Source organism: Pristiophorus japonicus, chromosome 19, assembly GCF_044704955.1.
Source record: "Pristiophorus japonicus isolate sPriJap1 chromosome 19, sPriJap1.hap1, whole genome shotgun sequence".
NCBI lineage: Eukaryota > Metazoa > Chordata > Chondrichthyes > Pristiophoridae > Pristiophorus > Pristiophorus japonicus.
In genome coordinates this window covers 20008917-20063793 of record NC_091995.1, presented here as the reverse complement: position 1 = coordinate 20063793, position 54877 = coordinate 20008917, and the positions used below count along the sequence as shown (strand labels likewise).

At 46.2% G+C, this 54877-nt stretch overlaps 1 protein-coding gene and 1 pseudogene across 1 annotated transcript; both read left to right on the top strand.

Annotated features, from left to right (window-relative positions):
* Nucleotides 1-14123: 14123 nt before the first annotated feature.
* Nucleotides 14124-14362, top strand: LOC139230687 (U2 spliceosomal RNA; annotated as a pseudogene).
* Nucleotides 14363-31676: 17314 nt separating this feature from the next.
* LOC139230385 (zinc-binding protein A33-like) lies at nucleotides 31677-46238 on the top strand. The gene is made up of 6 exons (XM_070862214.1): nucleotides 31677-32087; nucleotides 32176-32271; nucleotides 42263-42496; nucleotides 43574-43596; nucleotides 43696-43811; nucleotides 45559-46238. The coding sequence occupies exons 1-6, from the start codon at nucleotides 31677-31679 to the stop codon at nucleotides 46107-46109; spliced, it is 1431 nt and encodes a 476-aa protein (XP_070718315.1). The 3' UTR covers nucleotides 46110-46238.
* Nucleotides 46239-54877: the final 8639 nt, after the last annotated feature.

Genomic DNA, 54877 nt, shown 5'->3' with positions numbered 1-54877 from the left:
GTAACACAGATTCGGAATACAGGAAGTCAAACAAGACGGTGCATTCCTGACCAGAATGGAAGGTGGCTCAGTCTCAGGCCCATTCTGACTTTGTCCCCTTTCTGTTACAACTCATCCTTCTCATGTTCAACACATATTCCAGGGCGATAGGGTGGAAACGTTTCATATGATGAATAAGGGGATGGGGTAGATAGAAGCAGGGTGTTTTCCGTGTTCGAGGGCTCAAGGCGAGGAGCCATAGATACACGATTAAATGTAGGAGATTTGGAACAGTGATTAATGGAAACTTCTTCCCACACAGAGCTGTGAGGCTGTGGAGTTCACTTCCAGGGTCAGTGGGTGGGGCACAACATTCTGCAGTGACAAATGGTCCTCATGGTTTTATCCAGGACAGGCCTCAGACCAGTCATTTGCTCCAATGTTGATGCAATGGTTCAAGCCAAATATCAGGAGCAGCAGTCACAGTCAATAAAATCTGAGCCGAGGTAAGTACCAATATAGTTTATCTTCATCTATTTCTGTTTCAGTAACTTTTGCTGAATGTGTCCCAGATTTCGGATCAGGCCCAAAATGAATGTGCCTCCCCTGCTCTCGTCCATGATATGCTGTGAAGTATCGAATCACCTGCCCACAGCATCTTGGCTTGGAGAAATAAAACATAAACATAAAACAGGACACCGTGTGATCCCACCTGCTCCTCTTTACAATAACTGTGGGGTCTTTTACATACGCTGACGGACCCTCGGTTTAATGGCCTTGAAATTAACTCAGAGCCGAGAATGGAGTGTGGGGGGCCGGGGTTTGGGGGATGGGCTGCAGCGGACAACGTCTGTATCAGGCAACGGGCCCCCAACATCACAATATGAAGAACCATTTGAATTTTTGCTTCTGGGTTTGGTGCCTCCACTGCCCCACAGAGAGGAAATGTTGCCCTCATTTCTCAGATGCTGCCCTTGATGTTCTGCTCCGTGCTGGAAGGGCCAGGAGGGAGGTGCTGTTTCCCACTAGTGTAAATAAGAGAGCTGCTGCCACCATGAAGAAGGCCTGGGTGGAGTTAGCAGAAGAAGTGAGCAGCTGAAGTGTGACCATGAGGTCCTGGATTTAGTGCCACAAAGGTTCAATGACCTGACTCGGTCAGGAAAGGTCAACATACATCGATATTCATCCAAATCCTGCAGTGCACTCCCTCTCACTATTTCTTGTCAGTCCCACTCCATTCACATCTCTTCCATCAGGATCATTCAGACCGGCTCAATGTACCTCCTCTCATCCTCACTCCCTTCACATGTTCAATAACAACAGGGAAACAACAACTTGCACATTCAACAATCCCTGTGGTGTTTAAAGTGGCCCATTGTGTCTGTGACAGCTCTTGGAAATAGCTATCCAATTAGTCCCACTCCCCCGCTCTTTCCCAATAGACGCAATTCTTTTCTTTTCAAGTCTTTATCCAATTCCGGTTTGAAAGTTATGATTGAATCTGCTTCCACCAGCCTTTCAGGCCGTGCATCCCACATCATTCCAGGCCACGGTTTACTGACAGGATTTCACTGTAAACGGTCACGTTGGTAGTTTCAATGTTAAATGGTGACATAAAGGTGATCAAACATTTAAAGTAGGGCAGTGTGGCACATACGGGAGCACAGTGGTTAAGTTACAGGGTTAGTAATCCAGGGCCTGGACTAATGATCCAGAGACGTGAGTTTAAATCTCACCAGCTGTGGAATTTAAATTCAGTTAATGAAATAAAAATCTGGAATTTACAAAAAGCGAGTGTCAGTAATGGTGACCATCAAACTATCGGATTGTCGTAAAAACCCACCTGGTTCACTAATGTCCTTTAGGGAAGGAAATCTGCCGTCCTTACCCGGTCTGGCCTATATGTGACTCCAGACCCACAGCAATGTGGTTGACATTTAACTGTCCTCTGAAATGGCCCAGTGAGCCACCCGGTTGTAAAAAACAGCTACAAGAAACAATAAGAATAAAACGGGGCCACCCGGTACCGACCTCAGCACCAGCCACAGACACGACAACAGCTCACACAGCCCAGTCGACCCTGCAAAGTCCTCCTCACCAACACCTGGGGACTTGTGACAAAATTGGGAGAGCTGTCCCACAGACTCCTCAAGCAACAGTCTGACATAGTCATACTCACAGAATCATACCTTTCAGCCAATGTCCCAAACTCCTCCATCACCATCCCTGGGTATGTCCTGTCCCACCGGCAGGCAAACACACCAGGGGTGGCAGCACAGTGGTATACGGGAGGGAGGGAGTGGCCCTGGGAGTCCTCAACATTGACTCCGGACCCCATGAAGTCTCATGGCTTCAGGTCAAGCATGGGCAAGGAAACCTCCTGCTGATCACCACCTACCGCCCTCCCTCAGCTGATGAATCAGTACTCCTCCATGTTCAACACCACTTGGAAGAAGCTTTTTTATTTTTATTTTTCATTGCCAATCTTTCCAATTCTTTGTCAAATCACAAACGCCAGAGGTCACCTTGCACACATCAAGGATCACTCTGCGCCAATGCTCTTAGCCAAAAGGCCTAGAGCCACTGCACCGTTCCTGGAAGTACTGCAATACCAGGTTCGTGCCATGGAGGTGGATGGGTCAGGCCCCCTACACACCTTCATGGAGGTGGATGGGTCAATCCACCCCACCCACCTCCTATTTCCCACCTTGGAAGAAGCACTGAGAGTAGCAAGGGCACAGAATGTACTCTGGGTGGGGAACTTCAAGGTCCATCACCAAGAGTGGCTTGGTAGCACCACTACTGACCGAGCTGGCTGAGTCCTGAAGGACATAGCTGCCAGACTGGGCCTGCAGCAGGTGGTGAGAGAACCAACACGAGGGAAAAACCTACTTGACCTTGTCCTCACCAATCTACCTGTCGCAGATACATCTGTCCATGACAGTAGTGGTAGCAGTGACCACTGCACAGTCCTTGTGGAGACAAAATCTCACCTTCACACTGAGGACAACCTCCATCGTGTTGTGTGGCACCACCACCGTGATAAATGGGATAGCTTTAGAACAGATCTACAGCTCAAGAATGTGTTTCCAGCAGTTAGGAGGCTGCCTTCTTCCCCCCACCCGATGTACGCCCTCCCCGGGAATTCAGCAAGACTCCGCCCACCTCTCACTTTCAGATTGCCCGGGCCTGAAATATGACCAGAGGTGGCTCCAAACTTCAAATCTGGGCCAACATGTGGAGCAACATAACGGCTGTGGAAATGTATTTTTATCTAAGCTGATACCATACGGTATTTGTGTGCCTTTTGATTAAAATGGAGTCCTGGCCCTTCCAGAACTTTCTGCATTTTAGCAGCCAGCTTATTATGAACAGCTAAACCTGCTGTTAGATGGCTGATGGTTATCAGACAGCTAGGAGACAAGTCATGCTGAGACAAGTAACCCCCCATGGTGCTCTCCTATTGTCTACACTACAGGAGTTCCATGTCACCCCACCCTTATCTTCTAGCCATTATCTCTTTCTTTTACCTCATCCATTTGAAGCAAACAGGTAAACTGACCAGGAAATTGGATAATCCTGACACAATACAAGACAGGTGATAGCCCATTACCTATGACTCATGGAGTAATGGCCGTTTGGCTTTCTGATAACCCTGACAAAAGGAAATATCTTGACACCATTTCAGGACCAGGATATAGTAATTAACTCTTTATCTGTATTCACTGACTGTGAGACAGAGCAATACACAGGGAGAGGCCAGAACTTGGGTTTTACTGTATAAATATCTTGTGAAGCTGTACCATTGCGGAGGTTTCATTTAGCCCTTGACTGAGTGAAACCTACCCCTTGCGAGCAAGTAAATTAAAAGGGAAACTTCCATCGGAGCTGTAAGTGTCGGAGTCATTCTTTTCTGAGGTCGAGATTTCGACAGTTATTGGAGGTTCCACCGAGATGCATACTCTCTGTTCTGTGAGTAAAACGGATACAGGCATAGTGCCTCTCCAGTGAAAGGCTTCGGTGGCCAAACAAGGTGAGCCTTTGCTCACAAGAGGTTTCTTCACTGTTGAATCGCAGATGTAATCTGTTGTCCACAGCTGAGGTACTGCATCTACAAGACTCGGCATTTAAAAGTTAAAGGTATTTTTTTTATAACCATTTCTTTCTCAGCTCGCCAGCAGAAGAGAACAGGTTCTGGAAAAAAATCTCGAGACAGCCCGGGGAAGGTTTCAGTAGGTAAGGAAGCGCTAGTCGATCGAAAAGGGTTCCAGGTTCTTATGTGATAAGATTTTTATTGTTTTTAATTCGGAAGGGGTTCTTACGTGATAAGACTATTAAAAGAAAAGAAAAAAAAAGAAGGCGCTAATAATCGATCGAAGGTTCTTATGTGATAAGATTTTTATTGTTTTTAATTCGGAAGGGGTTCTTATGTGATAAGACTATTAAAAAAAAAAGAGCGCAATCGATCAAAGAGTTTGGGTACGGAACCTTAAGTTTTATCAGCTGTTATTAGGATAAGTTAAGGACTCGGTCTGTAGTGGCGTACAACGCAGACTGAGAATTTGTTTAGAGGTTATGATTTGTGTACTCACGGGAATATTGTTTGTTGTCCTTGTATTACTGTTGTGTGCAATACCTTTGTGAGTCATTGCCATTAGAGAAACGGGAAGAGTCACTAGGGAAAATTGTGATTCGGGAAAAAAAAAACACAAGGATTGATTAAGAAAAGAAACAGTAACTGATTGATCAACTACGATTGGTTCGTGCCAACATATCTCACACACCCAGACTGAGCCCGAATTAAGAGCCTTTTCAGGCCACGTAACGGCCAGGAGAAGTGGGCGTAGAGAACTCGGTTGGCCGAAAGGATTGTGAGATCAGAAACTGTGGTAAAATCTTAAATCATCCAGAATGGGGGCTGGAGCAAGTAAACCACCACCAAAAGGGACCCCAGCCCATTTTATGCTCCAGAATTGTGGTCAGTCTTCAATTGACCACCTAAGAGAATGGGTAAAATGGACTAAGGGTGAAAACAGGCCATTTCCACCCGATGGTTCATTCAATTTAGAGAGAATAACCTGTCTAGAAGAATGCCTTATAGACAGAGACCCAGGTAGAAGAGGAAAAAAAAAAGTGAATTGGTCAGCGTTTGGAGATTGCAAAAGGGAAGCTGAGGAACGACACGAGAAGAGCCTAAGAGTTAGCAAGCAGTGTACTAGAGGGAGAAAGCAGGGGGATGAACGGGTAGAGCAGGTGAATCGCCCTCGACATAACAAACACCCATCCGTTATGGTTGCTAAAGAGACAAAGGCACACTCATCTAGGGCTCCGGAGGGTTGGGATAAGGATGAGGATGAGGACTGGGATGAGGATTGGACTCCCTACAGCCATCGACCACCGCCGTATGTTCCATCCCCGGGGGGTGCTCCAGGCCAAGGAGGAGATGATCCTCGGGCCGGAGTACAGGGAAACGGGGTAACACCCGCTCCCAACAATACAGGTGAGGCTGCAGGAAATATAAGTCAGTCACAAGGGAATCAATACCGTGACGGCCCTGCAGGGGGCACACGAAGTCATACCCGTGGACCAGAGCCCAGTGCCCTGGAGCCATCATCATCAGTATACCCAGTAAGACTTTTTCCCAGTCCACTCTCGGGGGGGGCTCCGGTCCCTATTTATCGACCATGGTCACCAAGTGAATTAAGAATAATTGTGGAAGGATTGGTAGACCCCAAAACCAATATTGAAAAGGCCATAGACCAGTTAAAAGTAATCATCTTGTGCCACGAACCCAGTATATTAGATGGTCAAATCTTACTGAAAGCATGGTTAAAGGACACAAAATTTGCCGAACTTGAGATAAAATTCAAAGATTTTAAAACCCATCGAGAGGCTCCGGATGCAGATCCCAGCACGAAGCCAGGAGAGGGGTTCTGGGGAAGATGTTGGGAAGCCTTACATTCGGTGTTCCCGAGGAAAACGAATTGGTCCAAAATTATGGAAACTACACAAAGAAAGGAGGAGGATGTTGAGGATTATGTAGAAAGAGTGCGAGAGATCATGAACCAATGTTCAGGCATGAAAATGGAGGAGGTAGAGGCTCCTATGATCAGCGCCGTGGTAAACGGGCTACGGCCCGAACTCAGAGATCCCTTTAAACTAGTTTGTCTCGGATGGCGACAGGAATCGCTATCCAAGGTTGTATCTATGTTAAAGGACATACAAGAGCGAAATAGAGAATCTAAAAGCAAGGTCACCATGTTTGTAGGACAAGCAGCTCCAATGACACCCACCCCGGTGACACCGTCCTACGCCCCACCCCAGGGTAGAGGAAGAGGGCGAGCCAGAGGAGGATATTACAGGGGAAGAGGGAGAGGAGTTGCAGGGCAGGAACAATATGATACCTGTCACAATTGTGGTCAGATTGGACACTGGGCTAGAACTTGCCGGGCAAAACAGCAACAACCAAATCATGATTGGACTCAACAGGCAGGTAATAGAGCACACCCTCCCCCTTAGAACCCAACCAGTATGCGACCCAAGTCCAGGTACATGCTAGACCTCAGACTAATTTCTCTGTGCAAGATCCATTTGGATCACAGAATCAAAAGCAATTCGGCCAACCACCAAATTGCCCGTATAATGATCAATGACGCCCAATCCCAGACCCGAGTGCTGCGAACAAACAGCTTCCTGTCGTTTCGTTAAATGCCATAGGAGAACCTGAAGTAAAAATACGAATACAAGGAAAGGATGTCCCATTCCTAGTGGATACTGGTGCCACCTATTCGGTCCTTTCAAGGGAGGATACGAGGGAATTCCCACTTCCACTAATCAAACCTCAGTGATTGGACTATCTGGACACGCACAGCAAATGTTTTTCTCCAACCCTATCAATGTACAAATAGAGGATTACGAAGATAGTCATTCATTCCTACTGTCTAAAGAGGTTCCAGTGAATCTGTGTGGACGTGACCTGTTATGTAAAATGAATGCCACGATCCTCTGTTCCCCAGCTGGTCTGGAGGTTCGAGTCCCCATAGATAAATGTGGCGCATATCCACTACTTCAACCCACAACTCCCATATTGTATGCCTGGGAAAATTTGGACCCCACACTAAGCAAAACCCTATCCTATTTGGTTGGTTCATATTGGTGTGTAACAAGGTTAATCACAGACTACCTCAAATCTCAAACCTTGGGCAAGTGGTACGAAACCTTACACTGCACAGCATATTGTGACAAAACGGGATCAGACGCTACAGCACAAATCTTTTATCAACCATTCCTGCACCAGAAACATCAATTGATGATCGGAAAAATCTTTATCGGACCCGAAGGGATAGCGGCAGGGGTTGAATTATCCTCCCACAGTCAGAGCTTGTTTAGGGTTAAAGGGAGCGTTCCACACTGCACCCTTGCGGTTGCAGGCACGTATAAACCCCAGGATTTAGGACAGATGGTTAAAAGAATGCAAGGATCCCCAGTACAAGAGGAATGGCACACACGTAATGGAACTTTGGGGCAACATGAAAAGGGGGGAGGCTATTCTGTCAAGTTGAATGGGAAAGTATACTTCGATGCTGTCTTAGAAGAAAGGATGCTCTCAGCCACTAGCTTCCCAGTACGACAAAGCACAGCAGAGCTTCTTGCTAAAGTTCCAGAACAACTATGGTCTACACACGCTAATGAAGTAGGGAGGATGCTTACTGCACAACCCTATAAGGTAGCAATCAATTCAACCGCCCCGCTCCCCAAGAAGCCCCAATACCCCTTGTCCCCAGCCGCAGAACAAGGTATTGAGCCAGTCATTAAGTCCCTGCTGGCCCAGGGAGTAATCGTTCCAACTAGAAGTCCATGTAACACACCGATCTTTCCGGTGCAGAAGCCCAATAGTGACAAATGGAGATTTGTCCAAGACCTACGAGCCGTGAATCATTCGGTATTCCCAACTTATCCAGTGGTACCCAACCCGGCAATTATACTTGCCAGTATTCCGGCATCATCAACGTATTACACAGTAATTGATCTGTGTTCAGCATTTTTCTCAATACCTATTCACCCAGAGTCTCAATTCCTGTTTGCCTTCACGTATAAAGGACGCCAATATACGTGGACAAGACTCCCGCAGGGATTTACCGAGAGCCCTACCATATTCTCACAATGCCTAAAGAGGGATCTGGAAGATGTAATTTTACCAGCAGGTTCTACACTTGTGCAGTATGTTGACGACTTATTGCTCGCCTCACCCTCCAAATTGGCCTGCGAAACGGACTCCCTTGTGTTATTAAAAGCTCTGGCCTCGAAAGGACACAAGGTGTCAAAGGCAAAGTTACAATTTGTCTCAGAAAAGGTTCGGTATCTAGGGCACGAATTGGTCAGGGATACGAGACAATTGACACAAGACCGAGTAAAAGCAATCTGCTCTGCCCCACTACCAGTAACCAAGAGAGAAATGAAACACCTCCTCGGCATGACAGGATACTGCCGGCAATGGGTTACGAGTTATTCCGAGATTGTTAGACCACTGTTAGACATGTCCATGCCCGCACTACCAGAGAAGTTGATTTGGAATGAGGTATCCCGGAATGCTTTTCAGAACCTTAAACAGTCCCTCACTTCAGCACCCGCCTTGGGATTACCAGATTACACTAAGCTATTCAACTTATTTGTGCATCACAAGTCGGGTTTTGCACAATCTGTTTTGACTCAGTTACATGGGGACAGGCAGCGACCGGTAGCGTATTTCAGTACCCAACTAGACCCAGTGGCACGCGGACTACCAGGATGTCTTCCTTCATTGGCAGCAGCTTATTATGCTATGCAACAGGCTCAGACAATAACTCTAAATCATCAGACCATTTTATATATCCCACACTCTGTCGAGATTTTACTTACTAAATGTGCCACCCAACACCTAACCTCCGCAAGAACCACCAAATACGAGGTCGAACTGTTATCAAATCCGAACCTTGTCATCAAAAGATGTACTACCTTAAATCCAGCCACTCTACTCCCCACGGAAGACGACGGCGAACCCCATTCATGTGAAATGGTAACCGAATTAGTGACTAAACCACGTATTAATCTAACAGATGTACCAATGTGTAACCCTGATCTAGTGTACTATGTTGACGGATCAGCCTTACGAAATGATAGGGGCCAACCTAGAGCGGCTTATGCAATTGTAACTCAGTTTAATGTTGTCGAAACAGCCTCTCTTCCAGACTCCTTTTCAGCCCAACAAGCCGAATTGTTTGCGTTAACTCGAGCCTGTATTCTGGCTGAAGGACACACAGTTAATATCTACACTGACTCCAGGTATGCTTTTGGGGTATCACATGACTATGGACAAATTTGGAAGATTCGCGGGTACCTGACTTCTTCAGGAACCCCTATCAAAAATGCAGAACAAGTGGAAAATCTCCTGCGAGCCATTCAATGCCCCTTAAAACTTGCCATTATCAAATGCCAAGCACATACAGGCCAGTCGAATGAGGTGGCACTTGGGAATGCCAGAGCTGATAATGCAGCTAAGTCAGCAGCTCTGTCGAAAGGGGGGATGCAGGTGTCATTGTTCCCACTAAGGAAAAATAATTGCTCAGACCCGCCACCCACTATTAATGACGTGCTGGCCTTTCAGACACAGGCCAGTACGGAGGAGGTGGTGACCTGGACGAAGGATCAATGTTATAAAAATCCAGAAGGAATATGGGTTCACCATGACGGCCGCGTGGTGGCCCCTAGATCCTTACTTCCATGGATTGCCCGATGTGTTCATACATTCACACATGCAGGCAAAGGGGGATTGGCAGATTATATTTTGGCAACTTGGTATGCACCAGGTATTTCGGCAATTGCAAAACAAATCTGTGAAAATTGTGTTACCTGTCAGACAATGAATCCGGGTAAGACGGAAAAAGTAGAATCTGCCTCCCACCCAAATCCAGTCGGGCCTTTTGTACATTTACAAATGGATTTTATTGAATTACCTATGTGTATGGGATTCAAGTATGTATTAGTTATTGTAGATGTGTTCTCTAGATGGATTGAAGCCTTTCCATGTAAAAAGGCCGATGCCACTACTGTTGCTAAATGTTTGTTAAAAGAAATTGTACCGCGCTTCGGAATCCCTGCTAAGCTTTCCAGTGATAACGGGTCACATTTCACGGGAACTGTCATAAGAGAAATGTGTAAAGCTTTACAGATTAATCAACGTTTTCATTGCAGTTATCATCCACAATCAGCTGGACTTGTTGAAAGATATAATGGAATGCTTAAAAATAAGCTGGCAAAACTATGCAATGACACTGGACTGAAATGGACAGAACTGCTGCCCTTAGCTTTGATGGTAATGCGATCTGCAACCAACAGAACAACAGGCCTGTCACCGCATGAGATAGTTATGGGACGTCCCCAACGACTACCTTTTACAGCACCATTTACTGCAAAACAGATGGACATCCACAAAATGGAGGAAAATATGTTGAATTATTGTATTGCACTAACCAAATGTATTTCCAGCTTTCATTCACAGGTAAAGGAAGCCCAAGTCAAGCCAGCGGAAGGGAAGTGTCATAACCTGGAGCCAGGGGAATTCGTTTACATCAAGATTTTTAAAAGGAAAAGCAGTCTACAGCCAAGATTCGAAGGACCATACCAGGTCCTGCTGGCGACCAATACTGCAATCAAGGTAAAGGAAAGACCAACATGGATCCACGCATCCCATTGCAAACGGGCACCCGACCAGGAGGAAGGGACGAAGGAATCAGAGGAACAGAAAAAGGAAGACTGAATAAGGAACTGTATGGACTATGGGGACTGATGGTGCTGGGCTTGACAGGGTTTTACTTCGCATTATTGACTACACCAGGGGTACAGACCCGCCACCGAAGGGAATTGCACGTAAACGTATTTATGGCACTGAGTCATAAGTATGCTCAAGAAAGAAACTTGTCGAGTTGTTGGATATGTTCCCATGTACCTGTCCACTCCAGGGGGGGTATTCCCCTGAGATCTGTCCCCTTTAACGAATCAGAAATGGTAGAATGGTTGACAGTGCAAAACAGGACAAAACTAACTAAGGGGCCAGAAACGAAGGAGCAAACAGAATGGAGGTCGGCAGGGTATAAACTTACAGCCTTCCAGGGATGGTACCAGCCCAATTATGATAATAACCATCAGCCTCCCTTCCCAAGCATTACTCCCAGAATAAGAAATCCTGAGGGTATAATATGCCTAGTGAGTAATGAGACAAAAGGACCAGAAATGGGACGCAGCAAGTGTTCCCAAATGATTAAATGGCAAGCCACAACTAATCCGACTGAGAGAAAGATAGCAACCGTTGGCTGGACAACGGTCCATAACAAAGCCCCAGGTGAAGGGTGGGAAGGTGAGACCACTCGAGTAGGGACAGTGCGAAAGGACCAGGAGCTGACGTCCTATAATTGCACCTACTTTATTTGTGGCCATAAAGCCTACCCATGGTTACCAGCCAACTGGACAGGGTCCTGTTACTTAGGATATGTGGTACCCCTTATCAGATCAGTAAGGACTCTAAGGGAGGCCTATGGAAGCCACAGATTTAAACGGGATTTGACGTGGCTAAACGGAATATTCAAGGTAATGGTGCCACCCTATGGAATAGCATCGACCGAATGGCAGTTACGGGAACTGGCTAACTTAGTAGAATCAGTAGCCAACGCAACTTCCCAAGCCTTTGAAGGGATAAATGACGAAATGGTAGCTATTCGAACAGTGGCTCTCCAAAATCGTATGGCCTTAGATTATCTCCTAGCCAAGGAGGGAGGGACATGCGCATTAATAGGTGAAGAATGCTGTACATATATCCCAGATAAATCAGAAGATATCGGCAGTCTAGCTGAAAACATCAGGAAAAAGGTAATAGAGTATAAACAGACAGTTGGCCAGGACGGTATCACCTTGTGGGGTTGGGCATCAGGATGGTTGGGAGCCCTGGGGAAATCTGTGGTACAGGGTTTGATCATATTCCTGCTGATAGTCTTCGCCCTGTATCTATTATTTGTCGTCATTAAGTGTTGCTGTGCCAGGGTTGGAGAAACTATGTTACCTACCGAGACCACGGCTAGAGTTATGGTAGCAACAACTGCTGAAGGCTCTTGTGTAGAAATGGAAATGGAGAGACTGTACAGGATCAGAATGGATTGAGTTGTCCTTGTGAAGGACAAAATGGGGGAATGTGGAAATGTATTTTTATCTAAGCTGATACCAAACGGTATTTGTGTGCCTTTTGATTAAAATGGAGTCCTGGCCCTTCCAGAACTTTCTGCATTTTAGCAGCCAGCTTATTTTAAACAGCTAAACCTGCTGTTAGATGGCTGATGGTTATCAGACAGCTAGGAGACAAGTCATGCTGAGACAAGTAACCCCCCATGGTGCTCTCCTATTGTCTACACTACAGGAGTTCCATGTCACCCCACCCTTATCTTCTAGCCATTATCTCTTTCCTTTACCTCATCCATTTGAAGCAAACAGGTAAACTGACCAGGAAATTGGATAATCCTGATACAATACAAGACAGGTGATAGCCCATTACCTATGACTCATGGAGTAATGGCCGTTTGGCTTTCTGATAACCCTGACAAAAGGAAATATCTTGACACCATTTCAGTACCAGGATATAGTAATTAACTCTTTATCTGTATTCACTGACTGTGAGACAGAGCAATACACAGGGAGAGGCCAGAACTTGGGTTTTACTGTATAAATATCTTGTGAAGCTGTACCATTGCGGAGGTTTTTCATTTAGCCCTTGACTGAGTGAAACCTACCCCTTGCGAGCAAGTAAATTAAAAGGGAAACTTCCATCGGAGCTGTAAGTGTCGGAGTCATTCTTTTCTGAGGTCGAGATTTCGACACCCCCCAGTACGCAAACACCAAGTGTCACTACGTGCTGAGGTTCTACCTGTCCCCGGTGTTGAGAAGAATGGGTCTGGCCACGCTGCCGCGAAACGCCCCCACCAGTTGGACCATGCCTGTCCACCTGTCCTTCGTGGAAAAGTTCTTCAAAAGAAACCCCTTTGACCACAAGGCCCATCAAACAGTGGTCAGCACGTAAGGTCCTGGACGCCCTCCGAAAGAAGGAGACGGTGGACCCTGTCGGGTGGTTCCCCGAGCAGACTGTCGAACTTGTTTGGCAGAACGTCTCATCGCCAAAGCTTACACACAAGCACCAAGACGTAGCTTGGTTGGCGGTGAGGAGGGCCCTACCCGTCAGAGTGTTCATGCACAGCCGACGTCTCAGCAGCACGGCACGGTGCCCCCGGGCCGGCTGCGGGGCGGACGAGACTGTCACCCATCTCCTTCAGGATTGCCCCTTCGCAAGGCAGGTTTGGAAAGAGATGCAGTGGTTGCTGTCGAGGTTCATCCCAAGCAGCTCCGTAACACAGGACTCTGTGCTCTACGGGCTGTTCCCAGGGACACACACCGAGACAGACATCACCTGCTGCTGGAGGGCCATCAACTCGGTCAAAGACGCTTTTTGGTCTTGCCGAAACTTGCTGGTCTTCCAGAGCAAGGAGATGACCACGTCTGCGTGTTGCAGACTGGCGCAATCCAAGATCCAGGAGTACGTGCTGAGGGACGCACTGAAAATTGGTGCAGTCGCCGCAAAGGCACGGTGGGGTAGGGCCACAGTCTAAAACCCTTCCGCTACGGAAAACCCGGGGGCAGAAATCAGCACCAAACTCCCTCGGGCTGTATTTGTAATTTACACTTTGTGTCCATAGAGCACCAAACCTGTAAACATCAATGTAGTGCCATGTACAATGCAAGGTGTGTTATGAAATGCAAGTTTGAAAAGAAAAAATGTAAATGTACCGTGACCCATTCCGGGCACTGTATTGTAACACACGAAATGTAATTTGTGTAAATGTACCACAATGTACCCTGTTTATTGTACTGAATCGCTTTTGAACAGAAAAACGAGAAATGTAACAAACGGAACTGCCGTCAACACCCAGATGTATTGTATGGGATTGCTGACCGCAGCGAAATGTAATGAAATGCCATTGAATGTACTGTACGTTTTATGAATAAAGTATATTTTGAAATTAAAAAAAAATTAAAAAAAATAAAAAAAAATAAAAAAATATCTCACACGACTGGCTTCTCGGCCTTTTGGCTAAGATCATGCGTAACTGACCTGACAGGGGAGTAACCACCATAACCCCAAGGTGGTTCTCCCTGGATCAGGAAGGTATATGCTTGCTTTTTTGGAAATAGGAGGTGGGTGGGGTGGCTTGACCCATCCACCTCCACGGAGGTGTGTGGGGGGCCTGACCCATCCACCTCCATGGCACAAACCTGGTATTGCAGTACTTCCAGGAACGGTGCAGTGGCTCTCGGCCTTTTGGCTAAGAGCATTGGCGCAGAGTGATCCTTGACGTGTGCAAGGTGACCTCTGGCGTTTGTGATTTGACAAAGAATTGGAACGATTGGCTACGAATTTCCAAAAAAAAAAAATCTCACACGACTGTATATAACTGTATCTTACCATGCTATATATGACTGTAACTGGATATGACCTGTAACAATAAGCATACCTTACCACCAGGGGTGCACTTGCAGGAGACACTCCATACCTGTCCCACTGTGGTATATAAAGAGAGGTCTCAGGCAAGTGCAGCACTGGAGAGCTGGAATTAAAGGTGCAGGTCCTGAGTGACCTTGACTTCAGCATGTGTCTCGTGTAAGTCAGTACATTTTTAAAAAAGGAGGGAGAGAGAAAACAGGGAATTATAGACCGGTCAGCCTGACATCAGTAGTGGGTAAAATGATGGAATCAATTATTAAGGATGTCATAGCAGCGCATTGGGAAAGTGGTGACATGATAGGTCCAAGTCAGCATAGATTTGTGAAAGGGAAATCATGCTTGACAAATCTTCTGGAATTTTTTGAGGATGTTTCCAGTAGAGTGGACAAGGGAGAACCAGTTGATGTGGTGTATTTGGACTTTCAGAAGGCTTTCGACAAGGTCTCACACAAGAGATTAATGTGCAACGTTAAAGTACATGGGATTGGGGGTAGTGTGCTGACATGGATTGAGAACTGGTTGTCAGACAGGAAGCAAAGAGTAGAAGTAAATGGGTACTTTTCAGAATGGCAGGCAGTGACTAGTGGGGTACCGCAAGGTTCTGTGCTGGGGCCCCAGCTGTTTACATTGTACATTAATGATTTAGACGAGGGGATTAAATGCAGTATCTCCAAATTTGCGGATGACACTAAGTTGGGTGGCAGTGTGAGCTGCGAGGAGGATGCTATGAGGCTGCAGAGTGACTTGGATAGGTTAGGTGAGTGGGCAAATGCATGGCAGATGAAGTATAATGTGGATAAATGTGAGGTTATCCACTTTGGTGGTTAAAACAGAGAGTCAGACTATTATTTGAATGGTGAAAGATTATGAACAGGGGAGGTGTAACGAGACCTGGGTGTCATGGTACATCAGTAATTGAAGGTTGGCATGCAGGTACAGCAGGCGGTTAAGAAAGTAAATGGCATGTTGGCCTTCATAGTGAGAGGATTTGAGTACAGGGGCAGGGAGGTGTTACTAAGTTGTACAGGGCCTTGTTGAGGCCATACCTGGAGTATTGTGTACAGTTTTGGTCTCCTAACTTGAGGAAGGACATTCTTGCTATTGAGGGAGTGAAGCGAAGGTTCACCAGACTGATTCCCGGGATGGCGGGACTGACATATCAAGAAAGACCGGATCCACTGGGCTTGTATTCACTGGAGTTCAGAAGAATGAGAGGGGATCTCATAGAAACGTTTAAAATTCTGATGGGTTTAGACAGGTTAGATGCAGGAAGAATGTTGCCAATGTTGGGGAAGTCCAGAACCAGGGGTCACAGTCTAAGGATAAGGAGTAAGCCTTTTAGGACCGAGATGAGGAGAAACTTCTTCACCCAGAGAGTGGTGAACCTGTGGAATTCTCTACCACAGAAAGTTGTTGAGGCCAATTCACTAAATATATTCAAAAAGGAGTTAGATGAAGTCCTTAGTACTCGGGGGATCAAGGGGTATGGCGAGAAAGCAGGAATGGGGTACTGAAGTTGCATGTTCAACCATGAACTCATTGAATGGTGGTGCAGGCTCGAAGGGCCGAATGGCCTACTCCTGCACCTATTTTCTATGTTTCTATTAGAGTCATGACTTAACAGTGACGACGAGTTACGGGATCAGAGAATCCACAGAATGGCGACCAACAGCTCAGATGAGAAATACAATGCTGGAGACAATTGGGAGGACTTTATAGAAAGGCTACAGCAAAGCTTTGTGACCAAAGACTGGCTGGGCGATGATAAGGCAGACAAGAGAAGAACCCATCTCTTGGCTCAAAAACACACGCTTTAATGAAAGAGCTGCTGGCACACGAGAAACCAGCAAGCAAGTCGTTTGAGGAGTTGAGCACACTGGTGAGAGACCACCTGAAGCCAGCGAGCAGCCTACACATGGCCAGACACAGGTTCTACAACTACAGACGCTGTGTGGGCCAAAGCATACCCGCCTTCGTGGCGGAACTTCGGAGGCTGGCTAGTTCATGTGAGTTCCCCGATGAACTAAGGAGAGAAGTACTGAGAGACTTTTTTATTGAAGGAATAGGCCACGCAGGCATATTCCGAAAACTTATAGAGACTAAGAACTTGACTCTAGAGGCAGCAGCACTGGTCGCACAGACGTTCTTGGCAGGCGAAGAAGAAACGAGGCTGATCTATACGTCGGGTACGACAACCAACGAGGCATCGGAACAAGAGGTTCACATTGTGAAACAAACCGCTACCCCCACACACAGACAAAGGCAGGAGAGCAGGCCTTCAACAGCAGACAGTGGCGGCAGAAGCCATCAAAATCAAGGGCCACATGAATGGCCAATCACACCTCATCAACCCACAATGTGAGCAATCAACAACAGATTGAGAGAAGCTCAAGGGAGATCAGCCAGACACAGCTCATCCTTCGTAAACAATGGAAACGGTCTATGTTGGAGATGTGGGGGAAGGCACTCAACCAGGGTGTGTCGATTTCAGCATGCCGTTTGCAGAAACTGCAACTACACAGGGCATCTGGCTCGCATGTGCAGAAAAACAGCAGCTCGGCTGGTATACAAATCGGAAGGGTCGGAAAGCGGACCAGAAGACGGTTGGAACAGTGCATGGGACGCCGAGGTACAGCGGGTTAACACGATCAATGTCCACTGTTCTTACACCAAGACGCCTCCAATTATGATGAGGGTTCTACTCAACGGGATATCCGAGAACATGGAACTGGACATGGGGGCCAGTCAATCCCTCATGAGCGTTCAACAATTTGAACAGCTGTGGCCGCACAAAAGCAACAGACCAAAACTGACAAAGATCGACACCAAACTAAGGACCTATACTAAAGAAATCGTCCCAGTCCTTGGCAACGCCATGCTCTCAGTCACACACAAAGGGACGGTGAACCGACTTTCCCTGTGGATTGTCCCCGGGGATCTTCCAGCCCTGTTGGGGAGAAGCTGGCTAGCAGAACTTAATTGGAAATGGGATGATGTTCACGCCATGTCGTCAGAGGAACGGACCTCCTGCTCAACAGTTCTAAGCCATTTTGAACATCTCTTTCAGCCAGGTGTGGGCACCTTCAAAGGAGCTAAAGTTAGAATCTACATCACACAGAATGCCAGACCGGTCCATCACAAGGCTAGAGCTGTGCCTGATGTGATGAGGGAAAAGATTGAAAACGAACTGGACCGGCTTCTGCGGGAAGGCATAATTTCTCCCGTGGAATTCAGAGACTGGGCAAGCCCCATCGTCCCCGTCATGAAGCCTGATGGATCCGTGCGAATCTGTGGGGATTACAAGTCTACCATAAACAGAGTCTCCCTACAGGACCAATACCCGCTGCCCAGAGCGGAGGACCTATTTGCCACATTGGCTGGAGGAAAACCTTTCTCACATCTGCGTATATGACGCAAGAACTGACCTAAGAGTCTAAGTTACTCACCACCATCAACACACATCGACGCCTTTTTGGGTACAATCGATGCCCATTCGGCATCAGGTCGGCAGCTGCTATATTCCAGCGCAACATGGAAAGTCTGCTCAAGTCCATCCCGGGGACAGTTGTGCTTCAAGATGACAACTCATCACGGGCAGGGACACCGACTCTCATCTCCACAATCTTGAGGAAGTACTAAGTCGATTGGATCGGGTCGGCCTCAGAGTTAAGAAATCCAAGTGTCTGTTTCTTGCACCTGAGGTTGAATTTTTGGGCAGAAGGATTGCCGCTGATGGAATCCGCCCAACCGAATCCAAAACCGAAGCGATTCGCCTGGCACCCAGGAGCGGAATGTCTCAGAACTGCGCGCCTTTCGCGGGCTACTCAATTACTTTGGGAACTTTATGCAGAACTTGAGCATGCTGCTGGAGCCTCTCCGCGTGCTACTCAGAAAGGGGTGCGATTGGTTTTGGGTGGACGCCCAAGAACACGCCTTCAATAAGGCACGCAACCTTCTATGTTCCATGAGTTTTAGCCTTTTTTGACCCAGGTAAAAAGTTAGTCCTTACGTGTGATGCATCAGCGTACGGGGTCGGGTGCATTTTACAGCACCTCAATGATGCTGGTAAATTGCAGACGTTGCTTATGCCTCCAGGTCACTTTCGCAGGTGGAGCGTGGGTACGGTATGGTTGAGAAGGAGGCGCTCGCGTGCGTGTACGGTGTCAAAAAGATGCACCAATATCTTTTCGGGACCAAGTTCGCGTTAGAAACTGATCACAAACCCCTCACGTCCCTACTATCCGAGTGCAAGGCAATCAACGCCAACGCCTCGGCGCGCATTCAGCGGTGGGCACTCATGCTGGCGGCTTACGACTACACGATAAGGCACAGACCAGGCACATACAACTCTGCCGACGCGCTTAGCAGGCTACCCCTGGCGCCCACAGAAGGGTCCGACGAACAGGACTGTGAGATGGTCATGGCAATCAATGCCTTTGAATCCACAGGTTCGCCCATGACGGCTCGCCAAATCAGAGCCTGGACGACCAGCGACCCCACGTTATCTCTAGTTAAAAGATGCGTTTTAACCGGTGACTGGGCAAAGGCTCGCGATGCCTGCCCCAAGGAGGTCAAACTCTTCCATAGGCGCATGCATGAACTCTCACTACAGGCAGACTGCCTGATGTGGGGCAGCCGAGTAGTTGTGCCCTTACGAGGCAGGGAGGCGTTTGTCCGGGAGCTCCATCGCGAGCACCCGGGGATCTTCCTTATCAAGGCCATAACCAGATCTCATGTCTGGTGGCCTGGCATTGACGCAGACTTGGAGCTCTGCGTCCGTCGGTGCATCATTTGTGCCCAACTCAGTAATGCCCCCAGGGAGGCCCCCCGAAGCCCCTGGCCCATCAAACCGTGGTTGCGGGTGCATGCAGACTATGTGGGCCCATTCATGGGCAAAATCTTCCTCATAGCCTTTGATGCATTTTCAAAATGGATCGAGTGCACCATTTTAAACTCGAGCACCATCTCCACCACGTGGAGAGCCTTAGAACCATATTTGCAACGCACGGAATTCCTGACATACTGTTCAGTGATAATGTTCCGTGCTTCACCAGCGCAGAATTTCACGATTTTATAGTTGACCACGGTATAAATCACATTAAGATGGCACCTTTCAAGCCGGCCTCCAATGGCCAGGCGGAGCGAGCAGTGCAGATCTTTAAACAAGGCATGCTCAGAATCCAAGATCCCACGCTGCAGAGCCACCTGTCGTGACTGCTGCTGGCATACAGATCTCGTCCGCATTCGTTGACTGGGGTTCCCCCCATGCAACTATTGATGAAACGAACCTAAAAGACCAGGCTCTCGTTAATCCTCCCAGACATGCATGAAATTGTTGAGGCTAAGCGTCAAAAGCTAACTGAGTACCATGACCGAAATTCGAGGGGGAGGTGGAATGAGATAGGGGACAAAGTGTTTGTGCTAAACTATGGCTGGGGTCCCAAATGGCTTGCAGGGACAGTAACAGACAAAGAGGGAAACAACTACTGGTTGTACAAATGGACAATGGCCAAACCTGCCGGAGGCATGTAGACCAAGTAAAAAGTAGATTCACTGATAACACTGAAGAACCAGAGGCAGACAAGAATGTGGAACTCACACCACACCTGGTGGACAGACAGGTGGAACAACCTGAGGAAAGGGCAGTCTCAACAGACAGCCCAGGTGAGATACCAGCAATCATACTGAACGAAACAGACAGCCCAGGTGAGATACCAGCAATCATACTGAACGAAACAGACAGCCCAGGCGAGATGCCAGAAATCACACCGAACGAAACACAGGCACCAAGGCAAACAACTGAACCACAACTAAGACGCTCCACGCGAGAGCGCAGACCACCTGAGAGACTGAATCTATGAAGGCAATAAGAGCTTGGGGGAGGGTGATGTCATGTATCTCACTCGACTGTATATAACTGTATTTTACCATACTTTACATGACTGTAACTGGATATGACCTGTAACAATAAGCATACCTTACCACCAGGGGTGCACTTGCAGGAGACACTCCATACCTGTCCCACTGAGGTATATAAAGGGAGATCTCAGGCAAGTGCAGCACTGGAGAGCTGTGAATTAAAGGTGCAGGTCCTGAGTGACCTTGACTTCAGCATGTGTCTCGTGTAAGTCAGTACATTCGAGTCAGGACTTAACACTAACCCACTAACTCTAACCCTAATCCTAACCACTATCTCGAATCCTAATCCTAACCACAAGCTCTAACCCTAACCCTAACCACTATCTCTAACTCTAACCTTAACCCCTATGTTAAACACCCTAAACCCCTGCCAACAACCCTAATCCTAATTCCCTAACCAGTGACCCCAATCCTAACCCTAACCACTAACCTCTAATCCTAATCCACTAACCGTGCAGTATCACTAATCATTGGGGTGTTGTCGATGATGCAGGTCGGTCACATTGTCAGTAGTCAGTCCGACAGAAAACAGTCATCACAAGTAACCTTGAAAAAAAGCCCGAAGGGAGTTACTTTATTTGAACAGTAAAGGTTACAGAGTAAAGCTCGCAGATTGCCGTGGGAAGGAAGGGCTCCTCTCCCCCTGTCTTCTTGCAGTTTCCCTCCCCACTGAGGATGACCCAGGGATAATGCTTACAATGTGTGGAGCAGAGTGTTATGTGCTAACAATCACTGCGACAGACAGTTGTGGTTGTAACACAGATTCGGAATACAGGAAGTCAAACAAGACGGTGCATTCCTGACCAGAATGGAAGGTGGCTCAGTCTCAGGCCCATTCTGACTTTGTCCCCTTTCTGTTACAACTCATCCTTCTCATGTTCAACACATATTCCAGGGCGATAGGGTGGAAACGTTTCATATAATGAATAAGGGGATGGGGTAGATAGAAGCAGGGTGTTTCCCGTGTTCGAGGGCTCAAGGCGAGGAGCCATAGATACACGATTAAATGTAAGAGATTTAGAACAGTGATTAATGGAAACTTCTTCCCACACAGAGCTGTGAGGCTGTGGAGTTCACTTCCAGGGTCAGTGGTTGGGGCACAACATTCTGCAGTGACAAATGGTCCTCATGGTTTTATCCAGGACAGGCCTCAGACCAGTCATTTGCTCCAATGTTGATGCAATGGTTCAAGACAAATATCGGGAACAGCAGTCACAGTCAATAAAATCTGAGCTGAGGTAAGTACCAATATAGTTTATCTTCATCTATTTCTGTTTCAGTAACTTTTGCTGAATCTGTCCCAGATTTCGGATCAGGCCCAAAATGAATGTGCCTCCCCTGCTCTAGTCCATGATATGCTGAGAAGTATCGAATCACCTGCCCACAGCATCTTGGCTTGGAGAAATAAAACATAAACATAAAACAGGACACCGTGTGATCCCACCTGCTCCTCTTTACAATAACTGTGGGGTCTTTTACATACGCTGACGGACCCTCGGTTTAACTGCCTTGAAATTAACTCAGAGCCGAGAATGGAGTGTGGGGGGCCGGGGTTGGGGAATGGGCTGCAGCGGACAACGTCTGTATCAGGCAACGGGCCCCCAACATCACAATATGAAGAACCATTTGAATTTTTGCTTCTGGGTTTGGTGCCTCCACTGCCCCACAGAGAGGAAATGTTGCCCCCATTTCACAGATGCTGCCCTTGATGTTCTGCTCCGTGCTGGAAGGGCCAGGAGGGAGGTGCTGTTTCCCACTAGTGTAAATAAGAGAGCTGCTGCCACCATGAAGAAGGCCTGGGAGAAGTGAGCAGCTAAAGTGTGACCATGAGGTCCTGGATTTAGTGCCACAAAGGTTCAATGACCTGACTAGGTCAGGAAAGGTTAACATACATCGATATTCATCCAAATCCTGCAGTGCACTCCCTCTCACTATGTCTTGTCAGTCCCACTCCATTCACATCTCTCCCATCAGGATCATTCAGACCGGCTCAATGTACCTCCTCTCATCCTCACTCCCTTCACATGTTCAATAACAACAGGGAAACAACAACTTGCACATTCAACAATCCCTGTGGTGTTTAAAGTGGCCCATTGTGTCTGTGACAGCTCTTGGAAATAGCTATCCAATTAGTCCCACTCCCCCGCTCTTTCCCAATAGACGCAATTCTTTTCTTTTCAAGTCTTTATCCAATTCCGGTTTGAAAGATATGATTGAATCTGCTTCCACCAGCCTTTCAGGCCGTGCATCCCACATCATTCCAGGCCACGGTTTACTGACAGGATTTCACTGTAAACGGTCACTTTGGTAGTTTCAATGTTAAATGGTGACATAAAGGTGATCAAACATTTAAAGTAGGGCAGTGTGGCACATACAGGAGCACAGTGGTTAAGTTACAGGGTTAGTAATCCAGGGGCCTGGACTAATGATCCAGAGACGTGAGTTTAAATCCCACCAGCTGTGGAATTTAAATTCAGTTAATTAAATAAAAATCTGGCATTTACAAAAAGCGAGTGTCAGTAATGGTGACCATCAAACTATCGGATTGTCGTAAAAACCCATCTGGTTCACTAATGTCCTTTAGGGAAGGAAATCTGCCGTCCTTACCCGGTCTGGCCTATGTGTGACTCCAGACCCACAGCAATGTGGTTGACATTTAACTGCCCTCTGAAATGGCCCAGCGAGCCACTCGGTTGTAAAAAACAGCTACAAGAAACAATAAGAATAAAACGGGGCCACCCGGTACCGACCTCAGCACCAGCCACAGACACGACAACAGCTCACACAGCCCAGTCGACCCTGCAAAGTCCTCCTCACCAACATCTGGGGACTTGTGACAAAATTGGGAGAGCTGTCCCACAGACTCATCAAGCAACAGCCTGACATAGTCATACTCACAGAATCATACCTTTCAGCCAATGTCCCAAACTCCTCCATCACCATCCCTGGGTATGTCCTGTCCCACCGGCAGGCAAACACACCAGGGATGGCAGCACAGTGGTATACGGGAGGGAGGGAGTGGCCCTGGGAGTCCTCAACATTGACTCCGGACCCCATGAAGTCTCATGGTTTCAGGTCAAGCATGGGCAAGGAAACCTCCTGCTGATTACCACCTACCGCCCTCCCTCAGCTGATGAATCAGTACTCCTCCATGTTCAACACCACTTGGAAGAAGCACTGAGAGTAGCAAGGGCACAGAATGTACTCTGGGTGGGGAACTTCAATGTCCATCACCAAGAGTGGCTCGGTAGCACCACTACTGACCGAGCTGGCTGAGTCCTGAAGGACATAGCTGCCAGACTGGGCCTGCAGCAGGTGGTGAGAGAACCAACACGAGGGAAAAACCTACTTGACCTCGTCCTCACCAACCTACCTGTCGCAGATACATCTGTCCATGACAGTAGTGATAGCAGTGACCACCGCACAGTCCTTGTGGAGACAAAATCTCACCTTCACACTGAGGACAACCTCCATCGTGTTGTGTGGCACCACCACCGTGATAAATGGGATAGCTTTAGAACAGATCTACAGCTCAAACCTGGGCATCCATGAGGTGCTGGGGGCCATCAGCAGCAGAATTGTATTCCACCACAATCTGTAACCTCATGGCCCGGTATATCCCTCACTCTACCATTACCATCGAGCCAGGACAACAATCCTGGTTCAATGAGGAGTGTAGAAAAACACGCCAGGAGCAGCATCCGACATATTAAAAATGAGGTGCCAACCTGGGAAGCTGCAACACAGGACTACATGCATGTTAAAAAGGTGGTAATAGCATGTGATAGACAGGGCTAAGTGATCCCACAATCAACGGATCAGATCAAAGCTCTGTAGTCCTGCCACATCCAGTCGTGAATGGTGGTGGACCATTAAACAACTGACGGGAGGAGGAGGCTCCATGAATATCCCCATCCTCAATGATAGCCAAGCCCAGCACATGAGTACAAAAGACAAGGCTGAAGTGTTTACAACCATCTTCAGCCAGAAATGCCGAGTGGGTGATCCATATCAGCCTCTTCCTGAGGTCCTCACCATCACAGAAGCCAGGCTTCAGTGAATTCGATTCACTCCACGTGATATCAAGAAACGGCTGAGCGCACTGGATACAGTAAAGGCTATGGGCCCCGACAACATCCCGGCTGTTGGGCTGAAGACTTGTGCTCCAGAACTAACCGCGCCTCTAGCCAAGCTGTTCCAGTACAGCTACAACACTGGCATCTACCCGACAATGTGGAAAACTGCCCAGGTATGTCCTCATGGAAACATAGAACATAGGTGCTGGAGTAGGCCATTCGGCCCTTCGAGCCTGCACTGCCATTCAATGAGTTCATGGCTGAACATGCAACTTCAGTACCCCATTACTGCTTTCTCGCCATACCCCTTGATCCCCCTAGTAGTAAGGACTTCATCTAACTCCTTCTTGAATATATTTAGTGAATTGGCCTCAACAACTTTCTGTGGTAGAGAATTCCACAGGTTCACCACTCTCTGGGTGAAGAAGTTTCTCCTCATCTCGGTCCTAAATGGCTTACCCCTTATCCTTAGACTGTGACCCCTGGTTCTGGACTTCCCCAACATTGGGAACATTCTTCCTGCATCTAACCTATCTGAACCCATCAGAATTTTAAACGTTTCTATGAGGTCCCCTCTCATTCTTCTGAACTCCAGTGAATACAAGCCCAGTTGATCCAGTCTTTCTTGATAGATCAGTCCCGCCATCCCGGGAATCAGTCTGGTGAACCTTCGCTGCACTCCCTCAATAGCAAGAATGTCCTTCCTCAAGTTAGGAGACCAAAACTGTACATAATACTCCAGGTGTGGCCTCACCAAGGCCCTGTACAACTGTAGCAACACCTCCCTGCCCCTGTACTCAAATCCCCTCGCTATGAAGGCCAACATGTCATTTGCTTTCTTAACCGCCTGCTGTACCTGCATGCCAACCTTCAATGACTGATATACCATGACACCCAGGTCTCGTTGCACCTCCTTTTCCTAATCTGTCACCAAAGTGGATAACCTCACATTTATCCACATTATACTTCATCTGCCATGCATTTGCCCACTCACCTAACCTATCCAAGTCACTCTGCAGCCTCATAGCATCCTCCTCGCAGCTCACACTGCCACCCGACTTAGTGTCATCCGCAAATTTGGAGATACTACATTTAATCCCCTCATCTAAATCATTAATGTACAGTGTAAACAGCTGGGGCCCCAGCACAGAACCTTGCAGTACCCCACTAGTCACTGCCTGCCATTCTGAAAAGTACCCATTTACTCCTACTCTTTGCTTCCTGTCTGACAACCAGTTCTCAATCCATGTCAGCACCCGACCCCAATCCCATGTGCTTTAACTTTGCACATTAATCTCTTGTGTGGGACCTTATCGAAAGCCTTCTGAAAGTCCAAATATACCACATCAACTGGTTCTCCCTTGTCCACTCTACTGGAAACATCCTCAAAAAATTCCAGAAGATTTGTCAAGCATGATTTCCCTTTCACAAATCCACGCTGACTTGGACCTATCATGTCACCTCTTTCCAAATGTGCTGCTATGACATCCTTAATAATTGATTCCATAATTTTACCCACTACTGAGGTCAGGCTGACCGGTCTATAATTCCCTGCTTTCTCTCTCCCTCCTTTTTTAAAAAAGTGGGATTACATTGGCTACCCTCCACTCGATAGGAACTGATCCAGAGTCAATGGAATGTTGGAAAATGACTGTCAATGCATCCGCTTTTTCCAAGGCCACCTCCTTAAGTACTCTGGGATGCAGTCCATCAGGCCCTGGGGATTTATCGGTCTTCAATCCCATCAATTTCCCCAACACAATTTCCCGACTAATAAGGATTTCCCTCAGTTCTTCTTTCTTACTAGACCCTCTGACCCCTTTTATATCCGGAAGGTTGTTTGTGTCCTCCTTAGTGAATACCGAACCAAAGTACTTGTTCAATTGGTCTGCCATTTCTTTGTTTCACGTTATGACTTCCCCTGATTCTGACTGCAGGGGTCCTACGTTTGTCTTTACTAACCTTTTTCTCTTTACATATCTATAGAAACTTTTGCAATCCGTCTTAATGTTCCCGGCAAGCTTCTTCTCGTACTCCATTTTCCCTGCCCTAATCAAACCCTTTGTCCTCCTCTGCTGAGTTCTAAATTTCTCCCAGTCCCCGGGTTCACTGCTATTTCTGGCCAATTTGTATGCCACTTCCTTGGCTTTAATACTATCCCTGATTTCCCTTGATAGCCACGGTTGAGCCACCTTCCCTTTTTTATTTCTACGCCAGACAGGAATGTACAATTGTTGTAGTTCATCCATGCAGTCTCTAAATGTCTGCCAATACCCATCTACAATCAACCCCTTAAGTATCATTCGCCAATCTATCCTAGCCAATTCATGCCTCATACCTTCAAAGTTACCCTTTTTTAAGTTCTGGACCATGGTCTCTGAATTAACTGTTTCATTCTCCATCCTAATGCAGAATTACACCATATCATGGTCACTCTTCCCCAAGGGGCCTCGCACAACGAGATTGCTAATTAATCCTCTCTCATTACACAACACCCAGTCTAAGATGGCCTCCCCCCTAGTTGCTTCCTCGACATATTGCTCTCGAAAACCATCCCTTATGCACTCCAGGAAATCCTCCTCCACCGTATTGCTTCCAGTTTGGTTAGCCCAATCTATGTGCATATTAAAGTCACCCATTATAACTGCTGCACCCTTATTGCATGCACCCATAATTTCCTGTTTGATGCCCTCCCCAACATCACTACTACTGTTTGGAGGTCTGTTCACAACTCCCACTAACGTTTTTTACCCTTTGGTGTTCTGCAGCTCGACCCATATAGATTCCACATCATCCAAGCTAATGTCCTTCCTAACTATTGCATTAATCTCCTCCTTACCCAGCAATGCTACCCCACCTCCTTTTCCTTTTATTCTATCCTTCCTGAATGTTGAATACCCCTGGATGTTGAGTTCCCACCCTGATCATCCTGGAGCCACGTCTCTGTAATCCCAATCACATCATATTTGTTAACATCTATTTGCACAGTTAATTCATCCACCTTATTATGGATACTCCTTGCATTGAGACACAAAGCCTTCAGGCTTGTTTTTTTAACACCCTTCGTCCTTTTAGAATTTTGCTGTACAGTGGCCCTTTTTGTTCTTTGCCTTGTGTTTCTCTGCCCTCCACTTTTCCTCATCTCCTTTCTGTCTTTTGCTTTTGTCTCCTTTTTGTTTCCCTCTGTGTCCCTGCATTGGTTCCCATCCCCCTGCCATATTAGTTTAACCCCTTCCCAACAGTACTAGCAAACACTCCCCCTCGGACATTGGTTCCGGTCCTGCCCAGGTGCAGACCGTCCGGTTTGTACTGGTCTCACCTCCCCCAGAACCGGTTCCAATGCCCCAGGAATTTGAATCCCTCCCTGCTGCACCACTGCTCAAGCCATGTATTCATCTGCACTATCCTGCAATTCCTACTCTGACTAGCATGTGGCCCTGGTAGCAATCCCGAGATTACTACTTTTGAGGTCCTACTTTTTAATTTAGCTCCCAGCTCCTTAAATTCGTTTCTTAGGACCTCATCCCTTTTTTTAACTATGTCGTTGGTACCAATGCGCACCACGACAACTGGCTGATCTCCCTCCCTTTTTAGAATGTCCTGCACCCGCTCCGAGACATCCTTGACCCTTGCACCAGGGAGGCAACATACCATCCTGGAGTCTCGGTTGCAGCTGCAGAAACGCCTATCTATTCCCCTTACAATTGAATCCCCTATCACTATCGCTCTCCCACTCTTTTTCCTGCCCTCCTGTGCAACAGAGCCAGCCACGGTGCCATGAACTTGGCTGCTGCTGCCCTCCCCTGATGAGTCATCCCCCTCAACAGCACTCAAAGCGGTGTATCTGTTTTGCAGGGGGATGACCACAGGGGACCCCTGCACTACCTTCCTTGCACTACTCTTCCTGCTGGTCTTCCATTCCCTAGCTGGCTGTGGACCCTTCTCCTGCGGTAAGACCAATTCGCTACACGTGCTACTCACATCATTCTCAGCATCGTGGATGCTCCAGAGTGAATCCACCCTCAGCTCCAATTCCACAACGCGGACCGTCAGGAGCTGGAGGTGGATACACTTCCTGCAGATGTAGTCGTCAGGGACATCGGAAGTGTCCCTGAGTTCCCACATGGTACAGGAGGAGCATATCACGTGACCGAGCTCTCCTGCCATGACTTAACCCTGAGATACACTTAAATTGGTGACAACACTGTTACAGGGTACTTACTGATATAAAAAAGAAAAAGAAAAACTACTCACCAATCACCAGCCAATCACTTACCCATTTGATTGTGACGTCACCTTTTGATTCCTTTCTACTTCTTTTCTGCTTTTTCTCCCGGCTGGAGCTGCACAAGCTGGGCCTTTATAGGCCTCACCACACTGCTCCCACCTCTCGCCGACTGCCTGTGGAACACCCGCGGGGCCTTTATAGGCCTCACCTCGCTGCTCCCGCCTCTCGCCGACTGTCCTGTCCACAAAAGCAGGAGAAATCCAATCCAGCCAAAACCGCCCATCAGTCTACTCTCAAACAAGTGCCAGGCAATGAATATCTCCAACAGCGAGAGTCTAACCACCGCCCCTTGACATTCAATGGCATTACCGTCCCAGAATCCCCCACCATCAACGTCCTGGGGGGTCACAATTGACCAGAAACTTAACTGGACCAGCCACATAAAGTGTGGCAACAAGAGCAGGTCAGAGGCTGGGTATTCTGTGGTGAGTGTCTCACCTCCTGACTCCCCAAACTACAAGGCACAAGTCAGGAGTGTGATGGAACACTCTCCACTTGCCTGGATGAGTGCAGCTCCAACAACAAGCAGGAAGCTCGACACGATCCAGGACAAAGCAGCCCGCTTTATCGGCACCCCATCCCCACCTTAAACATTCACTCCCTCCACCACCGGCACACCGTGGCTGCAGTGTGTACTATCTACAAGATGCACTGCAGCAACTCGCCAAGGCTTCTTCGGCAGCACCTCCCAAACTCACGACCTTAACCACCTAGAAGGACAAGGGCAGCAGGTACATGGGAACACCACCACCTCCATGTTCCGCTCCAAATCACACACCATCCTGACTTGGAAATATATCGCCGTTCCTTCATTGTTGCTGGGTCAAAATCCTGGAACTCCCTCCCTAACAGCACTGTGGGAGCACCTTCACCACACGGACTGCAACGGTTCAAGAAGGCGGCTCACCACCACCTTCTCAAGGGCAGTGAGGGATGGGCAATAAATGCTGGCCTTGCCAGTGATGCCCACATCCAATGAATGTTTAAAAAATACACAAAGGTTTTGATTATATAAAAGTAGAAATAGAACAAGGTATTTGCAAACAACTCCAGTGATGTAGCAAAATATTTCAAGGGCTTGCAAACATTGATGAGTGGGTGAGAAGAGTTGGGGTAAATGAGCCAAGGCCCATAGTTAATGCTGCAGGTTCTCAGGAAGCTTTTAAAGGTGGGAAAGGTGCAGGGAGGTGAGTCGTTTAATAACAGCGTTGTAGAGTACATGGGTGTGATGCATGAAGACAAGTGTGTCAGCTTGGCTCAGGTGAGGTAAAACTTGTAAATTACAGCAAACTGTATTTTGATGCTATTTACCACATTGTGTACAGTCAGACATGTAAAACGGTTTACCAATTATTGTACGATGAAAGCTGTACCTTTCTGAACTATTCTCAGGTTAGCCCTTCATTGCAAAGCTCCCCTTTAATGTGGGATTATTATACTGTAACGGTCAGACACGGATCATCCAGGGACTTTCTCATTATCTGGCCTGTCTTGGTTTTGTTTATGTTTGTGTATCCAGGACCAGAACAGATCGCCAGGACCGTGGGAGCCTGCCCCCATCCTGGGCTAATGTCAGTAATATATCGATCATTTCTTCACTCACCTTCTGAACCACACAAAACTGTGTCACGGAGCACGTTTACATATTTACCACAAATCAAACACAACTTCTGATTTTAAAACAGTCTGTACGAGAATCAAGACAAAAGCATCAGAGCCAAATTAATTGGACTAGTCTTAATTTTTAAATAATTAGTTTCTGTTTTATTTCCAGAATAGCATCCATTGATTTATTTATTTATCTATGGTTATGTATTTTAAAATCAGATTAAGAGTCTCCCCTGAGCTGAACAGACCCATGGCCCTGCGGCTAAGAACGAAGGAGAAAACCGCCCCAAACATCCGCTCACACTGGGTCTCGCTCGGTCCCTGCAGAGTGGGTTGTTCCACAATGCACTTGGCAGATAATTGTGGTGGATCCGGTTGTAAGGGACACACACCGGGACCTGCACAATTGGAGAGAGGGGGATACAGTCATTCGGGGTTTAATGGGGGCAGTCACCAGCTGTAGGAAGCACACACCAACATCTGCACGGATAACGGTGGCTGCTCAGACCAACATCTGCACGGATAAAGAGAGGGGCTTTAGGGATTCGATAGTTCCAGGTCTGTACAAGCGCTCCTGTAGCACGGCCGTGCCCGGACACCACCAGCTGCAGTGAGAATTGAGCACAAGAATGTGTTTCCAGCAGTTAGGAGGCTGCCTTCTTCCCCCCACCCGATGTACCCCACTCCCCGGGAATTCAGCAAGACTCCGCCCAGTCCGCCCACCTCTCACTTTCAGATTGCCCGGGCCTGAAATATGACCAGAGGTGGCTCCAAACTTCAAATCTGGGCCAACATGTGGAGCAACATAACGGCACATCCCCCAAAACCTCACATTAAATCAATAAACTGTAATAAAAAGCACATCAATGTATGGAGGATGGTGCAATTAAATAGTTTAACAAATCCAGGATAATTATCAGTTTCTGACATATTCATGTCATCTGCAAACATTTGAGATCAGAGCAATTATTTCTACACCTTTAGAGCATGTTTCCTGCCTCCATACAACATTAAACTGATGCACAGAGTAAATCGGTTTGTTTAATACGGCCCTTCACTGCACAGAAAGCAAATGCACAGTTTTCCCGCAACAAAATCTTTTTCAGGAAACTTACAAAAATCCTTGGTTGAGAAATATTGTCCAGCAGCGTCACCTAGTGACAGGATCCAGCTGGAGCTCAGCAACATTGAAACTGAAAGTGGGTTGAATCAGGAAGTGCTGAGTGTTAACATGGTTTCCAAGCAGCAGCCCGAGAGTTGGACTGAGGAGGTAACTTGTCCCATTTGTCTTGAATACTTCACCGATCCGGTTTCACTGGACTGTGGACACAACTTCTGCCGCTCCTGTATCACACGGTGTTGGGAAAAGAAGGAGACAAACTCCTGCCCGGAATGTAGAGAGGAGTTTCTGGAAAGAAACCTCAGGACCAGTCGGGTCTTGGTGAGTCTGTCGGAGAAAGCTCGAAAATTAACCCTGAATCCGAGAGAGAAGGAAAATAAACCTCACTGTGAGGAACATCAGGAAGAACTGAAGCTGTTTTGTGAAACTGACAAGAAACTGATCTGTTACACTTGTATAGTTTCGCGGGAACACAAATCTCACAACTTCATGTCGATTAAAGAAGCTGTTGAAATCTACAAGGTAAAATGGAACAGATTTTATCACCTGATTATTTTATCACATTTTCATAGTCCGGCCCTTTCATTCTGTGATTTTCTCCCAATCCCAGGATCAGCTGAAATCCTCTTTAGAATCTCTCACAGAGAAGAAATCGGCGGTTCTAGAAACGGAAGGGAAACAGAAATGGCAGATTTCCGGAGTTAGGGTAAGGTCTCCCTGTGCTGATTTTCTGGGATCTCGGTTAGTTTAGTTAGTTCTCAGCGGGAACGGGTTTCCGAGGTCGGCCCGACAATGGTGGCCAACGGTTTGGCTGGGCCTCCAACAGGCAAACCCCATGAAGAGCTCTCAGCGGCCCTCCCCTTTAACTGAAGGAGAGGGATGTTGTGATGACTCGGAGCGATGGCATTGGATTGGGGGTGGGGAGAGACTTGATCGATATTCAGCTCTTTGTTTATTTTTTCAGTTGGTGTGGAGTGCGGCACTTTTTCGTCGGGGGGCAATTTCGGCCCATCATCTCTTTATGAATCCATGTTGTGGGTCCCTAATATGTCCCTTTCTATCCAAGCAATCATGTATTGTATCCCTAATGATGCCCTTATGTATCTTTTCTGTTACTGATGTCAAACTAATGGGCCTGTAGTTACCCGTGTCTGTCTTGTCACCTTTTTCAAAGATGTGGACTACATTAGCCTCCTTCCAGTCTATGGGAACCATCCCAGAGTGCAGTGAGCTATTGAAATATGGGCTAGGGGCTCGCACAGCACGTGTCCCATCTCCCTGAGGACCCCCGGGTGGCTATCATCCTGCCCGACTGCTCTATCTATTTTCAGATTCTTAATTCGATCTACTACAATCTGTTCATCTATGTTAATATTACTCGTTTTATTATTAAATATTCAATTCTAATAGTCGAGCATCATCTTCAGGATTGAGGACCAATGCAAAGTACTTACATAGAAACATAGAAAATAGGTGCAGGAGTAGGTCATTCGGCCTTTCGAGCCTGCACCGCCATTCAATAAGATCATAGCTGATCATTCACCTCAGTAACCCTTTCCTGCTTTCTCTCCATACCCCTTGATCCCTTTAGCCGTAAGGGCCATATCTAACTCCCTCTTGAATATATCTAACAATCTGGCATCAACAACTCTCTGGGGTAGGGAATTCCACAGGTTAACAACTCTCTGAGTGAAGAAGTTTCTCCTCATCTCAGTCCGAAATGGCTTACCCCTTATTCTTAGACTGTGACCCCTGGTTCTGGACTTCCTCCAACATCGGGAACATTCTTCCTGCATCAAACCTGTCCAGTCCCGTCAGAATTTTATATGTTTCCATAAGATCTCCTCTCATTCTTCTAAACTCCAGTGAATACAGGCCCAGTCGATCCAGTCTCTCCTCATATGTCAGTCCTGCCATCCCGGGAATCAGTCTGGTGAAACTTCGCTGCACTCCCTCAATAGCAAGAACGTCCTTCCTCAGATTAGGAGACCAAAACTGAACACAATATTCCAGGTGAGGCCTCACCAAGGACCTGTACAACTGCAGTAAGACCTCCCTGCTCCTATACTCAATTCCCCTAGCTATGAAGACCAACATACCATTTGCCTTCTTAACCGCCTGCTGTATCTGCATGCCAACTTTCAATGACTGATGTACCATGACACCCAGATCTCATTGTACCTCCCCTTTTCCTAATCTGCCGCCATTCAGATAATATTCTGCCTTCATGTTTTTGCCACCAAAGTGGATAACCTCACATTTATACATAAGAACATAAGAACATAAGAATTAGGAACAGGAGTAGGCCATCTAGCTCCTCGAGCCTGCTCCGCCATTCAACAAGATCATGGCTGATCTGGCTGTGGACTCAACTCCACTTACCCGCCCGCTCCCCGTAACCCTTAATTCCCTTATTGGTTAGAAATCTATCTATCTGTGACTTGAATACATTCAATGAGCTAGCCTCAACTGCTTCCTTGGACAGAGAATTCCACAGATTCACAATCCTCTGGGAGAAGAAATTCCTTCTCAACTCGGTTTTAAATTGGCTCCCCCGTATTTTGAGGCTGTGCCCCCTAGTTCTAGTCTCCCCTACCAGTGGAAACAACCTCTCTGCCTCTATCTTGTCTATCCCTTTCATTATTTTAAATGTTTCTATAAGATCACCCCTCATCCTTCTGAACTCCAACGAGTAAAGACCCAGTCTACTCAATCTATCATCATAAGGTAACCCCCTCATCTCCGGAATCAGCCTAGTGAATCGTCTCTGTACCCCCTCCAAAGCCAGTATATCCTTCCTTAAGTAAGGTGACCAAAACTGCACGTAGTACTCCAGGTGCGGCCTCACCAATACCCTGTACAGTTGCAGCAGGACCTCCCTGCTTTTGTACTCCATCCCTCTCGCAATGAAGGCCAACATTCCATTCGCCTTCCTGATTACTTGCTGCACCTGCAAACTAACTTTTTGGGATTCATGCACAAGGACCCCCAGGTCCCTCTGCACCTCAGCATGTTGTAATTTCTCCCCATTCAAATAATATTCCCTTTTACTGTTTTTTTGCCCAAGGTGGATGACCTCACACTTTCCGACATTGTATTCCATCTGCCAAACCTTAGCCCATTCGCTTAACCTATCCAAATCTCTTTGCAGCCTCTCTGTGTCCTCTACACAACCCGCTTTCCCACTAATCTTTGTGTCATCTGCAAATTTTGTTACACTACACTCTGTCCCCTCTTCCAGGTCATCTATGTATATTGTAAACAGTTGTGGTCCCAGCACCAATCCCTGTGGCACACCACTAACCACCGATTTCCAACCCGAAAAGGACCCATTTATCCCGACTCTCTGCTTTCTGTTTGCCAGCCAATTCTCTATCCATGCTAATACATTTCCTCTGACTCCGCGTACCTCTATCTTCTGCAGTAACCTTTTGTGTGGCATCTTATCGAATGCCTTTTGGAAATCTAAATACACCACATCCATCGGTACACCTCTATCCACCATGCTCGTTATATCCTCAAAGAATTCCAGTAAATTAGTTAAACATGATTTCCCCTTCATGAATCCATGCTGCGTCTGCTTGATTGCACTATTCCTATCTAGATGTCCCGCTATTTCTTCCTTAATGATAGTTTCAAGCATTTGTCCCACTACAGATGTTAAACTAACCGGCCTATAGTTACCTGCCTTTTGTCTGCCTCCTTTTTTAAACAGAGGTGTTACATTAGCTGCTTTCCAATCCACTGGTACCTCCCCAGAGTCCAGAGAATTTTGGTAGATTATAACGAATGCATCTGCTATAACTTCCGCCATCTCTTTTAATACCCTGGGATGCATTTCATCCGGATCAGGGGACTTGTCTACCTTGAGTCCCATTAGCCTGTCCAGCACTACCCCCCTAGTGATAGTGATTGTCTCAAGGTCCTCCCTTACCACATTCCTGTGACCAGCAATTTTTGGCATGGTTTTTGTGTCTTCCACTGTGAAGACCGAAGCAAAATAATTGTTTAAGGTCTCAGCCATTTCCACATTTCCCATTATTAAATCCCCCTTCTCATCTTCTAAGGGACCAACATTTACTTTAGTCACTCTTTTCCGTTTTATATATCTGTAAAACCTTTTACTATCTGTTTTTATGTTTTGTGCAAGTTTACCTTCGTAATCTATCTTTCCTTTCTTTATTGCTTTTTTTAGTCATTCTTTGCTGTTGTTTAAAATTTTCCCAATCTTCTAGTTTCCCACTAACCTTGGCCACCTTATACGCATTGGTCTTTAATTTGATACTCTCCTTTATTTCCTTGGTTATCCACGGCTGGTTATCCCTTCTCTTACTGCCCTTCTTTTTCACTGGAATATATTTTTGTTGCGATGAAAGAGCTCCTTAAAAGTCCTCCACTGTTCCTCAATTGTGCCACCGTTTAGTCTGTGTTCCCAGTCTACTTTAGCCAACTCTGCCCTCATCCCACTGTAGTCCCCTTTGTTTAAGCATAGTATGCTCGTTTGAGACACTACTTCCTCACCCTCAATCTGTATTACAAATTCAACCATACTTTGATCACTCATTCCGAGAGGATCTTTTACGAGGAGATCATTTATTTTTCCGTCTCATTACACAGGACCAGATCTAAGATAGCTTGCTCCCTTGTAGATTCTGTTACATACTGTTCTAAGAAACAATCCCGTATGCATTCTATGAATTCCTCCTCCAGGCTACCCCGTGCGATTTGTTTTGACCAATCGATATGTAGGTTAAAATCCCCTATGACTACTGCCGTTCCTCTTTCACATGCCTCCATTATTCCCTTGATTATTGCCCGCCCCACCATGAAGTTATTATTTGGGGGCCTATAAACTACGCCCAGCAGTGACTTTTTCCCGTTACTATCTCTAATCTCCACCCACAATGATTCAACATTTTGTTCATTTGAGCCAATATCGTCTCTCACAACTGCCCTGATATCATCCTTTATTAACAGAGCTACCCCACCTCCTTTCCCTTCTTGTCTATCTTTCTGAATCGTCAGATACCCCTGTATGTTTAATTCCCAGTCTTGGCCAGCCTACAACCATGTTTCTTTAATGGCCACCAAATCATACCCATTTGTAATGATTTGTGCCGTCAACTCATTTACTTTATTTCGAATGCTGCGTGCGTTTAGGTAGAGTGTTTTAATACTCGTTTTTAAACCATAATTTTTAGTTTTGACCCCTCCTGCAGCCCCTTTATATTCAGTGGCCCTTTTTGTTTTTTGCCTTGGGTTTCTCTGCCCTCCACTTTTACTCATCTCCTTTCTGTCTTTTGCTTTTGTCTCCTTTTTGTTTCCCTCTGTCTCCCTGCATTGGTTCCCATCCCCCTGCCATATTAGTTTAACTCCTCCCCAACAGCACTAGCAAACACTCCCCCTAGGACATTGGTTCCGGTCCTGCCCAGGTGCAGACCGTCCGGTTTGTACTGGTCCCACCTCCCCCAGAACCGGTTCCAATGCCCCAGGAATTTGAATCCCTCCCGACTGCACCACTGCTCAAGCCACGTATTCATCTGAACTACTCTGACTAGCACGTGGCACCGGTAGCAATCCCGAGATTACTACTTTTGAGGTCCTACGTTTTAATTTAGCTCCTAGCTCCTTAAATTCGTCTCGTTGGACCTCATCCCTTTTTTTACCTATATCGTTGGTACCAATGTGCACCTGGCTGTTCACCCTCCCTTTTCAGAATGCCCTGCACCCGATCCGAGACATCCTTGACCCTTGCACCAGGGAGGCAACATACCATCCTGGAGTCTCGGTTGCGGCCGCAGAAACGCCTATCTATTCCCCTTACAATTGAATCCCCTATCACTATCGCTCTCCCACTCTTTTTCCTGCCCTCCTGTGCAGCAGAGCCAGCCACGGTGCCATAAACTTGGCTGCTGCTGCCCTCCCCTGATGAGTCATCCCCCTCAACAGTACTCAAAACGGTGTATCTGTTTTGCAGGGGGATGGCCGCAGGGGACCCCTGCACTACCTTCTTTGCACTGCTCTTCCTGCTGGTCTTCCAGTCCCTAGCTGGCACATTATACTGCATCTGCCATGCATTTGTCCACTCACCTAATCTGTCCAAGTCACCCTGCAGCCTCTTAGCATCCTCCTCACAGCTCACACTGCCACCCAGCTTAGTGTCATCTGCAAACTTGGAGATATTACACTCAATTCCTTCATCTAAATCATTGATGTATATTATAAATAGCTGGGGTGCCAGCAGTGGGCCCTGCGGCACCCCACTAGTCACTGCCTGTCATTCTGAAAAGGTCCTATTTATCCCGACTCTCTGCTTCCTGTCTGCCAACCAGTTCTCTATCCATGTCAATACATTACCCCCAATACCATGTGCTTTAATTTTGCCCACCAATCTCTTGTGTGGAACCTTGTCAAAAGCCTTTTGAAAGTCCAAATACACCACATCCACTGGTTCTCCCTTGTCCACTCTACTAGTTACATCCTCAAAAAATTCTATAATATTTCTCAAGCATGATTTCCCTTTCATAAATCCATGCTGACTTGGACCGATCCTATCACTGCTTTCCAAATGTGCTGCTATTTCATCTTTAATAATTGATTGCAACATTTTCCCCAATACTGATGTCAGGCTAACCGGTCTATAATTGTCCGTTTTCTCTCTCCCTCGTTTTTGAAAAAGTTGTGTTACATTAGCTACCCTCCAGTCCATAGGAACTGATCCAGAGTCGATAGACTGTTGGAAAATGACCACCAATGCATCCACTATTTCTAGGGCCACTTCCTTAAGTACTCTGGGATGCAGACTATCAGGCCCTGGGGATTTATCAGCCTTCAATCCCATCAATTTCCCCAACACAATTTCCTGACTAATAAGGATTTCCTTCAGTTCCTCCTTCTCACTAGACCCTCGGTCCCCTAGTATTTCTGGAAGGTTATTTGTGTCTTCCTTTGTGAAGACAGAACCAAAGTATTTGTTCAATTGGTCTGCCATTTCTTTGTTCCCTGTTATAAAGTCACCTGTTTCTGACTGCAAGGGACCTGCGTTTGTCTTCACTAATCTTTTTCTCTTCACATATCTATAGAAGCTTTTGCAGTCAGCTTTTATGTTCCCAGCAAGCTTCCTCTCATACTCTATTTCCCCCTCCTAATTAAACCCTTTGTCCTCCGCTGCTGAATTTTAAATTTCTCCCAGTTCTCAGGTTTGCTGCTTTTTCTGGCCAATTTATATGCCTCTTCCTTGGATTTAACACTAGCCTTCATTTCCCTTGTTAGCCACGGTTGAGCCACCTTCCCCATTTTATGATTACTCCAGACAGGGATGTACAATTGTTGAAGTTCATCCATGTGATCTTTAAATGTTTGCCATTGCCTATCCACCGTCAATCCTTTACGTATCACTCGCCAGTCTATTCTAGCCTATTCACGTCTCATACCATCAAAGTTACCTTTCCTTAAGCTCAGGACCCTAGTCTCTGAATTAACAGTGTCACTCTCCATCTTAATAAAGAATTCTACCATATTATGGTCACTCTTCCCCGAGGGGCCTCACACAACAAGATTGCTAATTAGTCCTTTCTCATTACACATCACCCAATCTAGGATGGCCAGCCCTCTAGTTGGTTCCTCAACATATTGGTCTAGAAAACCATCCCTAATACACTCCAGGAAATCCTCCTCCACTGTATTGCTACCAGTTTGGTTAGCCCAATCTATATGTAGATTAAAGTCACCCATGATAACTGCTGTACCTTTATTGCACACATCCCTAATTTCCTGTTTGATGCTGTCTCCAACCTCACTACTACTGTTTGGAGTTCTGTACACAACTCTCACTAGCGTTTTCTGCCCTTTGCTATTCTGCCGATCTACCCATACAGATTCCACATCATCTAAGCTAATGTCCTTCCTTACTATTGCCTTAATTTCCTCTTTATCCAGCAACGCTACCCCACCTCCTTTTTCTTTCTGTCTATCCTTCCTGAATTTTGAAAATCCCTGGATGTTGAGTTCCCAGCCTTGGATACCCTGGAGCCATGTCTCCGTAATCCCAATTATATCATATTCGTTAATAGCTGCCTGCGCAGTTAATTCATCCACCTTATTACGAATACTCCTTACATTGAGGCACAGAGCCTTCAGGCTTGTCTTTTTTACACACTTTGTCCCTTTAGAATTTTGCTGTAATGTGGCCCTTTTTGATTTTTGCCTTGGGTTTCTCTGCCCTCCAATTTTACTTTTCTTCTTTCTATCTTTTGCTTCTGCCCCCATTTTACTTCCCTCTGTCTCCCTGCATAGGTTCCCATCCCCCTGCCATATTAGTTTAACCCCTCCCCGACAGCACTAGCAAACACTCCCCCTAGGACATTGGTTCCGGTCCTGCCCAGGTGCAGACCGTCCCACCTCCCCCAGAACCGGTTCCACTGTCCCAGGAATTTGAATCCCTCCCTCCTGCACCACATTTCATGCCATGTATTCATCTTAGCTATCCTGCAATTTCTACTCTGACTAGCACGTAGCACTGTTAGCAATCCTGAGATGACTACTTTTGAGGTCCTGCTTTTTAATTTAACTCCTAGCTCCCTAACTTCAGCTTGTAGAACCTCATCCCGTTTTTTTACCTATATCGTTGGTACCTATATGCACCACGACAACTGGCTGTTCACCCTCCCCCTCAAAAATGCCCTGCAGCCGCTCCAAGACATCCTTGACCGTTGCACCAGGGAGGAAACATACCATCCTGTAGTCTCGATTGCGGCCGCAGAAACGTCTATCTATTCCCCTTACAGTAGCATCCCCTACCACTATAGCTTTCCCACTCTTTTTCCTGTCCTCCTATGCAGCAGAGCCGCCCATGGTGCCATGAACTTGGCTGCTGCTGCCCTCCCCTGATGAGTCATCCACCCCAACAGCACCCAACAGCATCCTGTTTTGGAGGGGGATGACCGTAGAGGACACCTGCAGTACCTTCCTTCCACTGCTCTGCCTGATGTCACCCATTCCCTATCTGCCTGAGTAACCTTTACCTGCGGTGTGACCAACTCACTAAACGAGCTATTGACGACATCCTCAGCATCGCGGATGCTCCAGAGTGAATCCATGCATAGCTCCAGTGCCGCAATGCAGTCTGTCAGGAGCTGCAGCTGGATACACTTCCTGCACATGTAGTCATCACTGGAAGCGTCCCTGACTTCCCACATAGCACAGGAGGAGCATGGCATGGGTCTGGGCTCTCCTGCCATTACTTAACCCTTAAATTAATTTAGCTTGGCAACAATGCCAAAGGTTTCTTACTGATAAAGGAAAAGAAAAAGAAGAAAAACTGCTCACCAATCACCAGCCAATCACTTGCCCCCTTGGCTGTGATGACACACTTTAATTTCTTTTTACTTCTTTTTTGCCTTCTCTCCCTGCTGCAGCTGCAGGAGCTGGCTCCTCGATGATGCTGCCGCTCCCTCCTCAACTTATTTAATATATACTTATTTAATATTTCTGCAATACGCAGTGAGTCCTTGGTGACCTGTCCTTGAACATCCTTCAACGACCCAGTACCGTCGTTGACAGTTCTCTGACTCTTCCCATAACTCAAAAAGCTTTCCCCATCATTTCCACAATTGTCTACCATCCTCTTTTCCATTATCCTTCCAGCTGATCGAATAGCAGCCATTGGGCCAGAAATTGGTGAAGGACCCCGCTCGCTCGAGTGCTACCCAAAGGACCGCCGATGGCCGCCGAGGTACCTGACGGTACTTTGGGCGGGGTTTTCATCGTGAAGGTCCTTCAATGGGCGGCGGACGTCAAATGAGGGACATACGCTGTCAATCTGGGCGGCAGTCGGCGGGAGCTCCCAATCTCGGCGGCAAAGGTGCTTACTGCCCAAGTGCCGCCGAGGATGGAGTTGGGCCCACGGAGGGTCAAAGAATTGCAAAGAAAAATCATCAGGAAAAAAAAAACGGAAGACCTTCAGGGGACCCCATTGAGGTAAGTCGCTGTGGAACTAAAAAATGTTTACTCACCTTTTTTTCAGCATCTTCATACTTACCGTCGGGGACAGACCAGCCTCCAGCCAGTGGTCCTTCCCCGTTCTGGTGCCGACTCCCGCCCGCACCAATCTGGTATCTCGGCGGGCGGACGGTCATTTGTGCCACTTGGCCGTCCGCTGACATCAGCGGGTTGTTCCCCCTTCGCGCCCGCTCCAGCCCACATTGCAAGTGGCACTGGGCGGATCTTCCAGAGGAATGTCGGCGGCAGTGGGCGGTGAGTTCATCAATTCCGGGCCCTTTGTGTTCTATCGCTGTTCCTTATACTCAACTTTGTTTACCTGAGTATTAGATTACTTTAATTTATAGAAACCATTCTTAATACATCTTCTTTGTCTTTGTAAATAACCAGTCAGCCACCATGCATTTTTCATGGGACAGTCTCTTCTTTTGACTTTAGGTACATTTGTCTTCCACATTTTTTATGTTCTTAAACATTTTCCATTTGTATTCTACATTGGTCTCATCACCACCCAGTCGGATTGGCCAATTTACTCGTTCCAAATCGTCTGCCATTTTAGTCAAGTTTGCTCTTCTGAAATCTGGTGTGATTTGTAGATTTGGAGATTTGGAGATTTGTAGATTTGGAGATTTGTAGATTTGGAGATTTGTAGATTTTTGGTACATTTAGTGTAAACCGTATAATGTTTCATTTGGTAGGAACAGTCGAGCAGTCTGCAGACCCACATCACATCCGAGTTCGCTAAAATGCACCAGATTCTCACTGAGAGAGAGCAGCGTTTAATCAGAGATCTCAGGGGAGAAGAGGAGAGGATTGTAAATACAATGGAGAAAAACCTTCGAGAAATTCAAAAGAATTTAAATTCTATTGAGGAGCAGCTTTCAAAGTTGCAGAAACGGATGGAGCAACAAGACGGGCTGACATTTCTGAAGGTGAGGATTATATTGTGGGTTAGTTGTAAAATAACTGACAATGTCGAAATAAATGCAGCATTTGCTGAGAAATTCTAAACTGATTCAAACTAATTGTTTTGTCTATTCCGGGTGGATCTGCTATTGTGACTGAACTAACCGGCTCCCACACTGTCTGCAGGATCCGGGAACAAGTTGCCCTGATCTTATACTTAGCTTGTAATTATTTCTGTGTTCCCAAGAGATTAATAGTCTCCTGGAGCTCACATTACATTCCTGGTCCAGTGACATTGTGTGAGTGTGTGGGTGTGTCTGGTACGGTGGGTGTGAGAGTCACTGTGTCTCTGAGTGAGACTGGTGTTCAGTTCCACAACCTGACAACACAAATCAGATTTTCCAACTGCATGCTCTTTCTATCACAGCGGTGGGCAATTATTTGGGCTGGAGGGCCACTTAATAAGTTTTGGTGAGATGTTGAGGGCCGGCTACCAATGTTCCCCATAACACGCGTGGCTGCACGGTCGTGAAATAATCGCCCGTATGCACGCAGGCCGCTCGCCAGCTGGAAGAGATATTGCACATGCGCGGCTGTATAGGATGCTGGCCAAGCAGCAAATCGAAAAGTCTGGGTGCGAAAAATACAATTAGAGGGAACATTGCATAAACATTAATTCAGATAGTAGTCAGATGCTATCTTACATACACAACATGTATTCGATACAGCTTGGAAATGAATCCAAGATAAAAGTTGAAAATGTGGTATCTTCTGGTCTCTGTTACTCAGTGCTGTGAAATAGAACTGTCCCCTTGTTAGAGCCTGTGTCGGCATCAATTCCCCACCTCAGTCAATCTTATGCCCGACTTGGCGGGCCAGTTATAGCCGTATTTTTCCCACCACTGTTCTCTCAGATGCTTTTAATAATTTTTGATGAAATTTCTGCTGTCCGGTTTTCAAATATATCCTCTTTCTATCTGTGTGGTCCCGGCAGTGAGAATTGGGAATTATCAGCATCTTGTAACAATGTGGGTGTAATTTCTGCTGTCCGGATATAGACGGTCAGTCTCCGTCAACTCAGATTTGTGTTTTATTGATTTCAGGAGGAAACGTGTCAGAAGAGGAGGTAGGACAAACTGTTTACTGAAACTCTGCACAATTTAGTAAAATAACTCAGCAAAGTGTTTATGGTCAATTTATAACATCAACTGTTTAATATTTACAGGACTGGTGAGGATTATTATAAACTATCATTGGCAGATGACAAGCTGTCGATCGGAAAGTTCAACGGCCCTTTACAGTACACAGCGTGGAGAGAAATGATAGACACCATTAACCCCGGTAAAACTCTTATATTCCTTTCCCTGATTTATAAACCCAGATGAGAGGAGCCTAAACCGGCTCCCAGACCCCAGATTAAATGATCACTGATGTCCGTGTCTAGTCTGGAGGTCAGGACCTTGGCCAATATTTTATAGTCAGCATTAAGGAGTGTGTATGGTGACCATGTGGGGATAACCTTACTTTTCTTAAGTATTGACATGATTGTGTGTTGGGGTCTATTGAGATTTATGGATATAATGATGCCGTTTTTTTACATAAAGTTATTTTCCCTCCTCCTCCGGGTTCTCTCTTCCCGTCTGCAGCAGTTCCCCCACTTTTTCTTCTTTTCCCTTCTCTCTTCCCTTCCGGTGCCTGCACCTTTCCCCCTCTTCCGTTCGGAAGCCCTGCCGTAGCCTCTGGTGCCGATTCCCTGTGTGTTTCTGAAGGTCCCTGGGTCACTCTGCAGCCGCTGAGAACAGCAGGGGACCGGGGGCCGCAGAGTTCCTGGTCAGATCGCAGTGGTCAGCAGAGGTCAGAGCGACCCCAGGAGTGTAAACCCCCGGGTCAGAGCAGATTCCAGGACAGTAAACCCCCAGATCAGAGCAGATTCCCAGAACAGTAAACCCCCAGGTCAGAGCAGATTCCCAAAACAACTTGAAAGAAAGGACCGAGTGTAATGTAGCCAAGTTTGCTGACGATAGAAAGATAGGAGGAAAAGCAATGTATGAGGAGGACTCAAAAAATCTGCAAAAGGACATAGACAGGCTAAGTGAGTGGGCAAAAATTTGGCAGATGGAGTATAATGTTGGAAAGTATGAGGTCATGCACTTTAGCAGAAAAAAAAATCAAAGAGCAATTATTATGTAAGTGGCGAAAAATTGCAAAGTGCTGCAGTACAGCGGGACCTGGGGGTACTTGTGCATGAAACACAAAAGGATAGTATGCAGGCACAGCAAGTGATCAGAAAGGCCAATGGAATCTTGGCCTTTATTGCAAAGGGGATGGAGTATAAAAGCAGGGAAGTCTTGCTACAGTTATACAGGGTATTGGTGAGGCCACACCTGGAATACTGCGAACAGTTTTGGTTTCCATATTTACGAAAGGATATACTTCCTTTCGAGGCAGTTCAGTGAAAATTCACGAGGTTGATTCCAGAGATGAGGGGGTTGACTTATAAGGAAAGGTTGAGTAGGTTGGGCCTCTACTCATTGGAATTCAGAAGAATGAGAGGTGATCTTATCGAAACATATAAGATTATGAGGCGGCTTGACAAGGTGGATGCAGAGAGGATGTTTCCACTGATCGGGAAGACTAGAACTATGGGGCATAATCTTAGAATAAGGGGTCATCCATTTAAAGCTGAGATGAGGAGGAATTTCTTCTCTCCGAGGGATGTAAATCTGTGGAATTCACTGCCTCAGAGAGCTGTGGAAGCTGGGTCATTGAATAAATTTAAGACCGAGACAGACAGTTTCTTAACAGATAAGGGAATAAGGGGTTATGGGGAGCGGGCAGGGAAGTGGAGCTTAGTCCATGATCAGATTAGCCATGATCGTATTAAATAGTGCAGCAGGCTCGAGGAGGCCGTATGGACTACTCCTGCTCTTATTTCTTATGTTCTTATGTTCCAACAGAACCTGGAGCCCTTTAAAAATACCGCAGTTCCCGGGAATCCCCCGAATGGCCTCTTTAAAAAGGGAAAATGTTTGAATCAATCATAGCAACAAACTAAACTGCTCACTGTGTTATGGTAATTCTCCCCCAGCTCCAGCCTCTCTGACTCTGGATCCGAACACAGTGAATCCCTGGATCATCGTGTCTGAGGACCGGACAAGTGTGAGAGACGGAGACAAACGGCAGGAGCTCCCTGACACCCCGGAGAGGTTTGATGTGAAGGCCTTTGTCCTGGGATCGGAGGGATTCACATCAGGGAGATACTACTGGGAGGTGGATGTGGGGAACAAGACACAGTGGGGTGTGGGAGTGGCCCGAGAGTCTGCTAACAGGAAAGGGGGAATCTGGGTCACACCTGAGGCTGGATACTGGACTGTGTGGCTGCTGCCCGATGTTGGCTATTTTGCCCTCATCCCTCCGTCACGGACACCCCTCACCCCGAGTGGGGATCCCCGGAAGATCGGGGTGTTCCTGGACTATGAGGGTGGACAGGTGACATTTTACAATGCAGACAACATGTCCCATCTCCACACCTTCACCCACACTTTCACTGAGACACTCTTTCCCATCTTCTGTCCGGGACAGAGTGACGGCGGGAAAAACTCCGCACCGCTGACAATCTGCGGGGTCAAAGGTCACTAACCTGTCCATCCCATAATTTCACACCGCCTACCTGCCTCCTGCCAGCTGCAAACTAATGGTCGTCGGTCTCAGTCACAGGTGGTGCGGATGGTCCCAATGTCACCTGAGGTCAGGGCGGGTACAACCGAGTGACAATGTCTTGTTGGTGAGATTTGTTTGTTTAATCGGTGCAGTGGAACAAACTCGTGGCAACTGTTCCAGAGACTGCTGTAAAATTAGATAAAAACCCAAGAAGATCGAGAATCATCGGGGCGCAGAGACAGAGAGCATTTAAACAGGGGCAGAAATACAGCAAGGGAACCACAGACCCCAGTTGGGAAGTTAAAGGTAAAGAGGGGCAGGAGAGAGGAACTAGGGTGAGAGAGAACACCAGGGGGAAGTACACGACAAAGGGGACCATCCGACACATGGCAAAGCTTTTACAGGTGAGGCATTAGAGAAGTCCGTCCTGGGGTCAGAGTAGTAGAGGAGACCCCAGTACCTAGAGGAGGAGGGTGGGCCTCTGTTACAAAGGGGGCCAGAAATCATGGTCAGGTAGCAGAAAGTTAAGGGAAGAACCTCAAGTGTGGTATTTCCTGACCTACTACCCGTGCCACGTGCCAGTGAAGAGACGGAGGGTAATTAGACAGACCAACGTGTGGCTTGGGTTTTGGTGTAAGGAATCGGTGTTTCCATTCCTCAAACAGTGGGACACACAGAATCATGGAATGATAAAGTACAGAAGGAGGCCATTCGGCCCATCGTGCCTGTACTGGCTCTTTGGTAGAGTTATCCCATTAGTCCCACTACCCTGCCCTTTCCCCATAGCCTTGTAAATTGTTCACGTGCAAGAATTAAACTAATTCCCTTTTGAAAGTCACCACCACCACCATTTCAGTCAGTGCAGTCCAAATCACAACAACTCGCTGCGTACATGTTCTTTCCCTTCTGTTGCCATTGTTCTTTAGTCAATCACCTTAACTCTGAGTCTTCTGGTTATCGACCATTCAGCCATTGGAAACAGTTTCTCCTTATTAACTCCATTCATAATTTTGAACATTGCTATCAAATCTCCTCTTACCTCCTATGGTCTATGGAGCACAACCCCAGCTTCTCCAGTCTCTCCACATAACTGAAGTCCTTCATGCCTGATACCGTTCTGGTAAATCTCTTCTGTGCCTTCTGTAAGGCCTTGACATCCTTCCTAAAGTGTGGTGCCCAGAACTGAACACAATACTCCAGCTGGGGCCTAACCAGTGTTGTATAAAGGTTTAGCTCAATCTCCTTGCTTGTGTACACTGTGCCTCTATTAATAATGCCAAGAATCGAGATGCCTTTTCAACAGCCTTCTCAACTTGTCTTGCCACCTTCAGTGATTTATATATATACCATCCCCCCCCCCCCCCCCCAGGTCTCTCTGTTGGTGCAGCCCCTTTAAAATTGTAACATTTAGTTTGTATTGCCTCTCCTTAATCTTCCTCCTAAAATCTATCACTTCACATTCTCTGCATTAAATGTCATCTGCCATTTCACCAATCTGTCTATGTCCTCCTGAAGTCTGTTACTATCCGGATTATTTTCTACATTTTACAGTTCTGTGTCATCTTTAAACATTGAAATGATACCCTGTATACCCAAGTCCAGCTCATTAATATACATCCAAAAGAGCAGTGGTCCCACTACCGACTCCTGGATCCTTCTCTCCAGTCTGAAAACCAACCGTTCATCAATACACTCTGCTTTCTGTCCCTCTCAATTTCGTATCCATGCTGCCACTGTCCCCTTAATTACATGCCCTTTCAATTTTTTTAAGAAGTCTAATATGTGGTACTTTATCAAACACCTTTTAAATCCCATATACATAACATTCATATTCATAACATCAACCATACTGCCCTCATCAATCCTTTCCATTACTTCATGAATGAACTAAATCAAGTTAGCCCAAAACAATTTGCCTTTATCAAATCTGTGCTGACTTTCCTTTATTAGCCCATACTTTTCCAAGTGGCCATTAATTTTGTCCCTCATGTCGAAATCTCGACCTCAGAAAAGAATGACTCCGACACTTACAGCTCCGATGGAAGTTTCCCTTTTAATTTACTTGCTCGCAAGGGGTAGGTTTCACTCAGTCAAGGGCTAAATGAACACCTCCGCAATGGTACAGCTTCACAAGATATTTATACAGTAAAACCCAAGTTCTGGCCTCTCCCTGTGTATTGCTCTGTCTCACAGTCAGTGAATACAGATAAAGAGTTAATTACTATATCCTGGTCCTGACAGGGTGTCGAGATATTTCCTTTTGTCAGGGTTATCAGAAAGCCAAACGGCCATTACTCCATGAGTCATAGGTAATGGGCTATCACCTGTCTTGTATTGTGTCAGGATTATCCAATTTCCTGGTCAGTTTACCTGTTTGCTTCAAATGGATGAGGTAAAGGAAAGAGATAATGGCTAGAAGATAAGGGTGGGGTGACATGGAACTCCTGTAGTGTAGACAATAGGAGAGCACCATGGGGGGGTTACTTGTCTCAGCATGACTTGTCTCCTAACTGTCTGATAACCATCAGCCATCTAACAGCAGGTTTGGCTGTTTATACAAGCTGGCTGCTAAAATGCAGAAAGTTCTGGAAGGGCCAGGACTCCATTTTAATCAAAAGGCACACAAATACCGTATGGTATCAGCTTAGATAAAAATACATTTCCACATTCCCCCATTTTGTCCTTCACAAGGACAACTCAATCCATTCTGATCTTGTACAGTCTCTCCATTTCCATTTCTTTAGTTTCATTACTCACTAGGCATATTATACCTTCAGGATTTCTTATTCTGGGAGTAATGCTTAGGAAGGGAGGCTGATGGTTATTATCATAATTGGGCTGGTACCATCCCTGGAAGGCTGTGAGTTTATACCCTGCCGACCTCCATTCTGTTTGCTCCTTCGTTTCTGGCCCCTTAGTTAGTTTTGTCCTATTTTGCACTGTCAACCATTCTACCATTTCTGATTCGTTAAAGGGGACAGATCTCAGGGGAATACCCCCCCTGGAGTGGACAGGTACATGGGAACATATCCAACAACTCGGCAAGTTTCTTTCTTGAGCATACCTATGACTCAGTGCCATAAATACGTTTACGTGCAATTCCCTTCGGTGGTGGGTCTGTACCCCTGGTGTAATCAATAATGCGAAGTAAAACCCTGTCAAGCCCAGCACCATCAGTCCCCATAGTCCATACAGTTCCTTATTCAGTCTTCCTTTTTCTGTTCCTCTGATTCCTTCGTCCCTTCCTCCTGGTCGGGTGCCCGTTTGCAATGGGATGCGTGGATCCATGTTGGTCTTTCCTTTACCTTGATTGCAGTATTGGTCGCCAGCAAGACCTGGTATGGTCCTTCGAATCTTGGCTGTAGACTGCTTTTCCTTTTAAAAATCTTGATGTAAACGAATTCCCCTGGCTCCAGGTTATGACACTTCCTTCCGCTGGCTTGACTTGGGCTTCCTTTACCTGTGAATGAAAGCTGGAAATACATTTGGTTAGTGCAATACAATAATTCAACATATTTTCCTCCATTTTGTGGATGTCCATCTGTTTTGCAGTAAATGGTGCTGTAAAAGGTAGTCGTTGGGGACGTCCCATAACTATCTCATGCGGTGACAGGCCTGTTGTTCTGTTGGTTGCAGATCGCATTACCATCAAAGCTAAGGGCAGCAGTTCTGTCCATTTCAGTCCAGTGTCATTGCATAGTTTTGCCAGCTTATTTTTAAGCATTCCATTATATCTTTCAACAAGTCCAGCTGATTGTGGATGATAACTGCAATGAAAATGTTGATTAATCTGTAAAGCTTTACACATTTCTCTTATGACAGTTCCCGTGAAATGTGACCCGTTATCACTGGAAAGCTTAGCAGGGATTCCAAAGCGCGGTACAATTTCTTTTAACAAACATTTAGCAACAGTAGTGGCATCGGCCTTTTTACATGGAAAGGCTTCAATCCATCTAGAGAACACATCTACAATAACTAATACATACTTGAATCCCATACACATAGGTAATTCAATAAAATCCATTTGTAAATGTACAAAAGGCCCGACTGGATTTGGGTGGGAGGCAGATTCTACTTTTTCCGTCTTACCCGGATTCATTGTCTGACAGGTAACACAATTTTCACAGATTTGTTTTGCAATTGCCGAAATACCTGGTGCATACCAAGTTGCCAAAATATAATCTGCCAATCCCCCTTTGCCTGCATGTGTGAATGTATGAACACATCGGGCAATCCATGGAAGTAAGGATCTAGGGGCCACCACGCGGCCGTCATGGTGAACCCATATTCCTTCTGGATTTTTATAACATTGATCCTTCGTCCAGGTCACCACCACCTCCATACTGGCCTGTGTCTGAAAGGCCAGCACGTCATTAATAGTGGGTGGCGGGTCTGAGCAATTATTTTTCCTTAGTGGGAACAATGACACCTGCATCCCCCCTTTCGACAGAGCTGCTGACTTAGCTGCATTATCAGCTCTACAATGTAGATATTAACTGTGTGTCCTTCAGCCAGAATACAGGCTCGAGTTAACGCAAACAATTCGGCTTGTTGGGCTGAAAAGGAGTCTGGAAGAGAGGCTGTTTCGACAACATTAAACTGAGTTACAATTGCATAAGCCGCTCTAGGTTGGCCCCTATCATTTCGTAAGGCTGATCCGTCAACATAGTACACTAGATCAGGGTTACACATTGGTACATCTGTTAGATTGATATATGGTTTAGTCACTAATTCGGGTTACCATTTCACATGAATGGGGTTCGCCGTCGTCTTCCGTGGGGAGTAGAGTGGCTGGATTTAAGGTAGTACATCTTTTGATGACAAGGTTCGGATTTGATAACAGTTCGACCTCGTATTTAGTGGTTCTTGCGGAGGTTAGGTGTTGGGTGGCACATTTAGTAAGTAAAATCTCGACAGAGTGTGGGATATACAAAATGGTCTGATGATTTAGAGTTATTGGCTGAGCCTGTTGCATAGCATAATAAGCTGCTGCCAATGAAGGAAGACATCCCGATAGTCCGCGTGCCACTGGGTCTAGTTGGGTACTGAAATACGCTACCGGTCGCTGCCTGTCCCCATGTAACTGAGTCAAAACAGATTGTGCAAAACCCGACTTGTGATGCACAAATAAGTTGAATAGCTTAGTGTAATCTGGTAATCCCAAGGCTGGTGCTGAAGTGAGGGACTGCTTAAGATTCTGGAAAGCATTCCGGGATACTTCATTCCACATCCTTTAAGCATTGTGAGAATATTTGTGTGGGCTTCTGAACTGGACAAATCTGTGTGTTACACGGACTTCTCATTTATGCTTATGGTGATTCACAGATCACAGAATGTAAAGTACTTGTTTTCTAATCTTATTAAAAGGCTTCCAAACCCAAGATTTTTCCAATACACCCAAAATGTTGATCAAGAGATCACCTGAAATATCTCAAAATCCCAATTCAATTATTGTACTGTCACTCTTTATCAAAAAAAAAATCCTCTTCCTGAGCTAGAAGCTTTTGTACCAAGAATTTACACCAAGGACAATGAGAGTGTACTCCCCCAGCCTGCACCTCGAGAGACCCACAAAGGCTTTTTAAAAAAAAAAAGGCATTACAACTTTTAACCACCGGGACCATGTCTCAACAAACCTATCCTTTGTGCATTTCCTGGCTCCGTAACCTCTCATCCGAATAAATCCACACCTGCGCTTCTAACTTAAAATGTCTTAAACTTCCCACATACAGGACAACACTATGAAGGGTTAAAAAACTTCACTTTGTTTGAAAAAGTGGGTGGAGCTAAAACAAACAGGCAGTTCCACAACCTTTCCAAACAGGCTTCCAGACACAAGGAAAAAAGACAGAAGCACTCTCATTCAAAGACAAGACATTCACGCACTCTCATTGAAAGACAAGACATTCACAAGTTTCTCTCCATTCAATAAAGCTTTTTCTTTTGCTAGCCTCATTTTTTTTTTTGAATCCATAAATCACTATCAGGTTCTCTTTTTTTTTACATTTGATTTACTTCCTCTGTTAATTTTACATGGACTTGAAGAATCGGAACCCAGGCCTTTTCTATTACTTTCCTTTTTTTTTCTACCTGGATCTCTGTTTATAAGACACTCCTGGAGACAAGTTGTTCTCTCTAAATTAAATGAACCATCGGGTGGAAATGGCCTGTTTTCACCCTTAGTCCACTTTACCGTTTTTGTTTCTTTGGTCAATTGAAGACTGACCACAATTCTGGAGCATGACATAGGCTGGTGTGCCTTTTGTGGTGTTTTAACTTGCTCCGGCACCCATTCTGGATGATTAAGATTTTCCCACAGTTTCTGATCTCACAATCCTTTCGGCCAACCGAGTTCTCTACGCCCACTTCTCCTGGCCGTTACGTGGCCTGAAAAGGCTCTTAATTCGGGCTCAGTCTGGGTGTGTGAGATATGTTGGCACGAACCAACTGTAGTTGATCAATCAGTCACTGTTTCTTTTCCTAATCAATCCTTGTGTTTTTTGTTTTTTTTCGAATCACAATTTTCCCTAGTGACTCTTCCCGTTTCTCTAATGGCAATGACTCACAAAGGTATTGCACCCAACAGTAATACAAGGACAACAAACAATATTCCCGTGAGTACACAAATCATAACCTCTAAACAAATTCTCAGTCTGCGTTGTACGCCACTACAGACCGAGTCCTTAACTTATCCTAATAACAGCTGATAAAACTTAAGGTTCCGTACCCAAACTCTTTGATCGATTGCGCTCTTTTTTTTTTAATAGTCTTATCACATAAGAACCCCTTCCGAATTAAAAACAATAAAAATCTTATCACATAAGAACCTTCGATCGATTAGCGCTTTCTTTTTTCTTTTTTTTTTTAATAGTCTTATCACATAAGAACCCCTTCCGAATTAAAAACAATAAAAATCTTATCACATAAGAACCTGGAACCCTTTTCGATCGACTAGCGCTTCCTTACCTACTGAAACCTTCCCCGGGCTGTCTCGAGATTTTTTCCAGAACCTGTTCTCTTCTGCTGGCGAGCTGAGAAAGAAATGGTTATAAAAAAAATACCTTTAACTTTTAAATGCCGAGTCTTGTAGATGCAGTACCTCCGCTGTGGACAACAGATTACATCTGCGATTCAACAGTGAAGAAACCTCTTGTGAGCAAAGGCTCACCTTGTTTGGCCACCGAAGCCTTTCACTGGAGAGGCACTATGCCTGTATCCGTTTTACTCACAGGACAGAGAGTATGCATCTCGGTGGAACCTCCAATAACTGTCGAAATCTCGACCTCAGAAAAGAATGACTCCAACACTTACAGCTCCGATGGAAGTTTCCCTTTTAATTTACTTGCTCGCAAGGGGTAGGTTTCACTCAGTCAAGGGCTAAATGAACACCTCCGCAATGGTACAGCTTCACAAGATATTTATACAGTAAAACCCAAGTTCTGGCCTCTCCCTGTGTATTGCTCTGTCTCACAGTCAGTGAATACAGATAAAGAGTTAATTACTATATCCTGGTCCTGACAGGGTGTCGAGATATTTCCTTTTGTCAGGGTTATCAGAAAGCCAAACGGCCATTACTCCATGAGTCATAGGTAATGGGCTATCACCTGTCTTGTATTGTGTCAGGATTATCCAATTTCCTGGTCAGTTTACCTGTTTGCTTCAAATGGATGAGGTAAAGGAAAGAGATAATGGCTAGAAGATAAGGGTGGGGTGACATGGAACTCCTGTAGTGTAGACAATAGGAGAGCACCATGGGGGGGTTACTTGTCTCAGCATGACTTGTCTCCTAACTGTCTGATAACCATCAGCCATCTAACAGCAGGTTTGGCTGTTTATACAAGCTGGCTGCTAAAATGCAGAAAGTTCTGGAAGGGCCAGGACTCCATTTTAATCAAAAGGCACACAAATACCGTATGGTATCAGCTTAGATAAAAATACATTTCCACACTCATTAGTGTGTTTCCCCACCATTGACAATAGGCCGACTGGCCTGTAATTGCAGGATTTATCCCTATTTTGAACAGGGTTGCAACATTTGCATTCCTCCAGTCCTCTGGCACCATCCCAATAATTAAGGAGGATTGGCAGATTGTGGCCAGAGCCTCTGTAACTCTTACTTCCCTCAGTAACAGGGTACATCCCATCCTGACTGGGTGACTTATCTACTTTGAGTCCTGCCAATCTTTTAAGTACCTCCTCTTTATTTTATACAACCCAATATCGCTACTACCTCCTCACTTACTGCGGCATTGGCAGCATCCTCTTCTCCAGTGAAGACTAATGCAAAGTACTCGTTTAGTACCTCAGCCATGCTCTCTGCCTCCACAAGAATATCTCCTTTTTGGTCCATAATCTGCATCAACCTTCCTTTGCCTACCCTTATACTATTGTTAAATTTAGAGAAGACTTTTGGGCCCATTTTTCTGTTAGCCGTTAATCTATTTTTGTACTCTCTCTTTGCACTTTTTATTCCCTTTTATAGATCATTATCATTACAATATTGCTCCTGCATCCATCTGTAAATTGCCTGTAAATTTGCTCCTCTATCTGCTTCCCACTATTTGGTGGCCTAACGTATACACCCAGTAACCAGGAATATTAAGTTCCCAATCCTCCCTTCTTTAAGCCAGACCTCTTTTATTGCCACAATATCATAGTCCCATGATAGAAATGCTTAAACTGATGAAAGGATGGGACAGGGTGGGTAGAAGCAGACTGTTTCCAGTGGTTGGGGGTCAAGAACAAGG

Bases quoted from the DNA above. Each gene is read 5' to 3' on its own strand.
- LOC139230385 (XM_070862214.1), top strand. From the start codon at position 31,677: ATGGTTTCCAAGCAGCAGCCCGAGAGTTGGACTGAGGAGGTAACTTGT. The intron at 32,272-42,262 runs GTAAGGTCTCCC...TTCATTTGGTAG, and splicing joins GGCAGATTTCCGGAGTTAGG to GAACAGTCGAGCAGTCTGCA. The intron at 42,497-43,573 runs GTGAGGATTATA...TATTGATTTCAG, and splicing joins ACGGGCTGACATTTCTGAAG to GAGGAAACGTGTCAGAAGAG.